This window comes from Melanostigma gelatinosum, assembly GCF_949748355.1.
Source record: "Melanostigma gelatinosum genome assembly, chromosome: 12".
Classification (NCBI taxonomy): domain Eukaryota; kingdom Metazoa; phylum Chordata; class Actinopteri; order Perciformes; family Zoarcidae; genus Melanostigma; species Melanostigma gelatinosum.
Window position 1 is genome coordinate 12,596,036 of NC_136645.1, and position 72,089 is coordinate 12,668,124.

Genomic DNA, 72,089 nt, shown 5'->3' on the forward strand with positions numbered 1-72,089 from the left:
GACTGAGCTCCGTTATGATCTGAGGCAGCGGTTTGAACTGTCCACTGGTCAGCCAGCAGCCCAGAAGGCCTCCGACAGCACCGCCTACAGGGGAAAAGGGTTTCAAACATGTGGAATTATGATTGCACACACAAACACACACAGCATGACAAGGATAGAGTGATTAACCCCCGCTGGATCATCGTCCTCGGTGTGTGCACCCATCTGGGTTGTGTGCCCATCGCCAACGCCGGAGACTTCGGAGGCTACTACTGTCCGTGCCATGGCTCCCACTACGATGCTTCAGGAAGGATAAGAAAGGGACCTGCTCCTCTAAAGCTGGAGGTTCCCTTCTATGAGTTCACTGAGGAGGACGTAGTCATAGTGGGATAAATACTGGAGCTCTGTCTCAGTTCCTCCCTGTAATATGTATTTTTAGATGGCTCCGTGTGAGAGTGACATAAAACGTGTGTATTTGCTGTTAAAGACAATGATTAGGAGCGGGCCCCTCCTCACTGTGGCGGCTGGCTGAGAGGAGGAGTAGGAAGGCTGGCTCTGCGAACATTTTCAGCGACGTGAATCTGTGGCAGCTACAGAGACTATTCAGGTCAGCGGGGGATCAAGATGCGGAGCAGAGGGCCCAGCTGGTCTGGGGTCACGGAGATGAGGCTGAACTGGCTCAGGCTTTGAAAGGACTGAGGACCCGGAGTCACCGGAGAGGACTAAGGGCCAACGGGAGAGAGGTGTTGGGCTCACACTGGCTACGAGCCTTCAATCACCTCAGGTAGCAAAACTGCTGGTGTGATTCTGATTTCATATACATTCAGATCATTCATCATCGTGACTTTTTTAAATATTATGTGGCATCCATATTGTTTTCAATAACATTTATGTTCAGGATCGGAGAGAGCTCGCCAAGCAGCCAGGGGAAGGATCCCGGGGAGGAGAGTGTGTCTGAGGCCGGAGGAGCACACAGCAGTCCAGAGACACGCCGACACACCTCCATAGGGACAACAGGAAGAGGTACAGCGGCCACAGGGGTACTAACTGAGAGCCAGGGCCCTGCAGGGACTTCGGAGAGACCAGTCAGAACCAGCTCAGGACTGAGGAGAGGAGGAGAGAACAACTCAGAGAGATACCTCCACAGAATACTCCACTGACTTGACCAAAAGCTCTGAGATGCAAAACTGACTTCAAGTTTGTGCGAGAGCGGACCGGCACCTCAGTCTGCACAGCCTGCTCACCTGGGAAAAGCAACAGTTACAATTGAAATTGTATTGCAGGTCGAATAGTTTCTGATGATGCCGTAATGGCACTGATCCGATGGCGATATGCTGACACTGCACTGTTACTTGTTGCAGACACATCTCCACCTGAATAATGGAGGCAGCACAAAACTCTCAATGACTCCTGTTATCTCACACCTCTATGTTGTGGTTACCTTCCCATGAACTGCCTTATGTGTTTGCATAACGTCATCCCACCACTCGCTCTAATCATGCACACTGATAAGTATGGACAGTGACGTGACTTTCAAAGGTGGGGTGTGAAGGATTTGGGGACATCTAGCGGTGAGGTTGCAGATTGCGACCAATGGAAACGTCTCCCGTGTGCTAAGAGAATAGGAAAACTACGGTGGCCAATGTGAAAATGTGAATGGCCCTAACAGCGCCAGTGTTTGCTTTGTCCCTTCTGGGCTCCTGTACAAACATGGCGTACACTGTGAAGACGACCCAACCCCCGATTTAGATTAAAAAACAGCTCATTTTAAGGTAGCAAAAACACAGAGATTCTTTTCAATTTTCGGTTGATTATTACACACTTTTAAGAAAACATTCTTATTCGTATTATAATCCATTTCTGCCAATAGATTCCTATAAATGCTACACACTGTTGCTTTAAGTATTGTAGTTCAGTGGTGTAAATCAGAAAGTGAATAAGATTAATGAGGCAAAAAGTCACTTTAGAAATGGCCTCATCTTCCTCTGACCTATTATGCTGAAAGAACTGATGTTCTGATATGTATGCCTGCACTATGGATGAAGTTATGAACCATTCTACCAGCTACTGTATGTCCCTGTATCCGTGTGGGATGTTACACAACCGTATAATCGGGTACAATGGGAGCAATGTGAGGTGACATGAGATGTAGAAATACATGTCCATTTACTGCACATTCAGAGATGTTAACTTAAGGCTTCAACATGTAAAGGTAATCTCTGACACTCACTGGTTTATAGACATTGAAAGTGAAGTGTCTGGCGGTTAAAAGAGACCAAAAATAACAAATAGACCCTTGCTGTCGACTTGAAAAAGTAATGTTCATGGTGTGAAAACCTACTTTTCCTATGAAAAGGCTGTATGTTATCAGACTTCTGGAAGATTTTTGTTGAAACTGTTTGTGTCATTTTTAAATATGTGGTAATAAAGAAGTGAGTCTTTGGATTGTTTGTCTTGTTTTGTTTTTTTAATGAAGTTACAACACTGACTTTTTAAATCTGTAAAATATTTTCACAAAGTAATGAAAATGCCTCAGCATATGTTGACTGAAATGGCTAAATGCAGTTAAAAAAAATAAACATCTCGTTCTGTAGTCTTAAGTAATGCATTCATCAGCCTGTTGTTTTTGGTTGCGCATTGTCACTGTTGTCCTGCATCGTTACAAACCAGTTACGCACATTCACAGCCAGGACCTGCAGCTTGCACCACAGTCTGCCACTTTTAACCACTCAGCAGCTCCACTGGACCAGTTGGCTGTTAAGTGCCTTGCTCTAGGGCACCTCATTAGCTGTTTATGATGAATAGAAGAGCTTTATACATTTATTTTTCCCCATCCGTTTCCAGCTGCTTCTCACTCAAAGATGCCCTAAGAAATGACACTTTGCAAAAAACGAAAACGGAGAGAGGACTGCTGAGTGACAGCTGGTCGTGTTGCGTTAGAAACAAATGCTGGCCTCCAGTGGTCACATCTAGTAATTACGCTAGCGTGTATAGCTGGTCTTGTGGTTACTAGATGGCACAAAAGGTTTTGTTTTGGGAAAGCAAACCGCTACACTAAGTGAGGGAAGATTCATACTCGAGATGCACAGCACAGACTTTTCCCACGGAAAGGAATACAAATTCAAAGAGTTATTGTGAGCTTAAATGCTGATTCATTTTAACAGACACATCTTGTTGATCCTTGCTTGTTTAACTTCTGACAGTTTTACCAAATCACCTGAATACGTGATGATGTCTAGAAATATTTTAAAGCTCTTATCCCCACTGCTAATGTCCAAACCATCAGGCAGCATTATAACTGAACAATATATTAGACTGTAGGACCTGTTGTCTGTCCACTTAAGGTTCAGAAGCTGTTTTGGTTTATTTCAACAAGTCTGATCTGTACATGCAATATAAATGTTACTTTATCCATTCTTCTTACTGCCCAGTCAGGTGAGCACGAAGAGAAATGAGGAAGCACTACCCAGTAGATCATTATCTTTGAGATTGACGTGTGAAGTTGCATATTTGGGCTCGGATTACCTCGCATCCACCAGATGTTCAGTTTCCTCCATCTCCTCCTGGCTGATGCAAAGTGATTCACAGGCAATCTGGGAGACAAAGTCCTTTCTGTGTATTCTGGATCTACTCAGCAGTGCCAGACTGGTGCAATGGCAAACTGAGGCATCTGTAGGGCAGCTTTATAAGGTCCTGAAACCTCAGCAGACTCCCTCAGTGCAGAGAAAGCAGCAGATTGGCTCAGGTAATCCTCAAAGCGCTGAGCTTCCCCTTATTGTGTAAAGTAAGCTAATTTTACCTCATATAGTTTATCTTAACTTTTCAACCATAAATCGTATGACTGTAGATGTGGAATGATGATCCAGCAGTAGTTGTAGCTGCAATAGTGGTTTTCATTGTGCCTCAGCTCATTCTTCACTGTTCAGTGGTGGAAACTCTGAGGTGCTTCTCTTGAGAATATCCATATTATGCTCCTTGACTCTACCTCACTGCATTTCAGTGGGAAGTATTCGTTGCTCGTCTACATATATTTGGCAGCTATCGTCACTAAATTAAGACTTGACATTAACCAAAACAAATAAGCTCACAATGCAGTGTTAAAGATGACGCAGTGTGTACTCAGGGTCCCTCGTTAGACTTGGATGTGACCCAACAAAAGCCCTCTTGTCTTACATTACCATCAAATCAATCATCAATATAATCATCAAAACTAGTGGTGTCACGGATCACGGATCGATCCGTGATCCGTTCGGATCACCCCTCACGGTTCGGATCACCCCTCACGGTTCGGATCACCCCTCACGGTTCGGATCACTCGTGAACCGCGGATCAATCCAGTATTTCTATTTTTTTTTTTACAGTGTAATCATCATAGTGTGTAAAGTTCGACTGTTGCTGTTCCTTTTCAAGTAACAAGTCCCCGAATATCAATGCAGAGTGTCAGTGAACAGATATAAAGCAGTAGTGTGTTCACGTGAACGGAGCAGGTTAGAAGCATTTAACAGTGAAGTCATGGCGAGCGGAGGAACGTCAGAAGCCGCGACGTCATTTAAGTCGCAAGTTTGGAAACATTTTGTCTTCCCTGTAAGATATAATGACGGATGAGGGTGGTGGACGAAACCGTTACGGTATGTAGGCGTTATTTAAAGAGAGACACACGACAACGGCAAAACATCGGGCATGTCAGCGACGGGGACACTCCGGTGTAGAAAACAAAGGATTTCTAAATCTGGTTAAAATGCTGTAGACACGCCCCCTCTGTGAGCATCACACAGACACACACCTGGTTCAGGCGCTGTAGACACGCCCCCTCTGTGAGCATCACACAGACACACACCTGGTTCAGGCGCTGTAGACACGCCCCCTCTGAGCGTCACACAGACACACACCTGGTTCAGGTGCTGACAGAAGTGTCAGAGTGAAGCTAGACAGGCCCAATAATATTCCAGTCACCACAGAAAGGTCGACCCTCTCCCCAGACAATGGAGATATTCTCATCTTTTTGAAAGTAATGTCACAGTAATGGTAAACATTGTTGTGTATTTGAATGACATAACCTGACAGGAAGTAAACACAGACCCAAGTTGTTGCTGAGCAGTTCAGTTCAGTGTAAACAGTGGAAGCCAGCTCACTGGCTGTTTCTTTCTTTCAGTATTGATGAAAGGACGAGGATATCAACATACCTCATGTTGCACTTGCAACTTAACAGAATTCTTGAATGTATTATTTTTATTTGTTGATTTAATTTTGTTTCAAATTGGACATCTTCAATATTTTTGTTTTCATGTAAGACTATAGCCCAAAGTTCTTTGCTTTAAGTGTTCTTGAAGTTCTTTAATTAATAAATGGAAAGCAAAGTTATATTTGGCTCCTCCCCTTTTCTTTGTTGATCCAAACCGTGACTCCTGAACCGTGAGGTTTGTGATCCGTGACACCTGTTGTGGAATATTTCCTTCAAAAGTTCAGGAGTGAAATTGGTTTTATCCAAAGTGTTTAACATAAAAACAGAGTCTTGATGAATGATCAAAGTTTCAAAAAGTCAATTTAATGTTTGCAAACAGAGAACACAACCACGTATTGCAGTGAACTGTGAATATGCTCCAGAGACGCAGAATCAAAACAAGGTATTTATACCGGCCGGCACAGAGGAGCAGATAACACACAGGAGACTAAGGCAGAAATGTTTAGTCTAACAAGAAGCAGTTGATTGCAGAAAGAACACGTCGGTTGTTTGTCCCGACTAAGATAGAAAAGTGACCTTTGTACGAGAACAAATAGGTCAATGTGTTCAGACATCCAGACAAATGAACTTTCTAACAGCAACATATCTCACAGAAAATATGATGAGGACATGTAAAAACATTTTTATCATTACACACTATCAAAACTATTTCAAACTGTACAGTTGGCACTCATTCAGTGAATAACGTTTTGAATTGAAATCAGTGTAGTTGAACCGCGGTTAATCATGTGTAACTTCAGAGGTGACTCGTGCTGAAAGCTTTTATCACAAACGGAAACTTTACTGCAACCAGAACAGCTAAAGGGGATTGTTTCCTGTGTGGGTATTCATGTGTACCTTCAGATCTCTGTTGCACACAAATCTATCACAGCAAACTGATCAGCTGAAAGGTTTCTTTCCTGTGTGGGTTCTCATGTGTTTCTGTAAAGTTGAACGCCTGTTAAAAGATTTCTTACAGACTGAGCAGCTGAAAGGTTTTTCTCCTGTGTGGGTTCTCATGTGTATCTGTAAATTTGAACGCCTGTTAAAAGATTTCTTACAGACTGAGCAGCTGAAAGGCTTTTCTCCTGTGTGGGTTCTCATGTGTCTCTGTAAAGTTGAACGATCGTTAAAAGATTTCTTACAGACTGAGCAGCTGAAAGGCTTTTCTCCTGTGTGGGTTCTCATGTGTATCTGTAAATTTGAACGCCTGTTAAAAGATTTCTTACAGACTGAGCAGCTGAAAGGTTTTTCTCCTGTGTGGGTTCTCATGTGGCTCTGTAAATATGAACGATGGCTAAAAGATTTCTTACAGACTGAGCAGCTGAAAGGTTTTTCTCCTGTGTGGGTTCTCATGTGGTTCTGTAAATGTGAACGATGGCTAAAAGATTTCTTACAGACTGAGCAGCTGAAAGGTTTTTCTCCTGTGTGGGTTCTCATGTGTGTCTGTAAAGTTGAACTCTGGTTAAAAGATTTCTTACAGACTGAGCAGCTGAAAGGTTTTTCTCCTGTGTGGGTTCTCATGTGGCTCTGTAAATGTGAACGATGTTTAAAAGATTTCTTACAGACTGAGCAGCTGAAAGGCTTTTCTCCTGTGTGGGTTCTCATGTGGTTCTGTAAATGTGAACGATGGCTAAAAGATTTCTTACAGACTGAGCAGCTGAAAGGTTTTTCTCCTGTGTGGGTTCTCATGTGGCCCTGTAAAGTTGAACTCTGGTTAAAAGATTTCTTACAGACTGAGCAGCTGAAAGGTTTTTCTCCTGTGTGGGTTCTCATGTGCATCTTCAGATTTCTACTCTTGCCAAATGTTTTCTCACACTCAGAGCATCTAAAATGTTTTTCACCAGCGCTACATCTTGAATCACTGACATGGACTTCATCAGGTTTCACATAGTTTAAACCTGACTGAGGTTCTCTGGTCTTCTTCCCATCACCACCCTCATCAGTGTCAGAAGACTCTCCAGTCTTCTCATCAGTATCTGGTTCTGGATGTCTATCTGGATCCAAGTTCCTGTCTGGTTCTGGTCCTCCACAGTCTTCTCCATCAGCTTCTGTTCCCATCTGTTTAGTTTGTCTTTGATGAAGCTGTGAGGACTGAGCTTCCTCTTCTTCATCTTCACTCTTCACAGGAGTCAATGAGAACTTGACATCAGCCTCCTCCAGACCTTGAAGCTGCTCTCCTTCCTGACTGGTGCAGAGTTCCTCCTGTTCTTCTTTAATGTGTGAGGGCTCTGGGTCCTCCTGGTCCAGACTGGAGCTCCACTCCTGCTGCTCAGAGGGAACCTCTTCTTTAACCAACAACAGCTGCTGGACGTCTGCAGGAAAACAGTAAACACACACAGAGGGGTTACAAAGACATTTTAGAATTGAGCAAAGAGTCTCCTGGACATACACTTCCAGAGTATCACTAGAACCAGATAATACAATAATGTAATCAACTTATGTGACCATGAACACATGAACCATTTTAAGCTGCCAAATCCATGTGGTGTTATCAAAGAGAGCAAACTTGTACTTTAAGTTGAAATATTTCCTGTCATCTAGAAGCTGAGAGAACAAATCAGCATACCTGCAAACTCATAAGCGGTGAAAGAGGGGGGGGGGGACGGTAGACGATCTACAAGTATTAACAATTTATTAAGTCAAGCATCAAAGAATAAAAAACAGATCTATGGTTTCACAAAACACAAGAATTGATTAAGTAGCCCTAGCAACAGACACAAAGTCAGGGCTCCGTATACGCACCTCTCCTCTCAGTGTTTTGTGAGCCCTGTAGCTTTATACTTTATTTGAATTTGTCCAGCACAGGGACGCATTATCTTCACCCACACACAAGCCAGGGTTGGGCCACATTGTGTGTGGGAGTCCTGGAGTCTCAGGGATGGGGAAGGTGCTGTTCCTGCAGGTTGCTACACAATATCCCACCGACTAACCGATTCACAACACAACTAGTTATAAGTTTTAAGCTACCACCTGCGTGTCAGAGCTCCCTCTTTGTACGGGGAGCGCGTGAGTGCCTCACCCGGAGATTCAAACCTTTGCTCTATGACACACGCAACACTATTGCAAATGAGCACACACACACACAATACTGTTATGTTCAAAATGTCTCAAACAAAAGGTGAAGGAAAAAGCCCCCCTCCTTGTTCCAGAGGAGAAGAAGCATACAGAGGAGAAGAGGCAGCTCCCCCCCGCCCTGCTCTCTTTCTTCCATCATTAAGCAGGGCCGAATCAGCTGGTTGAAGTTTAAATCAAAAGGAATTTAATATACTAACAAAAGAAATATCAGTTACAAACTGAATTACACTATCAGCAGTAATATTTCATGAAATAGAGGCCCCATCCACACGACACGACAGACTGGTGTGTCCACGTCATGGTCCAGATGAGGTCTGGTTATCTCCGGGGATTCACAGTTTCTTTGTCCCTCCAAAGTCTCTGAAATGTCTCATATTACACATTCCTTAGCCCATAGATCAGCTCAGTGATTGGCTGAACCCGTCGGACTTCAGTCGGCCACTTCCTTCACCAATTCACCCCCCTTCTTGAAGGCTGTGCTCAGAAACTCTTCAGCAACATCCCCCTCTCTCTGACTTCATGGCGGTGTCATAAATTCTCTGGTTTCTCTCACAGTGCTCAACAAATTCAGTAACTCTCCCTTTAGTTTAAACCTTCTAAAAGTAAACATATTGTAACACATTATATCCATCGCTAGGAGCGCTTTAAAACTTAAATTCCTCACAATATGTATACATTTAATGCCTGTAAATACAGCAAGCATATTTCTACAGTAGCGAGAACCATCGCCTATACAAAATGAAGTGATTCGTTTTCATTTAACCCTGTTACTGTATGGCTTAATATTAACTTCCACTGTTACTGTAAAGCCGTTAGAATTGTGGCCTATCTTCTATTTACAATTAATATGCATTCAATCCGGTTCGATGATTGAAATCATGAAGGTTCAGGCTCCTTAACGCTCTCTCTCATTACTTCAGGGCCTTTGGGAGCAACTGCACGTGGGACAGTTGGGACCGGAAGTACACTGGCTGTGGTCATTACAGTGAACAGTGTGATGCGAGGGCACGTGAGCCCTTGTTGCTGTACTTCGTCTCATTGGAGCAGAGGCTGCAGTTAGCATACCCTGCCTTATCAATGCATTTAAAACACTGACAGCGGGAAGCTGTACTGCTCTCTCTTCACGTCTGTTTAGACCTCCACCTTTATCCAGGCCCAGCTCCACTCACATCTCAGCCCTGCGTCAAGCTGCGCTACACACACAACATCCTCTTCCTGAAGCTCTCTGACCTCATCATCTCATCAGTATCTGGGCCTCATGTTTCAAGTTATTATCACCACGAAATCGCCTCATTCTACTTTGAGTTAAACAAAAAAAACTGCAACCAGAACCGCCGTTGTTCCGGTTTAACGTTAACGAGTGACCGCGTGGACTGAACCGGAACACGGAGGGTGATTCATGTTTCATCACGTTACGCTTTTTCCTCCTAAATCTTGATAATGATGAGCGTTAGCCGTTGACAAAGTTCCGCATGCAGTGGACGTTAACTTAACCCAACAAGTCTGAACGGTAACGGAACTTAAACGTTAACGGAGGGAAATTAAGACGGTGTAGACATCTTAACGCTGATTGGCCAGGACTCGACACGTGTCGCATCAAATATGTTTTATTGCGAAGATCACGACATCACATGTTCTCCTTGTCTCACTCAAATCTGAGAAACGCTGGCTGGCCAGTTGACCACCCCCCCTCCAAATAAAAACTCTACGGATCTAACGTTACACTCACGTGGATGATATATTTTGAGTCAAAACTGCTTATTTCGCCGAAAAGCGACACGTTTGCAGGTATTCAATCAGGAGAAGAAGAAAACGACGAATTGCAACAGAGTCTCACTCCAAACTACATTACAAGTTATCAGCCGGAGCATGAACAGTGTTAAATAAAGTGAACCTACGTGCTCTTTGTATCCGGATTTCCGGGTTGAGAACAGCGTCCAGAAGTTCCCGTTGTCGCTTATTCGCCTCTTTTGAACGAGAGAGTTTCTCCTCGTACTCTGCTATCGTTCTTTCAAACAGACCAAATATCTCTTCATCAGCCGCAGTTAGTCGCTGGTTGATTAAAGATCTCAACATTTCTACTTTAGACATTTTCACTAAACCACAGAAAGTTGTCCTCCAGACGAACTCCGTTAAAAACACCGTTTACTCTCATTAAACTCTGACTAGCGCTGTGTTGGTCATTTCCGTCCCGTCCGTCTGTTTCCAGGTAGCATGCTAAGCTAACTGCAATAGCTTTATAGGCTACCAGGAGATTAGTCCTCGTCCTCTTCTTCTTCCTCTCCTCCTTCTTCTTCGTCTTCTTCTCATTCTTCTTCTTTCACTTTAATGGCGGACTACAAACCAATGTTTAAGGCGCCACCTACTGGACCGGAGTGTGTAACATCATGACTTCATGACAGTTATCATTTAAACACAATAATAATGTTATTTATAAATATAATGAAACAATTAGAAATAAACTTCATATTGCAGTCATATTCTGGCCTTTTATCCCGTTCCATTCAAAATATTAAATAAAGCCCTTTTAAGCTGAACTTGTTTGTCCCCTGTCTCTAACAGTCCTTTGATGCTCCACTCCCTTCCTGTATCTACCACTCTGTTCTTCAGTCTTTCTCTTTCCACCCTGAACTTCCTCCACTCTATCAGCTCATGTTCTACAGTTTCTTTACAGTTGCATATCTCACATTTATCCCACTCTGTCATTTTCATGATGTGTATAATGTGTCATTGAGTCCTGTATGTCCGAACCTGAATCTGAAAGTAACATCTTCTTTTCTACTATTACTTCCATCACTTCTCACTCTGACTGATGTCTGAATTGTGTTGTAATTTCTACCCTTATTGTCATTATTCCAAATTTCCTGCCAAGATGTCCCATCCAAAGCTTTTACCAGAGAATGTCGAGTACTCCCAACCATTGTACAGGACAGTCGATGCTGTGTTTCCGTTAAGTCCACCCTGAATTCTAATCCAGTGTGATAGTGCTGACTCAGTTCTCCTCACATGTAATGGCAGTTGCCTGGATTTCACCAGCAATGCATTAATGGGTGTGGTTTTGACTCTGGAGATGAGTCAGAGGAGAACCATCCAGAAGAAAAGGTGAACAGATAAAAGTCCATTCAGACAGGTTCTACGAGGAACATCCGGTTCCGCTGCAACTTGGTGGGTAACAAAAGCCCCTTAAACTAATAAAATAGTATATCATTACTCGTATCTTCAGTGACCTTCCATCTGGTACATATGTAACAGTTGTGGGTCGTGGAACGAGACGACTCAAGTGATTGTTTTCCAACATTTATTTATTGAAGACAAAATATCACCAATGAATTGCCTTCAGACCGTTTTCTGCCCCTCTGCTCCCTCAGCAAGTAAATAGAAAAGAAATGTGTAAATATTCTCTCATCACACATTCACTGACGTGTGTCGGCTTCTTGAGTCGTGTCTTACAGTCTCCGGCTACTTTAATGTTTGGTGTGGGTGATTTTAAGTGATGGAAGGAAACTTCCTTACTGCTTAGAATTATATTTATATATATTTTGATTGATTTGCCCAAAAGTCAGTTTCACATCGCTGGGGTCTCGGCTGAAAGAATAAGAATACATCAAAGTAAAACATTGACGTGAATACACGTGTTATTATAGTCAGATCTATCGCGTTATAGATGAAGCAGTGATATTATAAATCGGTTAATTTACAGAATGACAGTTAGTGATTTCTTGCCAGCTGTCCTTCCTGCATTTGTCAGTTTAAACTGCGTTACTTTCAGCATGAATTATGTTCATGTTCTATGTTGGTCTCAGAGTGCACCAGACTGATGCATTTAACTTTAAAATGTACAACATTTTCTTCCAGGTGAGCGTGTCCCCGGCCCCCTCTAGAAAACCAACACGAACTAGAAAATAAAAACTCAATTAGTGGATCAAGCTAAAGACAGTACCAAATCTGAGCGTGGACTCAATGAGCGATGCTCTCAAATTGAAAGAACACGCTCTTGGATAAAGATAGGATGAAAGCTCCATCGTTCCTCCCCTGTGTGATGGTTCATGTGGTGTGTCAAATGTATTTATACATTTTGTATAAAACCGTTATCACAAACAGAACCACTTTGTCTCTTATATGATTAACAGTGCCATTGATGAATAAATAATTCCTTCATCTGATGAGTGTACTTCCAATAATAAATGAATCCAGGTATTCAGCTGTTTTCACAGTAACCTGTAACCAAGACTGTGATGGCGTCTGTGCAAATTTACAATATGTGATTTCATATTTGATAAAGAGTCTCTCCAGCGTCATACAAACAGTTCACATTCTTTTCAAAAGACCTTCTGAGCATGTGGGCCCCTGAGTCAGAGTATCCCAGTTCTTCCACAGACACTAATCCACGTAGTGCGCCTGGAGCTCCTTGGAGATGTACCCGAGAAGGGTCGCCGTCAGCTGCTGCTTCAGGGTGGCGTTGCCCATCACTAGAGCAGTTAGCTGAGCCAAATCTGTCCACTGAATGACTCCCAGCACGGCCAGAAGATACCATCAAGCTTCTGCTGCTGCTGAGGACTGAGCTCCATTATGATCTGAGGCAGCGGTTTGAACTGTCCACTGGTCAGCCAGCAGCCCAGAAGGCCTCCGACAGCACCGCCTACAGGAGAAAAGGGTTTCAAACATGTGGAATTATGATTGCACACACAAACACACACAGCATGACAAGGATAGAGTGATTAACCCCCGCTGGATCATCGTCCTCGGTGTGTGCACCCATCTGGGTTGTGTGCCCATCGCCAACGCCGGAGACTTCGGAGGCTACTACTGTCCGTGCCATGGCTCCCACTACGATGCTTCAGGAAGGATAAGAAAGGGACCTGCTCCTCTAAAGCTGGAGGTTCCCTTCTATGAGTTCACTGAGGAGGACGTAGTCATAGTGGGATAAATACTGGAGCTCTGTCTCAGTTCCTCCCTGTAATATGTATTTTTAGATGGCTCCGTGTGAGAGTGACATAAAACGTGTGTATTTGCTGTTAAAGACAATGATTAGGAGCGGGCCCCTCCTCGCTGTGGCGGCTGGCTGAGAGGAGGAGTAGGAAGGCTGGCTCTGCGAACATTTTCAGCGACGTGAATCTGTGGCAGCTACAGAGACTATTCAGGTCAGCGGGGGATCAAGATGCGGAGCAGAGGGCCCAGCTGGTCTGGGGTCACGGAGATGAGGCTGAACTGGCTCAGGCTTTGAAAGGACTGAGGACCCGGAGTCACCGGAGAGGACTAAGGGCCAACGGGAGAGAGGTGTTGGGCTCACACTGGCTACGAGCCTTCAATCACCTCAGGTAGCAAAACTGCTGGTGTGATTCTGATTTCATATACATTCAGATCATTCATCATCGTGACTTTTTTAAATATTATGTGGCATCCATATTGTTTTCAACAACATTTATGTTCAGGATCGGAGAGAGCTCGCCAAGCAGCCAGGGGAAGGATCCCGGGGAGGAGAGTGTGTCTGAGGCCGGAGGAGCACACAGCAGTCCAGAGACACGCCGACACACCTCCATAGGGACAACAGGAAGAGGTACAGCGGCCACAGGGGTACTAACTGAGAGCCAGGGCCCTGCAGGGACTTCGGAGAGACCAGTCAGAACCAGCTCAGGACTGAGGAGAGGAGGAGAGAACAACTCAGAGAGATACCTCCACAGAATACTCCACTGACTTGACTAAAAGCTCTGAGATGCAAAACTGACTTCAAGTTCGTGCGAGAGCGGACCGGCACCTCAGTCTGCAGAGCCTGCTCACCTGGGAAAAGCAACAGTTGTGGAGGACAGTGACGTGACTTTCAAAGGTGGGGTGTGAAGGATTTGGGGACATCTAGCGGTGAGGTTGCAGATTGCGACCAATGGAAACGTCTCCCGTGTGCTAAGAGAATAGGAAAACTACGGTGGCCAATGTGAAAATGTGAATGGCCCCATCAGCGCCAGTGTTTGCTTTGTCCCTTCTGGGCTCCTGTACAAACATGGCGTACACTGTGAAGACGACCCAACCCCCGATTTAGATTACAAAACAGCTCATTTTAAGGTAGCAAAAACACAGAGATTCTTTTCAATTTTCGGTTGATTATTACACACTTTTAAGAAAACATTCTTATTCGTATTATAATCCATTTCTGCCAATAGATTCCTATAAATGCTACACACTGTTGCTTTAAGTATTGTAGTTCAGTGGTGTAAATCAGAAAGTGAATAAGATTAATAAGGCAAAAAGTCACTTTAGAAATGGCCTCATCTTCCTCTGACCTATTACGCTGAAAGAACTGATGTTCTGATATGTATGCCTGCACTATGGATGAAGTTATCAACCATTCTACCAGCTACTGTATGTCCCTGTATATGTGTGGTATGTTACGCAACCGTATAATCGGGTACAATGGGAGCAATGTGAGGTGACATGAGATGTATAAATACATGTCCATTTACTGCACATTCAGAGATGTTAACTTAAGGCTTCAACATGTAAAGGTAATCTCTGACACTCACTGGTTTATAGACATTGAAAGTGAAGTGTCTGGCGGTTAAAAGAGACCAAAAATAACAAATAGACCCTCGCTGTCGACTTGAAAAAGTAATGTTCTCGTGTTAAAATGTTCATGGTGTGAAAACCTACTTTTCCTATGAAAAGGCTGTATGTTATCAGACTTCTGGAAGATTTTTGTTCATACTGTTTGTGTCATTTTTAAATATGTGGTAATAAAGAAGTGAGTCTTTGGATTGTTTGTCTTGTTTTGTTTTTTTAATGAAGTTACAACACTGACTTTTTAAATCTGTAAAATATTTTCACAAAGTAATGAAAATGCCTCAGCATATGTTGACTGAAATGGCTAAATGCAGTTAAAAAAAATAAACATCTCGTTCTGTAGTCTTAAGTAATGCATTCATCAGCCTGTTGTTTTTGGTTGCTCATTGTCACTGTTGTCCTGCATCGTTACAAACCAGTTACGCACATTCACAGCCAGGACCTGCAGCTTGCACCACAGTCTGCCACTTTTAACCACTCAGCAGCTCCACTGGACCAGTTGGCTGTTAAGTGCCTTGCTCTAGGGCACCTCATTAGCTGTTTATGATGAATAGAAGAGCTTTATACATTTATTTTTCCCCATCCGTTTCCAGCTGCTTCTCACTCAAAGATGCCCTAAGAAATGACACTTTGCAAAAAACGAAAAAGGAGAGAGGACTGCTGAGTGACAGCTGGTCGTGTTGCGTTAGAAACAAATGCTGCCCTCCAGTGGTCACATCTAGTAATTACGCTATCATGTAGTTCAAATCAGTGTAGTTCAACCGCGGTTAATCATGTGTAACTTCAGAGGTGACTCGTGCTGAAAGCTTTTATCCCAAACGGAAACTTTACTGCAACCAGAACAGCTAAAGGAGATTGTTTCCTGTGTGGGTATTCATGTGTACCTTTAGATCTCTGTTGCGCACAAATCTCTTACAGCAAACTGAGCAGCTGAAAGGTTTTTCTCCTGTGTGGGTTCTCATGTGGGTCTTTAAATTTGAATGATGTTTAAAAGATTTCTTACAGACTGAGCAGCTGAAAGGCTTTTCTCCTGTGTGGGTTCTCAGGTGTCTCTGTAAATCTGAACTCTGGTTAAAAGATTTCTTACAGACTGAGCAGCTGAAAGGTTTTTCTCCTGTGTGGGTTCTCATGTGGTTCTGTAAATTTGAACGCCGGTTAAAAGATTTCTTACAGACTGAGCAGCTGAAAGGTTTTTCTCCTGTGTGGGTTCTCAGGTGTCTCTGTAAATCTGAACTCTGGTTAAAAGATTTCTTACAGACTGAGCAGCTGAAAGGCTTTTCTCCTGTGTGGGTTCTCATGTGGTTCTGTAAATTTGAACGCCGGTTAAAAGATTTCTTACAGACTGAGCAGCTGAAAGGCTTTTCTCCTGTGTGGGTTCTCATGTGTATCTGTAAATTTGAACACCTGTTAAAAGATTTCTTACAGACTGAGCAGCTGAAAGGTTTTTCTCCTGTGTGGGTTCTCAGGTGTCTCTGTAAATCTGAACTCTGGTTAAAAGATTTCTTACAGACTGAGCAGCTGAAAGGCTTTTGTCCTGTGTGGGTTCTCATGTGGTTCTGTAAATTTGAACGCCGGTTAAAAGATTTCTTACAGACTGAGCAGCTGAAAGGTTTTTCTCCTGTGTGGGTTCTCATGTGTCTGTTCAGAGTTCCACTCTGGCCAAATGTTTTCTCACACTCGGAGCATCTAAAATGTTTTTCACCAGCGCTACATCTTGAATCACTGACACGGACTTCATCAGGTTTCACATAGTTTAAACCCGACTGAGGTTCTCTGGTCTTCTTCCCATCACCACCCTCATCAGTGTCAGAAGACTCTCCAGTCTTCTCATCAGTATCTGGTTCTGGATGTCTATCTGGATCCAAGTTCCTGTCTGGTTCTGGTCCTCCACAGTCTTCTCCATCAGCTTCTGTTCCCATCTGTTTAGTTTGTCTTTGGTGAAGCTGTGAGGACTGAGCTTCCTCTTCTTCATCTTCACTCTTCACAGGCGTGAATGAGAACTTGACATCAGCCTCCTCCAGACCTTGAAGCTGCTCTCCTTCCTGATTGGTGCAGAGTTCCTCCTGTTCTTCTTTAATGTGTGAGGGCTGTGGGTCCTCCTGGTCCAGACTGGAGCTCCACTCCTGCTGCTCAGAGGGAACCTCTTCTTTAACCAACAACAGCTGCTGGACGTCTGCAGGAAAACAGTAAACACACACAGAGGGGTTACAAAGACATTTTAGAATTGAGCAAATAGTCTCCTGGACATACACTTCCAGAGTATCACTAGAACCAGATAATACAATAATGTAATCAACTTATGTGACCATGAACACATGAACCATTTTAAGCTGCCAAATCCATGTGGTGTTATCAAAGAGAACAAACTTGTACTTTAAGTTGAAATATCTCCTGTCATCTAGAAGCTGAGAGAACAAATCAGCATACCTGCAAACTCATAAGCGGTGAATGAGGGGGGGGGGGGGGGGGGGGGAGACGGTAGACGATCTACAAGTATTAACAATTCATTAAGTCAAGCATCAAAGCATAAAAAACAGATCTATGGTTTCACAAAACACAAGAATTGATTAAGTAGCCCTAGCAACAGACACAAAGTCAGGGCTCCGTATATGCACCTCTCCTCTCAGTGTTTTGTGAGCCCTGTATCTTTATACTTTATTTGAACTTGTGCAGCACAGGGACGCATTATCTTCACCCACACACAAGCCAGGGTTGGGCCACATTGTGTGTGGGAGTCCTGGAGTCTCAGGGATGGGGAAGGTGCTGTTCCTGCAGGTTGCTACACAATATCCCACCGACTAACCGATTCACAACACAACTAGTTATAAGTTTTAAGCTACCACCTGCGTGTCAGAGCTCCCTCTTTGTACGGGGAGCGCGTGAGTGCCTCACCCGGAGATTCAAACCTTTGCTCTATGACACACGCAACACTATTGCAAATGAGCACACACACACACACACAATACTGTTATGTTCAAAATGTCTCAAACAAAAGGTGAAGGAAAAAGCCCCCCTCCTTGTTCCAGAGGAGAAGAAGCATGCAGAGGAGAAGAGGCAGCTCCCCCCCGCCCTGCTCTCTTTCTTCCATCATTAAGCAGGGCCGAATCAGCAGGTTGAAGTTTAAATCAAAAGGAATTTAATATACTAACAAAAGAAAATGCAGTTACAAACTGAATTACACTATCAGTAGTAATATTTCATGAAATAGAGGCCCCATCCACACCACACGACAGACTGGTGTGTCCACCTCATGGTCCAGATGAGGTCTGATTATCTCCGGGGATTCACAGTTTCTTTGTCCCTCCAAAGTCTCTGAAATGTCTCATATTACACATTCCTTAGCCCATAGATCAGCTCAGTGATTGGCTGAACCCGTCGGACTTCAGTCAGCCACTTCCTTCACCAATTCACCCCCCTTCTTGAAGGCTGTGCTCAGAAACTCTTCAGCAACATCCCCCTCTCTCTGACTTTATGGCGGTGTCATAAATTCTCTGGTTTCTCTCACAGTGCTCAACAAATTCAGTAACTCTCCCTTTAGTTTAAACCTTCTAAAAGTAAACATATTGTAACACATTATATCCATCGCTAGGAGCGCTTTAAAACTTAAATTCCTCACAATATGTATACATTTAATGCCTGTAAATACAGCAAGCATATTTCTACAGTAGCGAGAACCATCGCCTATACAAAATTAAGTGATTCGTTTTCATTTAACCCTGTTACTGTATGGCTTAATATTAACTTCCACTGTTACTGTAAAGCCGTTAGAATTGTTGCCTATCTTCTATTTACAATTAATATGCATTCAATCCGGTTCGATGATTGAAATCATGAAGGTTCAGGCTCCTTAACGCTCTCTCTCATTACTTCAGGGCCTTTGGGAGCAACTGCACGTGGGACAGTTGGGACCGGAAGTACACTGGCTGTGGTCATTACAGTGAACAGTGTGATGAGAGGGCACGTGAGCCCTTGTTGCTGTACTTCGTCTCATTGGAGCAGAGGCTGCAGTTAGCATACCCTGCCTTATCAATGCATTTAAAACACTGACAGCGGGAAGCTGTACTGCTCTCTCTTCACGTCTGTTTAGACCTCCACCTTTATCCAGGCCCAGCTCCACTCACATCTCAGCCCTGCGTCAAGCTGCGCTACACACACAACATCCTCTTCCTGAAGCTCTCTGACCTCATCATCTCATCAGTATCTGGGCCTCATGTTTCAAGTTATTATCACCACGAAATCGCCTCATTCTACTTTGAGTTAAACAAAAAAACTGCAACCAGAACCGCCGTTGTTCCGGTTTAACGTTAACGAGTGACCGCGTGGACTGAACCGGAAGACGGAGGGTGATTCATGTTTCATCACGTTACGCTTTTTCCTCCTAAATCTTGATAATGATGAGCGTTAGCTGTTGACAAAGTTCCGCATGCAGTGGACGTTAACTTAACCCAACAAGTCTGAACGGTAACGGAACTTAAACTTTAACGGAGGGAAATGAAGACGGTGTAGACATCTTAACGCTGATTGGCCAGGACTCGACACGTGTCGCATCAAATATGTTTTATTGCGAAGATCACGACATCACATGTTCTCCTTGTCTCACTCAAATCTGAGAAACGCTGGCTGGCCAGTTGACCACCCCCCCTCCAAATAAAAACTCTACGGATCTAACGTTACACTCACGTGGATGATATATTTTGAGTCAAAACTGCTTATTTCGCCGAAAAGCGACACGTTTGCAGGTATTCAATCAGGAGAAGAAGAAAACGACGAATTGCAACAGAGTCGCACTCCAAACTACATTACAAGTTATCAGCCGGAGCATGAACAGTGTTAAATAAAGTGAACCTACGTGCTCTTTGTATCCGGATTTCCGGGTTGAGAACAGCGTCCAGAAGTTCCCGTTGTCGCTTATTCGCCTCTTTTGAACGAGAGAGTTCCTCCTCGTACTCTGCTATCGTTCTTTCAAACAGACCAAATATGTCTTCATCAGCCGCAGTTAGTCGCTGGTTGATTAAAGATCTCAACATTTCTACTTTAGACATTTTCACTAAACCACAGAAAGTTTTCCTCCAGACGAACTCCGTTAAAAACACCGTTTACTCTCATTAAACTCTGACTAGCGCTGTGTTGGTCATTTCCGTCCCCGTCCGTCTGTTTCCAGGTAGCATGCTAAGCTAACTTCAATAGCTTTATAGGCTACCAGGAGATTAGTCCTCGTCCTCTTCTTCTTCCTCTCCTCCTTCTTCTTCGTCTTCTTCTCATTCTTCTTCTTTCACTTTAATGGCGGACTACAAACCAATGTTTAAGGCGCCACCTACTGGACCGGAGTGTGTAACATCATGCCTTTATGACAGTTATCATTTAAACACAATAATAATGTTATTTATAAATATAATGAAACAATTAGAAATAAACTTCATATTGCAGTCATATTCTGGCGTTTTAACCCGTTCCATTCAAAATATTAAATAAAGCCCTTTTAAGCTGAACTTGTTTGTCCCCTGTCTCTAACAGTCCTTTGATGCTCCACTCCCTTCCTGTATCTACCACTCTGTTCTTCAGTCTTTCTCTTTCCACCCTGAACTTCCTCCACTCTATCAGCACATGTTCTACAGTTTCTTTACAGTTGCATATCTCACATTTATCCCACTCTGTCTTTTTCATGATGTGTATAATGTGTCATTGAGTCCTGTATGTCCTAACCTGAATCTGAAAGTAACATCTTCTTTTCTACTTTTACTTCCATCACTTCTCACTCTGACTGATGTCTGAATTGTGTTGTAATTTCTACCCTTATTGTCATTATTCCAAATTTCCTGCCAAGATGTCCCATCCAAAGCTTTTACCAGAGAATGTCGAGTACTCCCAACCATTGTACAGGACAGTCGATGCTGTGTTTCCGTTAAGTGCACCCTGAATTCTAATCCAGTGTGATAGTGCTGACTCAGTTCTCCTCACATGTAATGGCAGTTGCCTGGATTTCACCAAGCAATGCATTAATGGGTGTGGTTTTGACTCGGGAGATGAGTCAGAGGAGAACCATCCAGAAGAAAAGGTGAACAGATAAAAGTCCATTCAGACAGGTTCTACGAGGAACATCCGGTTCCGCTGCAACTTGGTGGGTAACAAAATCCCCTTAAACTAATAAAATAGTATATCATTACTCGTATCTTCAGTGACCTTCCATCTGGTACATATGTAACAGTTGTGGGTCGTGGAACGAGACGACTCAAGTGATTGTTTTCCAACATTTATTTATTGAAGACAAAATATCACCAATGAATTGCCTTCAGACCGTTTTCTGCCCCTCTGCTCCCTCAGCAAGTAAATAGAAAAGAAATGTGTAAATATTCTCTCATCACACATTCACTGACGTGTGTCGGCTTCTTGAGTCGTGTCTTACAGTCTCCGGCTACTTTAATGTTTGGTGTGGGTGATTTTAAGTGATGGAAGGAAACTTCCTTACTGCTTAGAATTATATTTATATATTTTTTTATTGATTTGCCCAAAAGTCAGTTTCACATCGCTGGGGTCTCGGCTGAAAGAATAAGAATACATCAAAGTAAAACATTAACGTGAATACACGTGTTATTATAGTCAGATCTATCGCGTTATAGATGAAGCAGTGATATTATAAATCGGTTCATTTTCAGAATGACAGTTAGTGATTTCTTGCCAGCTGTCCTTCCTGCATTTGTCAGTTTAAACTGCGTTACTTTCAGCATGAATTATGTTCATGTTCTATGTTGGTCTCAGAGTGCACCAGACTGATGCATTTAACTTTAAAATGTACAACATTTTCTTCCAGGTGAGCGTGTCCCCGGCCCCCTCTAGAAAACCAACACGAACTAGAAAATAAAAACTCAATTAGTGGATCAAGCTAAAGACAGTACCAAATCTGAGCGTGGACTCAATGAGCCATGCTCTCAAATTGAAAGAACACGCTCTTGGATAAAGATAGGATGAAAGCTCCATCGTTCCTCCCCTGTGTGATGGTTCATGTGGTGTGTCAAATGTATTTTATACATTTTGTATAAAACCGTTATCACAAACAGAACCACTTTGTCTCTTATATGATTAACAGTGCCATTGATGAATAAATAATTCCTTCATCTGATGAGTGTACTTCCAATAATAAATGAATCCAGGTATTCAGCTGTTTTCACAGTAACCTGTAACCAAGACTGTGATGGCGTCTGTGCAAATTTACAATATGTGATTTCATATTTGATAAAGAGTCTCTCCAGCGTCATACAAACAGTTCACATTCTTTTCAAAAGACCTTCTGAGCATGTGGGCCCCTGAGTCAGAGTATCCCAGTTCTTCAACAGACACTAATCCACGTAGTGCACCTGCGCCTGGAGCTCCTTGGAGATGTACCCGAGAAGGGTCGCCGTCAGCTGCTGCTTCAGGGTGGCGTTGCCCATCACTAGAGCAGTTAGCTGAGCCAAATCTGTCCACTGAATGACTCCCAGCACGGCCAGAAGATACCATAAAGATTCTGCTGCTGCTGAGGACACACAAACACACAAACACACACAGCATGACAAGGATAGAGTGATTAACCCCCGCTGGATCATCGTCCTCGGTGTGTGCACCCATCTGGGTTGTGTGCCCATCGCCAACGCCGGAGACTTCGGAGGCTACTACTGTCCGTGCCATGGCTCCCACTACGATGCTTCAGGAAGGATAAGAAAGGGACCTGCTCCTCTAAAGCTGGAGGTTCCCTTCTATGAGTTCACTGAGGAGGACGTAGTCATAGTGGGATAAATACTGGAGCTCTGTCTCAGTTCCTCCCTGTAATATGTATTTTTAGATGGCTCCGTGTGAGAGTGACATAAAACGTGTGTATTTGCTGTTAAAGACAATGATTAGGAGCGGGCCCCTCCTCGCTGTGGCGGCTGGCTGAGAGGAGGAGTAGGAAGGCTGGCTCTGCGAACATTTTCAGCGACGTGAATCTGTGGCAGCTACAGAGACTATTCAGGTCAGCGGGGGATCAAGATGCGGAGCAGAGGGCCCAGCTGGTCTGGGGTCACGGAGATGAGGCTGAACTGGCTCAGGCTTTGAAAGGACTGAGGACCCGGAGTCACCGGAGAGGACTAAGGGCCAACGGGAGAGAGGTGTTGGGCTCACACTGGCTACGAGCCTTCAATCACCTCAGGTAGCAAAACTGCTGGTGTGATTCTGATTTCATATACATTCAGATCATTCATCATCGTGACTTTTTTAAATATTATGTGGCATCCATATTGTTTTCAACAACATTTATGTTCAGGATCGGAGAGAGCTCGCCAAGCAGCCAGGGGAAGGATCCCGGGGAGGAGAGTGTGTCTGAGGCCGGAGGAGCACACAGCAGTCCAGAGACACGCCGACACACCTCCATAGGGACAACAGGAAGAGGTACAGCGGCCACAGGGGTACTAACTGAGAGCCAGGGCCCTGCAGGGACTTCGGAGAGACCAGTCAGAACCAGCTCAGGACTGAGGAGAGGAGGAGAGAACAACTCAGAGAGATACCTCCACAGAATACTCCACTGACTTGACCAAAAGCTCTGAGATGCAAAACTGACTTCAAGTTCGTGCGAGAGCGGACCGGCACCTCAGTCTGCAGAGCCTGCTCACCTGGGAAAAGCAACAGTTACAATTGAAATTGTATTGCAGGTCGAATAGTTTCTGATGATGCCGTAATGGCACTGATCCGATGGCGATATGCTGACACTGCACTGTTACTTGTTGCAGACACATCTCCACCTGAATAATGGAGGCAGCACAAAACTTTCAATGACTCCTGTTATCTCACACCTCTATGTTGTGGTTACCTTCCCATGAACTGCCTTATGTGTTTGCATAACGTCATCCCACCACTCGCTCTAATCATGCACACTGATAAGTATGGACAGTGACGTGACTTTCAAAGGTGGGGTGTGAAGAATTTGGGGACATCTAGCGGTGAGGTTGCAGATTGCGACCAATGGAAACGTCTCCCGTGTGCTAAGAGAATAGGAAAACTACGGTGGCCAATGTGAAAATGTGAATGGCCCTATCAGCGCCAGTGTTTGCTTTGTCCCTTCTGGGCTCCTGTACAAACATGGCGTACACTGTGAAGACGACCCAACCCCCGATTTAGATTAAAAAACAGCTCATTTTAAGGTAGCAAAAACACAGAGATTCTTTTCAATTTTCGGTTGATTATTACACACTTTTAAGAAAACATTCTTATTCGTATTATAATCCATTTCTGCCAATAGATTCCTATAAATGCTACACAATGTTGCTTTAAGTATTGTAGTTCAGTGGTGTAAATCAGAAAGTGAATAAGATTAATAAGGCAAAAAGTCACTTTAGAAATGGCCTCATCTTCCTCTGACCTATTATGCTGAAAGAACTGATGTTCTGATATGTATGCCTGCACTATGGATGAAGTTATCAACCATTCTACCAGCTACTGTATGTCCCTGTATCTGTGTGGTATGTTACGCAACCGTATAATCGGGTACAATGGGAGCAATGTGAGGTGACATGAGATGTAGAAATACATGTCCATTTACTGCACATTCAGAGATGTTAACTTAAGGCTTCAACATGTAAAGGTAATCTCTGATACTCACTGGTTTATATACATTGAAAGTGAAGTGTCTGGCGGTTAAAAGAGACCAAAAATAACAAATAGACCCTCGCTGTCGACTTGAAAAAGTAATGTTCTCGTGTTAAAATGTTCATGGTGTGAAAACCTACTTTTCCTATGAAAAGGCTGTATGTTATCAGACTTCTGGAAGATTTTTGTTCATACTGTTTGTGTCATTTTTAAATATGTGGTAATAAAGAAGTGAGTCTTTGGATTGTTTGTCTTGTTTTTTTAATGAAGTTACAACACTGACTTTTTAAATCTGTAAAATATTTTCACAAAGTAATGAAAATGCCTCAGCATATGTTGACTGAAATGGCTAAATGCAGTTAAAAAAAATAAACATCTCGTTCTGTAGTCTTAAGTAATGCATTCATCAGCCTGTTGTTTTTGGTTGCGCATTGTCACTGTTGTCCTGCATCGTTACAAACCAGTTACGCACATTCACAGCCAGGACCTGCAGCTTGCACCACAGTCTGCCACTTTTAACCACTCAGCAGCTCCACTGGACCAGTTGGCTGTTAAGTGCCTTGCTCTAGGGCACCTCATTAGCTGTTTATGATGAATAGAAGAGCTTTATACATTTATTTTTCCCCATCCGTTTCCAGCTGCTTCTCACTCAAAGATGCCCTAAGAAATGACACTTTGCAAAAAACGAAAAAGGAGAGAGGACTGCTGAGTGACAGCTGGTCGTGTTGCGTTATGCTGCGTTCACACCGGTCGCGTTGATTTTTTGACGCGCGTCGAGATTACATACAAAGTCTATGCACAGACGCGATGAGACTGGCGCGCCTCGATTTTGCGATCCCGCGGCGCGTTGGACGCGTTATTGCAGTGCGGTGGACGCGTTGGACGCCGCAAAATCGCCAACGCGCGAGTTGAAATTTTTCAACTTCAGCGACATAATCGCGTGACGCTGTGGCGCGATAGCCTATCAGCGTTGAGTTGCTCCCCCTGTCGTCACTGGCTTCCTGCCGTTGTTGAATCATGAAATAAATCCTGTCGCCGTCTGTGTTCACCCAGAGCGCTACGATACCTCATATCAACAGAGACCGGACCAAACTATGTGTATGCAAACCATACGATACAAACAATAAATAGACGCTGCCGTATTTACGTCTACGTGACGTTATTGAGTGCTGGTGGAGCTGCTACGATGTTAGCATAGCCTAGCACCGATCCATCAGAGCTCCATTGAGAAGACCAGTAACCTACAAATCGGTATCATTACGTAGTTATTTCGGAGTCCCTTTTTGTCGGAGAAGACAAGTACAAATCGGTATCATTACGTAGTTATTTCGGAGTCCCTTTTTGTCGGAGAAGACAAGTACAAATCGGCATCATTATGTAGTTATTTCGGAGTCCCTTTTTGTCGGTTAATTGCCGTTGAATCACAGCCAAATCAGTTTATTTTGTGTTCCTACAGCTGTAGTAAACAGCGACCGGTGGCTTGCTAGACACAGTGAATACAGCTCGATACAATCCACGGAGCTCCTCTGAACAATATTATGAACCAGACATGACGGCGTTTGGCATTCCGATGTTTGAGGGACTTCCACAACACGTACAAAGCAGCAATTGTCCTTATTCCTGTCATGGTTGACGGCGGAAAACAATGGCGGCCAGATCGAGGCTTCCAGGACGATAAACCACGCCCCCTCTCCGGCGCTACGAGATTTTGCGGCGACCGGTGTGAACACGACCGGCGGCGCGTTGGACGCTTTTGTGCAGTGCGTCAAAAAATCAACGCGACCGGTGTGAACGCAGCATCAGAAACAAATGCTGCCCTCCAGTGGTCACATCTAGTAATTACGCTATCGTGTAGTTCAAGTCAGTGTAGTTCAACCGCGGTTAATCATGTGTAACTTCAGAGGTGACTCGTGCTGAAAGCTTTTATCCCAAACGGAAACTTTACTGCAACCAGAACAGCTAAAGGGGATTGTTTCCTGTGTGGGTATTCATGTGTACCTTTAGATCTCTGTTGCGCACAAATCTCTTACAGCAAACTGAGCAGCTGAAAGGTTTCTTTCCTGTGTTGTGTCTCTGTAAATCTGAACGCTGGTTAAAAGATTTCTTACAGACTGAGCAGCTGAAAGGTTTTTCTCCTGTGTGGGTTCTCATGTGGCTCTGTAAATGTGAACGCTGGTTAAAAGATTTCTTACAGACTGAGCAGCTGAAAGGTTTTTCTCCTGTGTGGGTTCTCATGTGTTTCTGTAAATTTGAACACCTGTTAAAAGATTTCTTACAGACTGAGCAGCTGAAAGGCTTTTCTCCTGTGTGGGTTCTCATGTGTTTCTGTAAAGTTGAACTCTCGCGATAAGATTTCTTACAGACTGAGCAGCTGAAAGGTTTTTCTCCTGTGTGGGTTCTCATGTGTGTCTGTAAATTTGAACGCTGGTTAAAAGATTTCTTACAGACTGAGCAGCTGAAAGGTTTTTCTCCTGTGTGGGTTCTCATGTGGTTCTGTAAATTTGAACACCTGTTAAAAGATTTCTTACAGACTGAGCAGCTGAAAGGTTTTTCTCCTGTGTGGGTTCTCATGTGTGTCTGTAAAGTTGAACTCTGGTTAAAAGATTTCTTACAGACTGAGCAGCTGAATGGTTTTTCTCCTGTGTGGGTTCTCATGTGTGTCTGTAAATTTGAACGCTGGTTAAAAGATTTCTTACAGACTGAGCAGCTGAAAGATTTTTCTCCTCTGTGGGTTCTCATGTGTTTCTGTAAATGTGAACGCTGGTTAAAATATTTCTTACAGACTGAGCAGCTGAAAGGCTTTTGTCCTGTGTGGGTTCTCATGTGTCTGTTCAGAGTTCCACTCTTGCCAAATGTTTTCTCACACTCGGAGCATCTAAAATGTTTTTCACCAGCGCTACATCTTGAATCACTGACACGGACGTCATCAGGTTTCACATAGTTTAAACCTGACTGAGGTTCTCTGGTCTTCTTCCCATCACCACCCTCATCAGTGTCAGAAGACTCTCCAGTCTTCTCATCAGTATCTGGTTCTGGATGTCTATCTGGATCCAAGTTCCTGTCTGGTTCTGGTCCTCCACAGTCTTCTCCATCAGCTTCTGTTCCCATCTGTTTAGTTTGTCTTTGATGAAGCTGTGAGGACTGAGCTTCCTCTTCTTCATCTTCACTCTTCACAGGAGTCAATGAGAACTTGACATCAGCCTCCTCCAGACCTTGAAGCTGCTCTCCTTCCTGACTGGTGCAGAGTTCCTCCTGTTCTTCTTTAATGTGTGAGGGCTCTGGGTCCTCCTGGTCCAGACTGGAGCTCCACTCCTGCTGCTCAGAGGGAACCTCTTCTTTAACCAACAACAGCTGCTGGACGTCTGCAGGAAAACAGTAAACACACACAGAGGGGTTACAAAGACATTTTAGAATTGAGCAAATAGTCTCCTGGACATACACTTCCAGAGTATCACTAGAACCAGATAATACAATAATGTAATCAACTTATGTGACCATGAACACATGAACCATTTTAAGCTGCCAAATCCATGTGGTGTTATCAAAGAGAACAAACTTGTACTTTAAGTTGAAATATCTCCTGTCATCTAGAAGCTGAGAGAACAAATCAGCATACCTGCAAACTCATAAGCGGTGAAAGAGGTGGGGGGGGGGGGGGGGGGGGACGGTAGACGATCTACAAGTATTAACAATTTATTAAGTCAAGCATCAAAGCATAAAAAACAGATCTATGGTTTCACAAAACACAAGAATTGATTAAGTAGCCCTAGCAACAGACACAAAGTCAGGGCTCCGTATACGCACCTCTCCTCTCAGTGTTTTGTGAGCCCTGTATCTTTATACTTTATTTGAACTTGTCCAGCACAGGGACGCATTATCTTCACCCACACACAAGCCAGGGTTGGGCCACATTGTGTGTGGGAGTCCTGGAGTCTCAGGGATGGGGAAGGTGCTGTTCCTGCAGGTTGCTACACAATATCCCACCGACTAACCGATTCACAACACAACTAGTTATAAGTTTTAAGCTACCACCTGCGTGTCAGAGCTCCCTCTTTGTACGGGGAGCACCTCAACCGGAGATTCAAACATTTGCTCTATGACACACGCAACACTATTGCAAATGAGCACACACACACACACAATACTGTTATGTTCAAAATGTCTCAAACAAAAGGTAAAGGAAAAAGCCCCCCTCATTGTTCCAGAGGAGAAGAAGCATGCAGAGGAGAAGAGGCAGCTCCCCCCCCCCTGCTCTCTTTCTTCCATCATTAAGCAGGGCCGAATCAGCAGGTTGAAGTTTAAATCAAAAGGAATTTAATATACTAACAAAATAAAATGCAGTTACAAACTGAATTACACCATCAGCAGTAATATTTCATGAAATAGAGGCCCCATCCACACCACACGACAGACTGGTGTGTCCACCTCATGGTCCAGATGAGGTCTGGTTATCTCCGGGGATTCACAGTTTCTTTGTCCCTCCAAAGTCTCTGAAATGTCTCATATTACACATTCCTTAGCCCATAGATCAGCTCAGCGATTGGCTGAACCCGTTGGACTTCAGTCGGCCACTTCCTTCACCAATTCACCCCCCTTCTTGAAGGCTGTGCTCAGAAACTCTTCAGCAACATACCCCTCTCTCTGACTTCATGGCGGTGTCATAAATTCTCTGGTTTCTCTCACAGTGCTCAACAAATTCAGTAACTCTCCCTTTAATTTAAACCTTCTACAAGTAATCATATTGTAACACATTATATCCATCACTAGGAGCGCTTTAAAACTTAAATTCCTCACAATATGTATACATTTAATGCCTGTAAATACAGCACGCATATTTCTACAGTAGCGAGAACATCGCCTATACAAAATGAAGTGATTCGTTTTCATTTAACCCCGTTACTGTATGGCTTAATATTAACTTCCACTGTTACTGTAAAGCCGTTAGAATTGTGGCCTATCTTCTATTTACAATTAATATGCATTCAATCCGGTTCGATGATTGAAATCATGAAGGTTCAGGCTCCTTAACGCTCTCTCTCATTACTTCAGGGCCTTTGGGAGCAACTGCACGTGGGACAGTTGGGACCGGAAGTACACTGGCTGTGGTCATTACAGTGAACAGTGTGATGAGAGGGCACGTGAGCCCTTGTTGCTGTACTTCGTCTCATTGGAGCAGAGGCTGCAGTTAGCATACCCTGCCTTATCAATGCATTTAAAACACTGACAGCGGGAAGCTGTACTGCTCTCTCTTCACGTCTGTTTAGACCTCCACCTTTATCCAGGCCCAGCTCCACTCACATCTCAGCCCTGCGTCAAGCTGCGCTACACACACAACATCCTCTTCATCTCATCAGTATCTGGGCCTCATGTTTCAAGTTATTATCACCACGAAATCGCCTCATTCTACTTTGAGTTAAACAAAAAAAACCAGAACCGCCGTTGTTCCGGTTTAACGTTAACGAGTGACCGCGTGGACTGAACCGGAACACGGAGGGTGATTCATGTTTCATCACGTTACGCTTTTTCCTCCTAAATCTTGATAATGATGAGCGTTAGCCGTTGACAAAGTTCCGCATGCAGTGGACGTTAACTTAACCCAACAAGTCTGAACGGTAACGGAACTTAAACGTTAACGGAGGGAAATGAAGACGGTGTAGACATCTTAACGCTGATTGGCCAGGACTCGACACGTGTCGCATCAAATATGTTTTATTGCGAAGATCACGACATCACATGTTCTCCTTGTCTCACTCAAATCTGAGAAACGCTGGCTGGCCAGTTGACCACCCCCCCCCCAAACAAATAAAAACTACGGATCTAACGTTACACTCATGTGGATGATATATTTTGAGTCAAAACTGCTTATTTCGCCGAAAAGCGACACGTTTGCAGGTATTCAATCAGGAGAAGAAGAAAACGACGAATTGCAACAGAGTCTCACTCCAAACTACATTACAAGTTATCAGCCGGAGCATGAACAGTGTTAAATAAAGTGAACCTACGTGCTCTTTGTATCCGGATTTCCGGGTTGAGAACAGCGTCCAGAAGTTCCCGTTGTCGCTTATTCGCCTCTTTTGAACGAGAGAGTTCCTCCTCGTACTCTGCTATCGTTCTTTCAAACAGACCAAATATCTCTTCATCAGCCGCAGTTAGTCGCTGGTTGATTAAAGATCTCAACATTTCTACTTTAGACATTTTCACTAAACCACAGAAAGTTTTCCTCCAGACGAACTCCGTTAAAAACACCGTTTACTCTCATTAAACTCTGACTAGCGCTGTGTTGGTCACTTCCGTCCCCGTCCGTCTGTTTCCAGGTAGCATGCTAAGCTAACTTCAATAGCTTTATAGGCTACCACGAGATTAGTCCTCGTCCTCTTCTTCTTCCTCTCCTCCTTCTTCGTCTTCTTCTCATTCTTCTTCTTTCACTTTAATGGCGGACTACAAACCAATGTTTAAGGCGCCACCTACTGGACCGGAGTGTGTAACATCATGACTTCATGACAGTTATCATTTAAACACAATAATAATGTCATTTATAAATATAATGAAACAATTAGAAATAAACTTCATATTGCAGTCATATTCTGGCCTTTTAACCCGTTCCATTCAAAATATTAAATAAAGCCCTTTTAAGCTGAACTTGTTTGTCCCCTGTCTCTAACAGTCCTTTGATGCTCCACTCCCTTCCTGTATCTACCACTCTGTTCTTCAGTCTTTCTCTTTCCACCCTGAACTTCCTCCACTCTATCAGCACATGTTCTACAGTTTCTTTACAGTTGCATATCTCACATTTATCCCACTCTGTCTTTTTCATGATGTGTATAATGTGTCATTGAGTCCTGTATGTCCTAACCTGAATCTGAAAGTAACATCTTCTTTTCTACTTTTACTTCCATCACTTCTCACTCTGACTGATGTCTGAATTGTGTTGTAATTTCTACCCTTATTGTCATTATTCCAAATTTCCTGCCAAGATGTCCCATCCAAAGCTTTTACCAGAGAATGTCGAGTACTCCCAACCATTGTACAGGACAGTCGATGCTGTGTTTCCGTTAAGTGCACCCTGAATTCTAATCCAGTGTGATAGTGCTGACTCAGTTCTCCTCACATGTAATGGCAGTTGCCTGGATTTCACCAAGCAATGCATTAATGGGTGTGGTTTTGACTCGGGAGATGAGTCAGAGGAGAACCATCCAGAAGAAAAGGTGAACAGATAAAAGTCCATTCAGACAGGTTCTACGAGGAACATCCGGTTCCGCTGCAACTTGGTGGGTAACAAAATCCCCTTAAACTAATAAAATAGTATATCATTACTCGTATCTTCAGTGACCTTCCATCTGGTACATATGTAACAGTTGTGGGTCGTGGAACGAGACGACTCAAGTGATTGTTTTCCAACATTTATTTATTGAAGACAAAATATCACCAATGAATTGCCTTCAGACCGTTTTCTGCCCCTCTGCTCCCTCAGCAACGTGTGATTTAATTCATTTTCTTCAAATACACACTGACCAATCAGAGCTCGGTACGTGCACCGTTGATGAATATTACATAATCACAGTTTAAACTGACAAATGCAAAAAAAGACAGCTGGCAATAAATCTCAGACTGTGTGAATTAGTAAATTAACAGATTTATGACATCGCTGCTTCATTTAGAGCACGATAGATCTGACTATAAGTACATGTGTGTATTATGGTAAATTAATGTGTTGCAGATGTGTTTTCATGGCGTGTATGACAATATTTTAGCCTTATTCTTTCAGCTGTAGCCTTAGTGGTGCCAAACAGACTTGGGAGTAAATAGAAAATAAATGTGTAAATATTCTCTCATCACACATTCACTGACGTGTGTCGGCTTCTTGAGTCGTGTCTTACAGTCTCCGCCTACTTTAATGTTTGGTGTGGGTGATTTTAAGTGATGGAAGGAAACTTCCTTACTGCTTAGAATTATATTTATATATATTTTGATTGATTTGCCCAAAAGTCAGTTTCACATCGCTGGGGTCTCGGCTGAAAGAATAAGAATACATCAAAGTAAAACATTAACGTGAATACACGTGTTATTATAGTCAGATCTATCGCGTTATAGATGAAGCAGTGATATTATAAATCGGTTCATTTTCAGAATGACAGATAGTGATTTCTTGCCAGCTGTCCTTCCTGCATTTGTCAGTTTAAACTGCGTTACTTTCAGCATGAATTATGTTCATGTTCTATGTTGGTCTCAGAGTGCACCAGACTGCTGCATTTAACTTTAAAATGTACAACATTTTCTTCCAGGTGAGCGTGTCCCCGGCCCCCTCTAGAAAACCAACACGAACTAGAAAATAAAAACTCAATTAGTGGATCAAGCTAAAGACAGTACCAAATCTGAGCGTGGACTCAATGAGCGATGCTCTCAAATTGAAAGAACACGCTCTTGGATAAAGATAGGATGAAAGCTCCATCGTTCCTCCCCTGTGTGATGGTTCATGTGGTGTGTCAAATGTATTTATACATTTTGTATAAAACCGTAATCACAAACAGAACCACTTTGTCTCTTATATGATTAACAGTGCCATTGATGAATAAATAATTCCTTCATCTGATGAGTGTACTTCCAATAATAAATGAATCCAGGTATTCAGCTGTTTTCACAGTAACCTGTAACCAAGACTGTGATGGCGTCTGTGCAAATTTACAACATGTGATTTCATATTTGATAAAGAGTCTCTCCAGCGTCATACAAACAGTTCACATTCTTTTCAAAAGACCTTCTGAGCATGTGGGCCCCTGAGTCAGAGTATCCCAGTTCTTCCACAGACACAAATCCACGTAGTGCACCTGCGCCTGGAGATCCTTGGAGATGTACCCGAGAAGGGTCGCCGTCAGCTGCTGCTTCAGGGTGGCGTTGCCCATCACTAGAGCAGTTAGCTGAGCCAAATCTGTCCACTGAATGACTCCCAGCACGGCCAGAAGATACCATCAAGCTTCTGCTGCTGCTGAGGACTGAGCTCCATTATGATCTGAGGCAGCGGTTTGAACTGTCCACTGGTCAGCCAGCAGCCCAGAAGGCCTCCGACAGCACTGCCTACAGGGGAAAAGGGTTTCAAACATGTGGAATTATGATTGCACACACAAGCACACACAGCATGACAAGGATAGAGTGATTAACCCCCGCTGGATCATCGTCCTCGGTGTGTGCACCCATCTGGGTTGTGTGCCCATCGCCAACGCCGGAGACTTCGGAGGCTACTACTGTCCGTGCCATGGCTCCCACTACGATGCTTCAGGAAGGATAAGAAAGGGACCTGCTCCTCTAAAGCTGGAGGTTCCCTTCTATGAGTTCACTGAGGAGGACGTAGTCATAGTGGGATAAATACTGGAGCTCTGTCTCAGTTCCTCCCTGTAATATGTATTTTTAGATGGCTCCGTGTGAGAGTGACATAAAACGTGTGTATTTGCTGTTAAAGACAATGATTAGGAGCGGGCCCCTCCTCGCTGTGGCGGCTGGCTGAGAGGAGGAGTAGGAAGGCTGGCTCTGCGAACATTTTCAGCGACGTGAATCTGTGGCAGCTACAGAGACTATTCAGGTCAGCGGGGGATCAAGATGCGGAGCAGAGGGCCCAGCTGGTCTGGGGTCACGGAGATGAGGCTGAACTGGCTCAGGCTTTGAATGGACTGAGGACCCGGAGTCACCGGAGAGGACTAAGGGCCAACGGGAGAGAGGTGTTGGGCTCACACTGGCTACGAGCCTTCAATCACCTCAGGTAGCAAAACTGCTGGTGTGATTCTGATTTCATATACATTCAGATCATTCATCATCGTGACTTTTTTAAATATTATGTGGCATCCATATTGTTTTCAACAACATTTATGTTCAGGATCGGAGAGAGCTCGCCAAGCAGCCAGGGGAAGGATCCCGGGGAGGAGAGTGTGTCTGAGGCCGGAGGAGCACACAGCAGTCCAGAGACACGCCGACACACCTCCATAGGGACAACAGGAAGAGGTACAGCGGCCACAGGGGTACTAACTGAGAGCCAGGGCCCTGCAGGGACTTCGGAGAGACCAGTCAGAACCAGCTCAGGACTGAGGAGAGGAGGAGAGAACAACTCAGAGAGATACCTCCACAGAATACTCCACTGACTTGACCAAAAGCTCTGAGATGCAAAACTGACTTCAAGTTCGTGCGAGAGCGGACCGGCACCTCAGTCTGCACAGCCTGCTCACCTGGGAAAAGCAATTTGTGGAGGACAGTGACGTGACTTTCAAAGGTGGGGTGTGAAGGATTTGGGGACATCTAGCGGTGAGGTTGCAGATTGCGACCAATGGAAACGTCTCCCGTGTGCTAAGAGAATAGGAAAACTACGGTGGCCAATGTGAAAATGTGAATGGCCCTATCAGCGCCAGTGTTTGCTTTGTCCCTTCTGGGCTCCTGTACAAACATGGCGTACACTGTGAAGATGACCCAACCCCCGATTTAGATTAAAAAACAGCTCATTTTAAGGTAGCAAAAACACAGAGATTCTTTTCAATTTTCGGTTGATTATTACACACTTTTAAGAAAACATTCTTATTCGTATTATAATCCATTTCTGCCAATAGATTCCTATAAATGCTACACACTGTTGCTTTAAGTATTGTAGTTCAGTGGTGTAAATCAGAAAGTGAATAAGATTAATAAGGCAAAAAGTCACTTTAGAAATGGCCTCATCTTCCTCTGACCTATTATGCTGAAAGAACTGATGTTCTGATATGTATGCCTGCACTATGGATGAAGTTATCAACCATTCTACCAGCTACTGTATGTCCCTGTATCTGTGTGGTATGTTACGCAACCGTATAATCGGGTACAATGGGAGCAATGTGAGGTGACATGAGATGTAGAAATACATGTCCATTTACTGCACATTCAGAGATGTTAACTTAAGGCTTCAACATGTAAAGGTAATCTCTGACACTCACTGGTTTATAGATATTGAAAGTGAAGTGTCTGGCGGTTAAAAGAGACCAAAAATAACAAATAGACCCTCGCTGTCGACTTGAAAAAGTAATGTTCTCGTGTTAAAATGTTCATGGTGTGAAAACCTACTTTTCCTATGAAAAGGCTGTATGTTATCAGACTTCTGGAAGATTTTTGTTCATACTGTTTGTGTCATTTTTAAATATGTGGTAATAAAGAAGTGAGTCTCTGGATTGTTTGTCTTGTTTTGTTTTTTTAATGAAGTTACAACACTGACTTTTTAAATCTGTAAAATATTTTCACAAAGTAATGAAAATGCCTCAGCATATGTTGACTGAAATGGCTAAATGCAGTTAAAAAAAATAAACATCTCGTTCTGTAGTCTTAAGTAATGCATTCATCAGCCTGTTGTTTTTGGTTGCGCATTGTCACTGTTGTCCTGCATCGTTACAAACCAGTTACGCACATTCACAGCCAGGACCTGCAGCTTGCACCACAGTCTGCCACTTTTAACCACTCAGCAGCTCCACTGGACCAGTTGGCTGTTAAGTGCCTTGCTCTAGGGCACCTCATTAGCTGTTTATGATGAATAGAAGAGCTTTATACATTTATTTTTCCCCATCCGTTTCCAGCTGCTTCTCACTCAAAGATGCCCTAAGAAATGACACTTTGCAAAAAACGAAAAAGGAGAGAGGACTGCTGAGTGACAGCTGGTCGTGTTGCGTTATGCTGCGTTCACACCGGTCGCGTTGATTTTTTGACGCGCGTCGAGATTACATACAAAGTCTATGCACAGACGCGATGAGACTGGCGCGCCTCGATTTTGCGATCCCGCGGCGCGTTGGACGCGTTATTGCAGTGCGGTGGACGCGTTGGACGCCGCAAAATCGCCAACGCGCGAGTTGAAATTTTTCAACTTCAGCGACATAATCGCGTGACGCTGTGGCGCGATAGCCTATCAGCGTTGAGTTGCTCCCCCTGTCGTCACTGGCTTCCTGCCGTTGTTGAATCATGAAATAAATCCTGTCGCCGTCTGTGTTCACCCAGAGCGCTACGATACCTCATATCAACAGAGACCGGACCAAACTATGTGTATGCAAACCATACGATACAAACAATAAATAGACGCTGCCGTATTTACGTCTACGTGACGTTATTGAGTGCTGGTGGAGCTGCTACGATGTTAGCATAGCCTAGCACCGATCCATCAGAGCTCCATTGAGAAGACCAGTAACCTACAAATCGGTATCATTACGTAGTTATTTCGGAGTCCCTTTTTGTCGGAGAAGACAAGTACAAATCGGTATCATTACGTAGTTATTTCGGAGTCCCTTTTTGTCGGAGAAGACAAGTACAAATCGGCATCATTATGTAGTTATTTCGGAGTCCCTTTTTGTCGGTTAATTGCCGTTGAATCACAGCCAAATCAGTTTATTTTGTGTTCCTACAGCTGTAGTAAACAGCGACCGGTGGCTTGCTAGACACAGTGAATACAGCTCGATACAATCCACGGAGCTCCTCTGAACAATATTATGAACCAGACATGACGGCGTTTGGCATTCCGATGTTTGAGGGACTTCCACAACACGTACAAAGCAGCAATTGTCCTTATTCCTGTCATGGTTGACGGCGGAAAACAATGGCGGCCAGATCGAGGCTTCCAGGACGATAAACCACGCCCCCTCTCCGGCGCTACGAGATTTTGCGGCGACCGGTGTGAACACGACCGGCGGCGCGTTGGACGCTTTTTTGCAGTGCGTCAAAAAATCAACGCGACCGGTGTGAACGCAGCATCAGAAACAAATGCTGCCCTCCAGTGGTCACATCTAGTAATTACGCTATCGTGTAGTTCAAGTCAGTGTAGTTCAACCGCGGTTAATCATGTGTAACTTCAGAGGTGACTCGTGCTGAAAGCTTTTATCCCAAACGGAAACTTTACTGCAACCAGAACAGCTAAAGGGGATTGTTTCCTGTGTGGGTATTCATGTGTACCTTTAGATCTCTGTTGCGCACAAATCTCTTACAGCAAACTGAGCAGCTGAAAGGTTTCTTTCCTGTGTTGTGTCTCTGTAAATCTGAACGCTGGTTAAAAGATTTCTTACAGACTGAGCAGCTGAAAGGTTTTTCTCCTGTGTGGGTTCTCATGTGGCTCTGTAAATGTGAACGCTGGTTAAAAGATTTCTTACAGACTGAGCAGCTGAAAGGTTTTTCTCCTGTGTGGGTTCTCATGTGTTTCTGTAAATTTGAACACCTGTTAAAAGATTTCTTACAGACTGAGCAGCTGAAAGGCTTTTCTCCTGTGTGGGTTCTCATGTGTTTCTGTAAAGTTGAACTCTCGCGATAAGATTTCTTACAGACTGAGCAGCTGAAAGGTTTTTCTCCTGTGTGGGTTCTCATGTGTGTCTGTAAATTTGAACGCTGGTTAAAAGATTTCTTACAGACTGAGCAGCTGAAAGGTTTTTCTCCTGTGTGGGTTCTCATGTGGTTCTGTAAATTTGAACACCTGTTAAAAGATTTCTTACAGACTGAGCAGCTGAAAGGTTTTTCTCCTGTGTGGGTTCTCATGTGTGTCTGTAAAGTTGAACTCTGGTTAAAAGATTTCTTACAGACTGAGCAGCTGAATGGTTTTTCTCCTGTGTGGGTTCTCATGTGTGTCTGTAAATTTGAACGCTGGTTAAAAGATTTCTTACAGACTGAGCAGCTGAAAGATTTTTCTCCTCTGTGGGTTCTCATGTGTTTCTGTAAATGTGAACGCTGGTTAAAATATTTCTTACAGACTGAGCAGCTGAAAGGCTTTTGTCCTGTGTGGGTTCTCATGTGTCTGTTCAGAGTTCCACTCTTGCCAAATGTTTTCTCACACTCGGAGCATCTAAAATGTTTTTCACCAGCGCTACATCTTGAATCACTGACACGGACGTCATCAGGTTTCACATAGTTTAAACCTGACTGAGGTTCTCTGGTCTTCTTCCCATCACCACCCTCATCAGTGTCAGAAGACTCTCCAGTCTTCTCATCAGTATCTGGTTCTGGATGTCTATCTGGATCCAAGTTCCTGTCTGGTTCTGGTCCTCCACAGTCTTCTCCATCAGCTTCTGTTCCCATCTGTTTAGTTTGTCTTTGATGAAGCTGTGAGGACTGAGCTTCCTCTTCTTCATCTTCACTCTTCACAGGAGTCAATGAGAACTTGACATCAGCCTCCTCCAGACCTTGAAGCTGCTCTCCTTCCTGACTGGTGCAGAGTTCCTCCTGTTCTTCTTTAATGTGTGAGGGCTCTGGGTCCTCCTGGTCCAGACTGGAGCTCCACTCCTGCTGCTCAGAGGGAACCTCTTCTTTAACCAACAACAGCTGCTGGACGTCTGCAGGAAAACAGTAAACACACACAGAGGGGTTACAAAGACATTTTAGAATTGAGCAAATAGTCTCCTGGACATACACTTCCAGAGTATCACTAGAACCAGATAATACAATAATGTAATCAACTTATGTGACCATGAACACATGAACCATTTTAAGCTGCCAAATCCATGTGGTGTTATCAAAGAGAACAAACTTGTACTTTAAGTTGAAATATCTCCTGTCATCTAGAAGCTGAGAGAACAAATCAGCATACCTGCAAACTCATAAGCGGTGAAAGAGGTGGGGGGGGGGGGGGGGGGGACGGTAGACGATCTACAAGTATTAACAATTTATTAAGTCAAGCATCAAAGCATAAAAAACAGATCTATGGTTTCACAAAACACAAGAATTGATTAAGTAGCCCTAGCAACAGACACAAAGTCAGGGCTCCGTATACGCACCTCTCCTCTCAGTGTTTTGTGAGCCCTGTATCTTTATACTTTATTTGAACTTGTCCAGCACAGGGACGCATTATCTTCACCCACACACAAGCCAGGGTTGGGCCACATTGTGTGTGGGAGTCCTGGAGTCTCAGGGATGGGGAAGGTGCTGTTCCTGCAGGTTGCTACACAATATCCCACCGACTAACCGATTCACAACACAACTAGTTATAAGTTTTAAGCTACCACCTGCGTGTCAGAGCTCCCTCTTTGTACGGGGAGCACCTCAACCGGAGATTCAAACATTTGCTCTATGACACACGCAACACTATTGCAAATGAGCACACACACACACACAATACTGTTATGTTCAAAATGTCTCAAACAAAAGGTAAAGGAAAAAGCCCCCCTCATTGTTCCAGAGGAGAAGAAGCATGCAGAGGAGAAGAGGCAGCTCCCCCCCCCCTGCTCTCTTTCTTCCATCATTAAGCAGGGCCGAATCAGCAGGTTGAAGTTTAAATCAAAAGGAATTTAATATACTAACAAAATAAAATGCAGTTACAAACTGAATTACACCATCAGCAGTAATATTTCATGAAATAGAGGCCCCATCCACACCACACGACAGACTGGTGTGTCCACCTCATGGTCCAGATGAGGTCTGGTTATCTCCGGGGATTCACAGTTTCTTTGTCCCTCCAAAGTCTCTGAAATGTCTCATATTACACATTCCTTAGCCCATAGATCAGCTCAGCGATTGGCTGAACCCGTTGGACTTCAGTCGGCCACTTCCTTCACCAATTCACCCCCCTTCTTGAAGGCTGTGCTCAGAAACTCTTCAGCAACATACCCCTCTCTCTGACTTCATGGCGGTGTCATAAATTCTCTGGTTTCTCTCACAGTGCTCAACAAATTCAGTAACTCTCCCTTTAATTTAAACCTTCTACAAGTAATCATATTGTAACACATTATATCCATCACTAGGAGCGCTTTAAAACTTAAATTCCTCACAATATGTATACATTTAATGCCTGTAAATACAGCACGCATATTTCTACAGTAGCGAGAACATCGCCTATACAAAATGAAGTGATTCGTTTTCATTTAACCCCGTTACTGTATGGCTTAATATTAACTTCCACTGTTACTGTAAAGCCGTTAGAATTGTGGCCTATCTTCTATTTACAATTAATATGCATTCAATCCGGTTCGATGATTGAAATCATGAAGGTTCAGGCTCCTTAACGCTCTCTCTCATTACTTCAGGGCCTTTGGGAGCAACTGCACGTGGGACAGTTGGGACCGGAAGTACACTGGCTGTGGTCATTACAGTGAACAGTGTGATGAGAGGGCACGTGAGCCCTTGTTGCTGTACTTCGTCTCATTGGAGCAGAGGCTGCAGTTAGCATACCCTGCCTTATCAATGCATTTAAAACACTGACAGCGGGAAGCTGTACTGCTCTCTCTTCACGTCTGTTTAGACCTCCACCTTTATCCAGGCCCAGCTCCACTCACATCTCAGCCCTGCGTCAAGCTGCGCTACACACACAACATCCTCTTCATCTCATCAGTATCTGGGCCTCATGTTTCAAGTTATTATCACCACGAAATCGCCTCATTCTACTTTGAGTTAAACAAAAAAAACCAGAACCGCCGTTGTTCCGGTTTAACGTTAACGAGTGACCGCGTGGACTGAACCGGAACACGGAGGGTGATTCATGTTTCATCACGTTACGCTTTTTCCTCCTAAATCTTGATAATGATGAGCGTTAGCCGTTGACAAAGTTCCGCATGCAGTGGACGTTAACTTAACCCAACAAGTCTGAACGGTAACGGAACTTAAACGTTAACGGAGGGAAATGAAGACGGTGTAGACATCTTAACGCTGATTGGCCAGGACTCGACACGTGTCGCATCAAATATGTTTTATTGCGAAGATCACGACATCACATGTTCTCCTTGTCTCACTCAAATCTGAGAAACGCTGGCTGGCCAGTTGACCCCCCCCCCCCAAACAAATAAAAACTACGGATCTAACGTTACACTCATGTGGATGATATATTTTGAGTCAAAACTGCTTATTTCGCCGAAAAGCGACACGTTTGCAGGTATTCAATCAGGAGAAGAAGAAAACGACGAATTGCAACAGAGTCTCACTCCAAACTACATTACAAGTTATCAGCCGGAGCATGAACAGTGTTAAATAAAGTGAACCTACGTGCTCTTTGTATCCGGATTTCCGGGTTGAGAACAGCGTCCAGAAGTTCCCGTTGTCGCTTATTCGCCTCTTTTGAACGAGAGAGTTCCTCCTCGTACTCTGCTATCGTTCTTTCAAACAGACCAAATATCTCTTCATCAGCCGCAGTTAGTCGCTGGTTGATTAAAGATCTCAACATTTCTACTTTAGACATTTTCACTAAACCACAGAAAGTTTTCCTCCAGACGAACTCCGTTAAAAACACCGTTTACTCTCATTAAACTCTGACTAGCGCTGTGTTGGTCACTTCCGTCCCCGTCCGTCTGTTTCCAGGTAGCATGCTAAGCTAACTTCAATAGCTTTATAGGCTACCACGAGATTAGTCCTCGTCCTCTTCTTCTTCCTCTCCTCCTTCTTCGTCTTCTTCTCATTCTTCTTCTTTCACTTTAATGGCGGACTACAAACCAATGTTTAAGGCGCCACCTACTGGACCGGAGTGTGTAACATCATGACTTCATGACAGTTATCATTTAAACACAATAATAATGTCATTTATAAATATAATGAAACAATTAGAAATAAACTTCATATTGCAGTCATATTCTGGCCTTTTAACCCGTTCCATTCAAAATATTAAATAAAGCCCTTTTAAGCTGAACTTGTTTGTCCCCTGTCTCTAACAGTCCTTTGATGCTCCACTCCCTTCCTGTATCTACCACTCTGTTCTTCAGTCTTTCTCTTTCCACCCTGAACTTCCTCCACTCTATCAGCACATGTTCTACAGTTTCTTTACAGTTGCATATCTCACATTTATCCCACTCTGTCTTTTTCATGATGTGTATAATGTGTCATTAAGTCCTGTATGTCCTAACCTGAATCTGAAAGTAACATCTTCTTTTCTACTTTTACTTCCATCACTTCTCACTCTGACTGATGTCTGAATTGTGTTGTAATTTCTACCCTTATTGTCATTATTCCAAATTTCCTGCCAAGATGTCCCATCCAAAGCTTTTACCAGAGAATGTCGAGTACTCCCAACCATTGTACAGGACAGTCGATGCTGTGTTTCCGTTAAGTGCACCCTGAATTCTAATCCAGTGTGATAGTGCTGACTCAGTTCTCCTCACATGTAATGGCAGTTGCCTGGATTTCACCAAGCAATGCATTAATGGGTGTGGTTTTGACTCGGGAGATGAGTCAGAGGAGAACCATCCAGAAGAAAAGGTGAACAGATAAAAGTCCATTCAGACAGGTTCTACGAGGAACATCCGGTTCCGCTGCAACTTGGTGGGTAACAAAATCCCCTTAAACTAATAAAATAGTATATCATTACTCGTATCTTCAGTGACCTTCCATCTGGTACATATGTAACAGTTGTGGGTCGTGGAACGAGACGACTCAAGTGATTGTTTTCCAACATTTATTTATTGAAGACAAAATATCACCAATGAATTGCCTTCAGACCGTTTTCTGCCCCTCTGCTCCCTCAGCAACGTGTGATTTAATTCATTTTCTTCAAATACACACTGACCAATCAGAGCTCGGTACGTGCACCGTTGATGAATATTACATAATCACAGTTTAAACTGACAAATGCAAAAAAAAGACAGCTGGCAATAAATCTCAGACTGTGTGAATTAGTAAATTAACAGATTTATGACATCGCTGCTTCATTTAGAGCACGATAGATCTGACTATAAGTACATGTGTGTATTATGGTAAATTAATGTGTTGCAGATGTGTTTTCATGGCGTGTATGACAATATTTTAGCCTTATTCTTTCAGCTGTAGCCTTAGTGGTGCCAAACAGACTTGGGAGTAAATAGAAAATAAATGTGTAAATATTCTCTCATCACACATTCACTGACGTGTGTCGGCTTCTTGAGTCGTGTCTTACAGTCTCCGGCTACTTTAATGTTTGGTGTGGGTGATTTTAAGTGATGGAAGGAAACTTCCTTACTGCTTAGAATTATATTTATATATATTTTGATTGATTTGCCCAAAAGTCAGTTTCACATCGCTGGGGTCTCGGCTGAAAGAATAAGAATACATCAAAGTAAAACATTAACGTGAATACACGTGTTATTATAGTCAGATCTATCGCGTTATAGATGAAGCAGTGATATTATAAATCGGTTCATTTTCAGAATGACAGATAGTGATTTCTTGCCAGCTGTCCTTCCTGCATTTGTCAGTTTAAACTGCGTTACTTTCAGCATGAATTATGTTCATGTTCTATGTTGGTCTCAGAGTGCACCAGACTGCTGCATTTAACTTTAAAATGTACAACATTTTCTTCCAGGTGAGCGTGTCCCCGGCCCCCTCTAGAAAACCAACACGAACTAGAAAATAAAAACTCAATTAGTGGATCAAGCTAAAGACAGTACCAAATCTGAGCGTGGACTCAATGAGCGATGCTCTCAAATTGAAAGAACACGCTCTTGGATAAAGATAGGATGAAAGCTCCATCGTTCCTCCATTGTGTGATGGTTCATGTGGTGTGTCAAATGTATTTATACATTTTGTATAAAACCGTAATCACAAACAGAACCACTTTGTCTCTTATATGATTAACAGTGCCATTGATGAATAAATAATTCCTTCATCTGATGAGTGTACTTCCAATAATAAATGAATCCAGGTATTCAGCTGTTTTCACAGTAACCTGTAACCAAGACTGTGATGGCGTCTGTGCAAATTTACAACATGTGATTTCATATTTGATAAAGAGTCTCTCCAGCGTCATACAAACAGTTCACATTCTTTTCAAAAGACCTTCTGAGCATGTGGGCCCCTGAGTCAGAGTATCCCAGTTCTTCCACAGACACAAATCCACGTAGTGCACCTGCGCCTGGAGATCCTTGGAGATGTACCCGAGAAGGGTCGCCGTCAGCTGCTGCTTCAGGGTGGCGTTGCCCATCACTAGAGCAGTTAGCTGAGCCAAATCTGTCCACTGAATGACTCCCAGCACGGCCAGAAGATACCATCAAGCTTCTGCTGCTGCTGAGGACTGAGCTCCATTATGATCTGAGGCAGCGGTTTGAACTGTCCACTGGTCAGCCAGCAGCCCAGAAGGCCTCCGACAGCACTGCCTACAGGGGAAAAGGGTTTCAAACATGTGGAATTATGATTGCACACACAAGCACACACAGCATGACAAGGATAGAGTGATTAACCCCCGCTGGATCATCGTCCTCGGTGTGTGCACCCATCTGGGTTGTGTGCCCATCGCCAACGCCGGAGACTTCGGAGGCTACTACTGTCCGTGCCATGGCTCCCACTACGATGCTTCAGGAAGGATAAGAAAGGGACCTGCTCCTCTAAAGCTGGAGGTTCCCTTCTATGAGTTCACTGAGGAGGACGTAGTCATAGTGGGATAAATACTGGAGCTCTGTCTCAGTTCCTCCCTGTAATATGTATTTTTAGATGGCTCCGTGTGAGAGTGACATAAAACGTGTGTATTTGCTGTTAAAGACAATGATTAGGAGCGGGCCCCTCCTCGCTGTGGCGGCTGGCTGAGAGGAGGAGTAGGAAGGCTGGCTCTGCGAACATTTTCAGCGACGTGAATCTGTGGCAGCTACAGAGACTATTCAGGTCAGCGGGGGATCAAGATGCGGAGCAGAGGGCCCAGCTGGTCTGGGGTCACGGAGATGAGGCTGAACTGGCTCAGGCTTTGAATGGACTGAGGACCCGGAGTCACCGGAGAGGACTAAGGGCCAACGGGAGAGAGGTGTTGGGCTCACACTGGCTACGAGCCTTCAATCACCTCAGGTAGCAAAACTGCTGGTGTGATTCTGATTTCATATACATTCAGATCATTCATCATCGTGACTTTTTTAAATATTATGTGGCATCCATATTGTTTTCAACAACATTTATGTTCAGGATCGGAGAGAGCTCGCCAAGCAGCCAGGGGAAGGATCCCGGGGAGGAGAGTGTGTCTGAGGCCGGAGGAGCACACAGCAGTCCAGAGACACGCCGACACACCTCCATAGGGACAACAGGAAGAGGTACAGCGGCCACAGGGGTACTAACTGAGAGCCAGGGCCCTGCAGGGACTTCGGAGAGACCAGTCAGAACCAGCTCAGGACTGAGGAGAGGAGGAGAGAACAACTCAGAGAGATACCTCCACAGAATACTCCACTGACTTGACCAAAAGCTCTGAGATGCAAAACTGACTTCAAGTTCGTGCGAGAGCGGACCGGCACCTCAGTCTGCACAGCCTGCTCACCTGGGAAAAGCAATTTGTGGAGGACAGTGACGTGACTTTCAAAGGTGGGGTGTGAAGGATTTGGGGACATCTAGCGGTGAGGTTGCAGATTGCGACCAATGGAAACGTCTCCCGTGTGCTAAGAGAATAGGAAAACTACGGTGGCCAATGTGAAAATGTGAATGGCCCCATCAGCGCCAGTGTTTGCTTTGTCCCTTCTGGGCTCCTGTACAAACATGGCGTACACTGTGAAGATGACCCAACCCCCGATTTAGATTAAAAAACAGCTCATTTTAAGGTAGCAAAAACACAGAGATTCTTTTCAATTTTCGGTTGATTATTACACACTTTTAAGAAAACATTCTTATTCGTATTATAATCCATTTCTGCCAATAGATTCCTATAAATGCTACACACTGTTGCTTTAAGTATTGTAGTTCAGTGGTGTAAATCAGAAAGTGAATAAGATTAATAAGGCAAAAAGTCACTTTAGAAATGGCCTCATCTTCCTCTGACCTATTATGCTGAAAGAACTGATGTTCTGATATGTATGCCTGCACTATGGATGAAGTTATCAACCATTCTACCAGCTACTGTATGTCCCTGTATCTGTGTGGTATGTTACGCAACCGTATAATCGGGTACAATGGGAGCAATGTGAGGTGACATGAGATGTATAAATACATGTCCATTTACTGCACATTCAGAGATGTTAACTTAAGGCTTCAACATGTAAAGGTAATCTCTGACACTCACTGGTTTATAGATATTGAAAGTGAAGTGTCTGGCGGTTAAAAGAGACCAAAAATAACAAATAGACCCTCGCTGTCGACTTGAAAAAGTAATGTTCTCGTGTTAAAATGTTCATGGTGTGAAAACCTACTTTTCCTATGAAAAGGCTGTATGTTATCAGACTTCTGGAAGATTTTTGTTCATACTGTTTGTGTCATTTTTAAATATGTGGTAATAAAGAAGTGAGTCTCTGGATTGTTTGTCTTGTTTTGTTTTTTTAATGAAGTTACAACACTGACTTTTTAAATCTGTAAAATATTTTCACAAAGTAATGAAAATGCCTCAGCATATGTTGACTGAAATGGCTAAATGCAGTTAAAAAAAATAAACATCTCGTTCTGTAGTCTTAAGTAATGCATTCATCAGCCTGTTGTTTTTGGTTGCGCATTGTCACTGTTGTCCTGCATCGTTACAAACCAGTTACGCACATTCACAGCCAGGACCTGCAGCTTGCACCACAGTCTGCCACTTTTAACCACTCAGCAGCTCCACTGGACCAGTTGGCTGTTAAGTGCCTTGCTCTAGGGCACCTCATTAGCTGTTTATGATGAATAGAAGAGCTTTATACATTTATTTTTCCCCATCCGTTTCCAGCTGCTTCTCACTCAAAGATGCCCTAAGAAATGACACTTTGCAAAAAACGAAAAAGGAGAGAGGACTGCTGAGTGACAGCTGGTCGTGTTGCGTTAGAAACAAATGCTGCCCTCCAGTGGTCACATCTAGTAATTACGCTAGCGTGTATAGCTGGTCTTGTGGTCACTAGATGGCACAAAAGGTTTTGTTTTGGGAAAGCAAACCGCTACACTAAGTGAGGGAAGATTCATACTCGAGATGCACAGCACAGACTTTTCCCACGGAAAGGAATACAAATTCAAAGAGTTATTGTGAGCTTAAATGCTGATTCATTTTAACAGACACATCTTGTTGATCCTTGCTTGTTTAACTTCTGACAGTTTTACCAAATCACCTGAATACGTGATGATGTCTAGAAATATTTTAAAGCTCTTATCCCCACTGCTAATGTCCAAACCATCAGGCAGCATTATAACTGAACAATATATTAGACTGTAGGACCTGTTGTCTGTCCACTTAAGGTTCAGAAGCTGTTTTGGTTTATTTCAACAAGTCTGATCTGTACATGCAATATAAATGTTACTTTATCCATTCTTCTTACTGCCCAGTCAGGTGAGCACGAAGAGAAATGAGGAAGCACTACCCAGTAGATCATTATCTTTGAGATTGACGTGTGAAGTTGCATATTTGGGCTCGGATTACCTCGCATCCACCAGATGTTCAGTTTCCTCCATCTCCTCCTGGGTGATGCAAAGTGATTCACTGGCAATCTGGGAGACAAAGTCCTTTCTGTGTATTCTGGATCTACTCAGCAGTGCCAGACTGGTGCAATGGCAAACTGAGGCATCTGTAGGGCAGCTTTATAAGGTCCTGAAACCTCAGCAGACTCCCTCAGTGCAGAGAAAGCAGCAGATTGGCTCAGGTAATCCTCAAAGCGCTGAGCTTCCCCTTATTGTGTAAAGTAAGCTAATTTTACCTCATATAGTTTATCTTAACTTTTCAACCATAAATCTTATGACTGTAGATGTGGAATGATGATCCAGCAGTAGTTGTAGCTGCAATAGTGGTTTTCATTGTGCCTCAGCTCATTCTTCACTGTTCAGTGGTGGAAACTCTGAGGTGCTTCTCTTGAGAATATCCATATTATGCTCCTTGACTCTACCTCACTGCATTTCAGTGGGAAGTATTCGTTGCTCGTCTACATATATTTGGCAGCTATCGTCACTAAATTAAGACTTGACATTAACCAAAACAAATAAGCTCACAATGCAGTGTTAAAGATGACGCAGTGTGTACTCAGGGTCCCTCGTTAGACTTGGATGTGACCCAACAAAAGCCCTCTTGTCTTACATTACCATCAAATCAATCATCAATATAATCATCAAAACTAGTGGTGTCACGGATCACGGATCGATCCGTGATCCGTTCGGATCACCCCTCACGGTTCGGATCACCCCTCACGGTTCGGATCACTCCAGTATTTCTATTTTTTTTTTTACAGTGTAATCATCATAGTGTGTAAAGTTCGACTGTTGCTGTTCCTTTTCAAGTAACAAGTCCCCGAATATCAATGCAGAGTGTCAGTGAACAGATATAAAGCAGTAGTGTGTTCACGTGAACGGAGCAGGTTAGAAGCATTTAACAGTGAAGTCATGGCGAGCGGAGGAACGTCAGAAGCCGCGGCGTCATTTAAGTCGCAAGTTTGGAAACATTTTGTCTTCCCTGTAAGATATAATGACGGATGAGGGTGGTGGACGAAACCGTTACGGTATGTAGGCGTTATTTAAAGAGAGAGACACGCGACAACGGAAAAACATCGGGCATGTCAGCGACGGGGACACTCCGGTGTAGAAAACAAAGGATTTCTAAATCTGGTTACAATGCTGTAGACACGCCCCCTCTGTGAGCATCACACAGACACACACCTGGTTCAGGCGCTGTAGACACGCCCCCTCTGTGAGCATCACACAGACACACACCTGGTTCAGGCGCTGTAGACACGCCCCCTCTGAGCGTCACACAGACACACACCTGGTTCAGGTGCTGACAGAAGTGTCAGAGTGAAGCTAGACAGGCCCAATAATATTCCAGTCACCACAGAAAGGTCGACCCTCTCCCCAGACAATGGAGATATTCTCATCTTTTTGAAAGTAATGTCACAGTAATGGTAAACATTGTTGTGTATTTGAATGACATAACCTGACAGGAAGTAAACACAGACCCAAGTTGTTGCTGAGCAGTTCAGTTCAGTGTAAACAGTGGAAGCTAGCTCACTGGCTGTTTCTTTCTTTCAGTATTGATGAAAGGACGAGGATATCAACATACCTCATGTTGCACTTGCAACTTAACAGAATTCTTGAATGTATTATTTTTATTTGTTGATTTAATTTTGTTTCAAATTGGACATCTTCAATATTTTTGTTTTCATGTAAGACTATAGCCCAAAGTTCTTTGCTTTAAGTGTTCTTGAAGTTCTTTAATTAATAAATGGAAAGCAAAGTTATATTTGGCTCCTCCCCTTTTCTTTGTTGATCCAAACCGTGACTCCTGAACCGTGATCCGAACCGTGAGGTTTGTGATCCGTGACACCTGTTGTGGAATATTTCCTTCAAAAGTTCAGGAGTGAAATTGGTTTTATCCAAAGTGTTTAACATAAAAACAGAGTCTTGATGAATGATCAAAGTTTCAAAAAGTCAATTTAATGTTTGCAAACAGAGAACACAACCACGTATTGCAGTGAACTGTGAATATGCTCCAGAGACGCAGAATCAAAACAAGGTATTTATACCGGCCGGCACAGAGGAGCAGATAACACACAGGAGACTAAGGCAGAAATGTTTAGTCTAACAAGAAGCAGTTGATTGCAGAAAGAACACGTCGGTTGTTTGTCCCGACTAAGATAGAAAAGTGACCTTTGTACGAGAACAAATAGGTCAATGTGTTCAGACATCCAGACAAATGAACTTTCTAACAGCAACATATCTCACAGAAAATATGATGAGGACATGTAAAAACATTTTTATCATTACACACTATCAAAACTATTTCAAACTGTACAGTTGGCACTCATTCAGTGAATAACTTTTTGAATTGAAATCAGTGTAGTTGAACCGCGGTTAATCATGTGTAACTTCAGAGGTGACTCGTGCTGAAAGCTTTTATCACAAACGGAAACTTTACTGCAACCAGAACAGCTAAAGGGGATTGTTTCCTGTGTGGGTATTCATGTGTACCTTCAGATCTCTGTTGCACACAAATCTATCACAGCAAACTGAGCAGCTGAAAGGTTTCTTTCCTGTGTTGTGTCTCTGTAAATCTGAACGCTGGTTAAAAGATTTCTTACAGACTGAGCAGCTGAAAGGTTTTTCTCCTGTGTGGGTTCTCATGTGGCTCTTTAAATTTGAACTCTGGCTGTAAGATTTCTTACAGACTGAGCAGCTGAAAGGCTTTTCTCCTGTGTGGGTTCTCATGTGTATCTGTAAACTTGAACGCCTGTTAAAAGATTTCTTACAGACTGAGCAGCTGAAAGGCTTTTCTCCTGTGTGGGTTCTCATGTGTATCTGTAAACTTGAACGCCTGTTAAAAGATTTCTTACAGACTGAGCAGCTGAAAGGCTTTTCTCCTGTGTGGGTTCTCATGTGTTTCTGTAAATCTGAACGCTGGTTAAAAGATTTCTTACAGACTGAGCAGCTGAAAGGCTTTTCTCCTGTGTGGGTTCTCATGTGTATCTGTAAATTTGAACGCCTGTTAAAAGATTTCTTACAGACTGAGCAGCTGAAAGGTTTTTCTCCTGTGTGGGTTCTCATGTGGCCCTGTAAAGTTGAACTGTGGTTAAAAGATTTCTTACAGACTGAGCAGCTGAAAGGTTTTTCTCCTGTGTGGGTTCTCATGTGTATCTTCAGAGTTCCACTCTGGCCAAATGTTTTCTCACACTCAGAGCATCTAAAATGTTTTTCACCAGCGCTACATCTTGAATCACTGACATGGACTTCATCAGGTTTCACATAGTTTAAACCTGACTGAGGTTCTCTGGTCTTCTTCCCATCACCACCCTCATCAGTGTCAGAAGACTCTCCAGTCTTCTCATCAGTATCTGGTTCTGGATGTCTATCTGGATCCAAGTTCCTGTCTGGTTCTGGTCCTCCACAGTCTTCTCCATCAGCTTCTGTTCCCATCTGTTTAGTTTGTCTTTGATGAAGCTGTGAGGACTGAGCTTCCTCTTCTTCATCTTCACTCTTCACAGGAGTCAATGAGAACTTGACATCAGCCTCCTCCAGACCGTGAAGCTGCTCTCCTTCCTGATTGGTGCAGAGTTGCTCCTGTTCTTCTTTAATGTGTGAGGGCTCTGGGTCCTCCTGGTCCAGACTGGAGCTCCACTCCTGCTGCTCAGAGGGAACCTCTTCTTTAACCAACAACAGCTGCTGGATGTCTGCAGGAAAACAGTAAACACACACAGAGGGGTTACAAAGACATTTTAGAATTGAGCAAATAGTCTCCTGGACATACACTTCCAGAGTATCACTAGAACCAGATAATACAATAATGTAATCAACTTATGTGACCATGAACACATGAACCATTTTAAGCTGCCAAATCCATGTGGTGTTATCAAAGAGAACAAACTTGTACTTTAAGTTGAAATATTTCCTGTCATCTAGAAGCTGAGAGAACAAATCAGCATACCTGCAAACTCATAAGAGGTGAAAGAGGTGGGGGGGGGGAGACGGTAGACGATCTACAAGTATTAACAATTTATTAAGTCAAGCATCAAAGCATAAAAAACAGATCTATGGTTTCACAAAATACAAGAATTGATTAAGTAGCCCTAGCAACAGACACAAAGTCAGGGCTCCGTATACGCACCTCTCCTGTCAGTGTTTTGTGAGCCCTGTATCTTTATACTTTATTTGAACTTGTCCAGCACAGGGACGCATTATCTTCACCCACACACAAGCCAGGGTTGGGCCACATTGTGTGTGGGAGTCCTGGAGTCTCAGGGATGGGGAAGGTGCTGTTCCTGCAGGTTGCTACACAATATCCCACCGACTAACCGATTCACAACACAACTAGTTATAAGTTTTAAGCTACCACCTGCGTGTCAGAGCTACCTCTTTGTACGGGGAGCGCGTGAGTGCCTCACCTGGAGATTCACACCTTTGCTCTATGACACACGCAACACTATTGCAAATGAGCACACACACACATAATACTGTTACGTTCAAAATGTCTCAAACAAAAGGTGAAGGAAAAAGCCCCCCTCCTTGTTCCAGAGGAGAAGAAGCATGCAGAGGAGAAGAGGCAGCTCCCCCCCCCCTGCTCTCTTTCTTCCATCATTAAGCAGGGCCGAATCAGCAGGTTGAAGTTTAAATCAAAAGGAATTTAATATACTAACAAAAGAAAATGCAGTTACAAACTGAATTACAATATCAGCAGTAATATTTCATGAAATAGAGGCCCCATCCACACCACACGACAGACTGGTGTGTCCGCCTCGTGGTCCAGATGAGGTCTGATTATCTCCGGGGATTCACAGTTTCTTTGTCCCTCCAAAGTCTCTGAAATGTCTCATATTACACATTCCTTAGCCCATCGATCAGCTCAGTGATTGGCTGAACCCGTCGGACTTCAGTCGGCCACTTCCTTCACCAATTCACCCCCCTTCTTGAAGGCTGTGCTCAGAAACTCTTCAGCAACATCCCCCTCTCTCTGACTTCATGGCGGTGTCATAAATTCTCTGGTTTCTCTCACAGTGCTCAACAAATTCAGTAACTCTCCCTTTAGTTTAAACCTTCTAAAAGTAAACATATTGTAACACATTATATCCATCGCTAGGAGCGCTTTAAAACTTAAATTCCTCACAATATGTATACATTTAATGCCTGTAAATACAGCACGCATATTTCTACAGTAGCGAGAACCATCGCCTATACAAAATGAAGTGATTCGTTTTCATTTTACCCTGTTACTGTATGGCTTAATATTAACTTCCACTGTTACTGTAAAGCCGTTAGAATTGTGGCCTATCTTCTATTTACAATTAATATGCATTCAATCCGGTTCGATGATTGAAATCATGAAGGTTCAGGCTCCTTAACGCTCTCTCTCATTACTTCAGGGCCTTTGGGAGCAACTGCACGTGGGACAGTTGGGACCGGAAGTACACTGGCTGTGGTCATTACAGTGAACAGTGTGATGAGAGGGCACGTGAGCCCTTGTTGCTGTACTTCGTCTCATTGGAGCAGAGGCTGCAGTTAGCATACCCTGCCTTATCAATGCATCTAAAACACTGACAGCGGGAAGCTGTACTGCTCTCTCTTCACGTCTGTTTAGACCTCCACCTTTATCCAGGCCCAGCTCCACTCACATCTCAGCCCTGCGTCAAGCTGCGCTACACACACAACATCCTCTTCCTGAAGCTCTCTGACCTCATCATCTCATCAGTATCTGGGCCTCATGTTTCAAGTTATTATCACCACGAAATCGCCTCATTCTACTTTGAGTTAAACAAAAAAAACTGCAACCAGAACCGCCGTTGTTCCGGTTTAACGTTAACGAGTGACCGCGTGGACTGAACCGGAAGACGGAGGGTGATTCATGTTTCATCACGTTACGCTTTTTCCTCCTAAATCTTGATAATGATGAGCGTTAGCTGTTGACAAAGTTCCGCATGCAGTGGACGTTAACTTAACCCAACAAGTCTGAACGGTAACGGAACTTAAACTTTAACGGAGGGAAATGAAGACGGTGTAGACATCTTAACGCTGATTGGCCAGGACTCGACACGTGTCGCATCAAATATGTTTTATTGCGAAGATCACGACATCACATGTTCTCCTTGTCTCACTCAAATCTGAGAAACGCTGGCTGGCCAGTTGACCACCCCCCCTCCAAATAAAAACTCTACGGATCTAACGTTACACTCACGTGGATGATATATTTTGATTCAAAACTGCTTATTTCGCCGAAAAGCGACACGTTTGCAGGTATTCAATCAGGAGAAGAAGAAAACGACGAATTGCAACAGAGTCTCACTCCAAACTACATTACAAGTTATCAGCCGGAGCATGAACAGTGTTAAATAAAGTGAACCTACGTGCTCTTTGTATCCGGATTTCCGGGTTGAGAACAGCGTCCAGAAGTTCCCGTTGTCGCTTATTCGCCTCTTTTGAACGAGAGAGTTTCTCCTCGTACTCTGCTATCGTTCTTTCAAACAGACCAAATATCTCTTCATCAGCCGCAGTTAGTCGCTGGTTGATTAAAGATCTCAACATTTCTACTTTAGACATTTTCACTAAACCACAGGAAGTTTTCCTCCAGACGAACTCCGTTAAAAACACCGTTTACTCTCATTAAACTCTGACTAGCGCTGTGTTGGTCATTTCCGTCCCCGTCCGTCTGTTTCCAGGTAGCATGCTAAGCTAACTTCAATAGCTTTATAGGCTACCAGGAGATTAGTCCCCGTCCTCTTCTTCTTCCTCTCCTCCTTCTTCTTCGTCTTCTTCTCATTCTTCTTCTTTCACTTTAATGGCGGACTACAAACCAATGTTTAAGGCGCCACCTACTGGACCGGAGTGTGTAACATCATGCCTTTATGACAGTTATCATTTAAACACAATAATAATGTTATTTATAAATATAATGAAACAATTAGAAATAAACTTCATATTGCAGTCATATTCTGGCCTTTTAACCCGTTCCATTCAACATATGAAATAAAGCCCTTTTAAGCTGAACTTGTTTGTCCCCTGTCTCTAACAGTCCTTTGATGCTCCACTCCCTTCCTGTATCTACCACTCTGTTCTTCAGTCTTTCTCTTTCCACCCTGAACTTCCTCCACTCTATCAGCTCATGTTCTACAGTTTCTTTACAGTTGCATATCTCACATTTATCCCACTCTGTCTTTTTCATGATGTGTATAATGTGTCATTAAGTCCTGTATGTCCTAACCTGAATCTGAAAGTAACATCTTCTTTTCTACTTTTACTTCCATCACTTCTCACTCTGACTGATGTCTGAATTTTGTTGTAATTTCTACCCTTATTGTCATTATTCCAAATTTCCTGCCAAGATGTCCCATCCAAAGCTTTTACCAGAGAATGTCGAGTACTCCCAACCATTGTACAGGACAGTCGATGCTGTGTTTCCGTTAAGTCCACCCTGAATTCTAATCCAGTGTGATAGTGCTGACTCAGTTCTCCTCACATGTAATGGCAGTTGCTTGGATTTCACCAGCAATGCATTAATGGGTGTGGTTTTGACTCTGGAGATGAGTCAGAGGAGAACCATCCAGAAGAAAAGGTGAACAGATAAAAGTCCATTCAGACAGGTTCTACGAGGAACATCCGGTTCCGCTGCAACTTGGTGGGTAACAAAATACCCTTAAACTAATAAAATAGTATATCATTACTCGTATCTTCAGTGACCTTCCATCTGGTACATATGTAACAGTTGTGGGTCATGGAACGAGACGACTCAAGTGATTGTTTTCCAACATTTATTTATTGAAGACAAAATATCACCAATGAATTGCCTTCAGACCGTTTTCTGCCCCTCTGCTCCCTCAGCAACGTGTGATTTAATTCATTTTCTTCAAATACACACTGACCAATCAGAGCTCGGTACGTGCACCGTTGATGAATATTACATCATCACAGTTTAAACTGACAAATGCAAAAAAAGACAGCTGGCAATAAATCTCAGACTGTGTGAATTAGTAAATGAACAGATTTATGACATCACTGCTTCATTTAGAGCACGATAGATCTGACTATAAGTACATGTGTGTATTATGGTAAATTAATGTGTTGCAGATGTGTTTTCATGGCGTGTATGACAATATTTTAGCCTTATTCTTTCAGCTGTAGCCTTAGTGGTGCGAAACAGACTTGGGAGTAAATAGAAAAGAAATGTGTAAATATTCTCTCATCACACATTCACTGACGTGTGTCGGCTTCTTGAGTCGTGTCTTACAGTCTCCGGCTACTTTAATGTTTGGTGTGGGTGATTTTAAGTGATGGAAGGAAACTTCCTTACTGCTTAGAATTATATTTATATATATTTTGATTGATTTGCCCAAAAGTCAGTTTCACATCGCTGGGGTCTCGGCTGAAAGAATAAGAATACATCAAAGTAAAACATGAACGTGAATACACGTGTTATTATAGTCAGATCTATCGCGTTATAGATGAAGCAGTGATATTATAAATCGGTTAATTTACAGAATGACAGTTAGTGATTTCTTGCCAGCTGTCCTTCCTGCATTTGTCAGTTTAAACTGCGTTACTTTCAGCATGAATTATGTTCATGTTCTATGTTGGTCTCAGAGTGCACCAGACTGCTGCATTTAACTTTAAAATGTACAACATTTTCTTCCAGGTGAGCGTGTCCCCGGCCCCCTCTAGAAAACCAACACGAACTAGAAAATAAAATCTCAAGTAGTGGATCAAGCTAAAGACAGTACCAAATCTGAGCGTGGACTCAATGAGCGATGCTCTCAAATTGAAAGAACACGCTCTTGGATAAAGATAGGATGAAAGCTCCATCGTTCCTCCATTGTGTGATGTTTCATGTGGTGTGTCAAATGTATTTATACATTTTGTATAAAACCGTAATCACAAACAGAACCACTATGTCTCTTATATGATTAACAGTGCCATTGATGAATAAATAATTCCTTCATCTGATGAGTGTACTTCCAATAATAAATGAATCCAGGTATTCAGCTGTTTTCACAGTAACCTGTAACCAAGACTGTGATGGCGTCTGTGCAAATTTACAACATGTGATTTCATATTTGATAAAGAGTCTCTCCAGCGTCATACAAACAGTTCACATTCTTTTCAAAAGACCTTCTGAGCATGTGGGCCCCTGAGTCAGAGTATCCCAGTTCTTCAACAGACACTAATCCACGTAGTGCACCTGCGCCTGGAGCTCCTTGGAGATGTACCCGAGAAGGGTCGCCGTCAGCTGCTGGTTCAGGGTGGCGTTGCCCATCACTAGAGCAGTTAGCTGAGCCAAATCTGTCCACTGAATGACTCCCAGCACGGCCAGAAGATACCATCAAGCTTCTGCTGCTGCTGAGGACTGAGCTCCATTATGATCTGAGGCAGCGGTTTGAACTGTCCACTGGTCAGCCAGCAGCCCAGAAGGCCTCCGACAGCACCGCCTACAGGGGAAAAGGGTTTCAAACATGTGGAATTATGATTGCACACACAAACACACACAGCATGACAAGGATAGAGTGATGAACCCCCGCTGGATCATCGTCCTCGGTGTGTGCACCCATCTGGGTTGTGTGCCCATCGCCAACGCCGGAGACTTCGGAGGCTACTACTGTCCGTGCCATGGCTCCCACTACGATGCTTCAGGAAGGATAAGAAAGGGACCTGCTCCTCTAAAGCTGGAGGTTCCCTTCTATGAGTTCACTGAGGAGGACGTAGTCATAGTGGGATAAATACTGGAGCTCTGTCTCAGTTCCTCCCTGTAATATGTATTTTTTAGATGGCTCCGTGTGAGAGTGACATAAAACGTGTGTATTTGCTGTTAAAGACAATGATTAGGAGCGGGCCCCTCCTCGCTGTGGCGGCTGGCTGAGAGGAGGAGTAGGAAGGCTGGCTCTGCGAACATTTTCAGCGACGTGAATCTGTGGCAGCTACAGAGACTATTCAGGTCAGCGGGGGATCAAGATGCGGAGCAGAGGGCCCAGCTGGTCTGGGGTCACGGAGATGAGGCTGAACTGGCTCAGGCTTTGAAAGGACTGAGGACCCGGAGTCACCGGAGAGGACTAAGGGCCAACGGGAGAGAGGTGTTGGGCTCACACTGGCTACGAGCCTTCAATCACCTCAGGTAGCAAAACTGCTGGTGTGATTCTGATTTCATATACATTCAGATCATTCATCATCGTGACTTTTTTAAATATTATGTGGCATCCATATTGTTTTCAACAACATTTATGTTCAGGATCGGAGAGAGCTCGCCAAGCAGCCAGGGGAAGGATCCCGGGGAGGAGAGTGTGTCTGAGGCCGGAGGAGCACACAGCAGTCCGGAGACACGCCGACACACCTCCATAGGGACAACAGGAAGAGGTACAGCGGCCACAGGGGTACTAACTGAGAGCCAGGGCCCTGCAGGGACTTCGGAGAGACCAGTCAGAACCAGCTCAGGACTGAGGAGAGGAGGAGAGAACAACTCAGAGAGATACCTCCACAGAATACTCCACTGACTTGACCAAAAGCTCTGAGATGCAAAACTGGCTTCAAGTTCGTGCGAGAGCGGACCGGCACCTCAGTCTGCAGAGCCTGCTCACCTGGGAAAAGCAACAGTTACAATTGAAATTGTATTGCAGGTCGAATAGTTTCTGATGATGCCGTAATGGCACTGATCCGATGGCGATATGCTGACACTGCACTGTTACTTGTTGCAGACACATCTCTACCTGAATAATGGAGGCAGCACAAAACTCTCAATGACTCCTGTTATCTCACACCTCTATGTTGTGGTTACCTTCCCATGAACTGCCTTATGTGTTTGCATAACGTCATCCCACCACTCGCTCTAATCATGCACACTGATAAGTATGGACAGTGACGTGACTTTCAAAGGTGGGGTGTGAAGGATTTGGGGACATCTAGCGGTGAGGTTGCAGATTGCGACCAATGGAAACGTCTCCCGTGTGCTAAGAGAATAGGAAAACTACGGTGGCCAATGTGAAAATGTGAATGGCCCTATCAGCGCCAGTGTTTGCTTTGTCCCTTCTGGGCTCCTGTACAAACATGGCGTACACTGTGAAGACGACCCAACCCCCGATTTAGAATAAAAAACAGCTCATTTTAAGGTAGCAAAAACACAGAGATTCTTTTCAATTTTCGGTTGATTATTACACTTTTAAGAAAACATTCTTATTCGTATTATAATCCATTTCTGCCAATAGATTCCTATAAATGCTACACACTGTTGCTTTAAGTATTGTAGTTCAGTGGTGTAAATCAGAAAGTGAATAAGATTAATGAGGCAAAAAGTCACTTTAGAAATGGCCTCATCTTCCTCTGACCTATTATGCTGAAAGAACTGATGTTCTGATATGTATGCCTGCACTATGGATGAAGTTATCAACCATTCTACCAGCTACTGTATGTCCCTGCATCTGTGTGGTATGTTACGCAACCGTATAATCGGGTACAATGGGAGCAATGTGAGGTGACATGAGATGTAGAAATACATGTCCATTTACTGCACATTCAGAGATGTTAACTTAAGGCTTCAACATGTAAAGGTAATCTCTGACACTCACTGGTTTATAGACATTGAAAGTGAAGTGTCTGGCGGTTAAAAGAGACCAAAAATAACAAATAGACCCTCGCTGTCGACTTGAAAAAGTAATGTTCTCGTGTTAAAATGTGCATGGTGCGAAAACCTACTTTTCCTATGAAACGGCTGTATGTTATCAGACTTCTGGAAGATTTTTGTTCATACTGTTTGTGTCATTTTTAAATATGTGGTAATAAAGAAGTGAGTCTTTGGATTGTTTGTCTTGTTTTGTTTTTTTAATGAAGTTACAACACTGACTTTTTAAATCTGTAAAATATTTTCACAAAGTAATGAAAATGCCTCAGCATATGTTGACTGAAATGGCTAAATGCAGTTAAAAAAAATAAACATCTCGTTCTGTAGTCTTAAGTAATGCATTCATCAGCCTGTTGTTTTTGGTTGCTCATTGTCACTGTTGTCCTGCATCGTTACAAACCAGTTACGCACATTCACAGCCAGGACCTGCAGCTTGCACCACAGTCTGCCACTTTTAACCACTCAGCAGCTCCACTGGACCAGTTGGCTGGTAAGTGCCTTGCTCTAGGGCACCTCATTAGCTGTTTATGATGAATAGAAGAGCATTATACATTTATTTTTCCCCATCCGTTTCCAGCTGCTTCTCACTCAAAGATGCCCTAAGAAATGACACTTTGCAAAAAACGAAAAAGGAGAGAGGACTGCTGAGTGACAGCTGGTCGTGTTGCGTTAGAAACAAATGCTGCCCTCCAGTGGTCACATCTAGTAATTACGCTATCATGTAGTTCAAATCAGTGTAGTTCAACCGCGGTTAATCATGTGTAACTTCAGAGGTGACTCGTGCTGAAAGCTTTTATCCCAAACGGAAACTTTACTGCAACCAGAACAGCTAAAGGGGGTTGTTTCCTGTGTGGGTATTCATGTGTACCTTTAGATCTCTGTTGCGCACAAATCTCTTACAGCAAACTGAGCAGCTGAAAGGTTTCTTTCCTGTGTTGTGTCTCTGTAAATCTGAACGCTGGTTAAAAGATTTCTTACAGACTGAGCAGCTGAAAGGTTTTTCTCCTGCGTGGGTTCTCATGTGTCTCCGTAAATTTGAATGATGGTTAAAAGATTTCTTACAGACTGAGCAGCTGAAAGGTTTTTCTCCTGTGTGGGTTCTCATGTGGCTCTTTAAATGTGAACGATTGTTAAAAGATTTCTTACAGACTGAGCAGCTGAAAGGTTTTTCTCCTGTGTGGGTTCTCATGTGGCTCTTTAAATGTGAACGATTGTTAAAAGATTTCTTACAGACTGAGCAGCTGAAAGGTTTTTCTCCTGTGTGGGTTCTCATGTGTATCTGTAAAGTTGAACTCTGGTTAAAAGATTTCTTACAGACTGAGCAGCTGAAAGGCTTTTCTCCTGTGTGGGTTCTCATGTGTTTCTGTAAAGTTGAACTCTGGCGATAAGATTTCTTACAGACTGAGCAGCTGAAAGGTTTTTCTCCTGTGTGGGTTCTCATGTGTATCGGTAAATGTGAACGCCGGTTAAAAGATTTCTTACAGACTGAGCAGCTGAAAGGTTTTTCTCCTGTGTGGGTTCTCATGTGTATCTTCAGAGTTCCAATCTTGCCAAATGTTTTCTCACACTCAGAGCATCTAAAATGTTTTTCACCAGCGCTACATCTTGAATCACTGACACGCACTTCATCAGGTTTCACATAGTTTAAACCTGACTGAGGTTCTCTGGTCTTCTTCCCATCACCACCCTCATCAGTGTCAGAAGAGTCTCCAGTCTTCTCATCAGTATCTGGTTCTGGATGTCTATCTGGATCCAAGTTCCTGTCTGGTTCTGGTCCTCCACAGTCTTCTCCATCAGCTTCTGTTCCCATCTGTTTAGTTTGTCTTTGATGAAGCTGTGAGGACTGAGCTTCCTCTTCTTCATCTTCACTCTTCACAGGCGTGAATGAGAACTTGACATCAGCCTCCTCCAGACCTTGAAGCTGCTCTCCTTCCTGACTGGTGCAGAGTTCCTCCTGTTCTTCTTTAATGTGTGAGGGCTCTGGGTCCTCCTGGTCCAGACTGGAGCTCCACTCCTGCTGCTCAGAGGGAACCTCTTCTTTAACCAACAACAGCTGCTGGACGTCTGCAGGAAAACAGTAAACACACACAGAGGGGTTACAAAGACATTTTAGAATTGAGCAAAGAGTCTCCTGGACATACACTTCCAGAGTATCACTAGAACCAGATAATACAATAATGTAATCAACTTATGTGACCATGAACACATGAACCATTTTAAGCTGCCAAATCCATGTGGTGTTATCAAAGAGAACAAACTTGTACTTTAAGTTGAAATATTTCCTGTCATCTAGAAGCTGAGAGAACAAATCAGCATACCTGCAAACTCATAAGCGGTGAATGAGGGGGGGGGGGGAGACGGTAGACGATCTACAAGTATTAACAATTTATTAAGTCAAGCATCAAAGCATAAAAAACAGATCTATGGTTTCACAAAATACAAGAATTGATTAAGTAGCCCTAGCAACAGACACAAAGTCAGGGCTCCGTATACGCACCTCTCCTCTCAGTGTTTTGTGAGCCCTGTATCTTTATACTTTATTTGAACTTGTCCAGCACAGGGACGCATTATCTTCACCCACACACAAGCCAGGGTTGGGCCACATTGTGTGTGGGAGTCCTGGAGTCTCAGGGATGGGGAAGGTGCTGTTCCTGCAGGTTGCTACACAATATCCCACCGACTAACCGATTCACAACACAACTAGTTATAAGTTTTAAGCTACCACCTGCGTGTCAGAGCTCCCTCTTTGTACGGGGAGCGCGTGAGTGCCTCACCCGGAGTTTCAAACCTTTGCTCTATGACACACGCAACACTATTGCAAATGAGCGCACACACACACACACACACACACAATACTGTTATGTTCAAAATGTCTCAAACAAAAGGTGAAGGAAAAAGCCCCCCTCCTTGTTCCAGAGGAGAAGAAGCATGCAGAGGAGAAGAGGCAGCTCCCCCCCCCCCTGCTCTCTTTCTTCCATCATTAAGCAGGGCCGAATCAGCAGGTTGAAGTTTAAATCAAAAGGAATTTAATATACTAACAAAAGAAAATGCAGTTACAAACTGAATTACACTATCAGTAGTAATATTTCATGAAATAGAGGCCCCATCCACACCACACGACAGACTGGTGTGTCCGCCTCATGGTCCAGATGAGGTCTGATTATCTCCGGGGATTCACAGTTTCTTTGTCCCTCCAAAGTCTCTGAAATGTCTCATATTACACATTCCTTAGCCCATAGATCAGCTCAGTGATTGGCTGAACCCGTCGGACTTCAGTCGGCCACTTCCTTCACCAATTCACCCCCCTTCTTGAAGGCTGTGCTCAGAAACTCTTCAGCAACATCCCCCTCTCTCTGACTTCATGGCGGTGTCATAAATTCTCTGGTTTCTCTCACAGTGCTCAACAAATTCAGTAACTCTCCCTTTAATTTAAACCTTCTACAAGTAAACATATTGTAACACATTATATCCATCGCTAGGAGCGCTTTAAAACTTAAATTCCTCACAATATGTATACATTTAATGCCTGTAAATACAGCAAGCATATTTCTACAGTAGCGAGAACCATCGCCTATACAAAATTAAGTGATTCGTTTTCATTTAACCCTGTTACTGTATGGCTTAATATTAACTTCCACTGTTACTGTAAAGCCGTTAGAATTGTTGCCTATCTTCTATTTACAATTAATATGCATTCAATCCGGTTCGATGATTGAAATCATGAAGGTTCAGGCTCCTTAACGCTCTCTCTCATTACTTCAGGGCCTTTGGGAGCAACTGCACGTGGGACAGTTGGGACCGGAAGTACACTGGCTGTGGTCATTACAGTGAACAGGGTGATGAGAGGGCACGTGAGCCCTTGTTGCTGTACTTCGTCTCATTGGAGCAGAGGCTGCAGTTAGCATACCCTGCCTTATCAATGCATCTAAAACACTGACAGCGGGAAGCTGTACTGCTCTCTCTTCACGTCTGTTTAGACCTCCACCTTTATCCAGGCCCAGCTCCACTCACATCTCAGCCCTGCGTCAAGCTGCGCTACACACACAACATCCTCTTCCTGAAGCTCTCTGACCTCATCATCTCATCAGTATCTGGGCCTCATGTTTCAAGTTATTATCACCACGAAATCGTCTCATTCTACTTTGAGTTAAACAAAAAAAACTGCAACCAGAACCGCCGTTGTTCCGGTTTAACGTTAACGAGTGACCGCGTGGACTGAACCGGAAGACGGAGGGTGATTCATGTTTCATCACGTTACGCTTTTTCCTCCTAAATCTTGATAATGATGAGCGTTAGCTGTTGACAAAGTTCCGCATGCAGTGGACGTTAACTTAACCCAACAAGTCTGAACGGTAACGGAACTTAAACTTTAACGGAGGGAAATGAAGACGGTGTAGACATCTTAACGCTGATTGGCCAGGACTCGACACGTGTCGCATCAAATATGTTTTATTGCGAAGATCACGACATCACATGTTCTCATTGTCTCACTCAAATCTGAGAAACGCTGGCTGGCCAGTTGACCACCCCCCCTCCAAATAAAAACTCTACGGATCTAACGTTACACTCACGTGGATGATATATTTTGAGTCAAAACTGCTTATTTCGCCGAAAAGCGACACGTTTGCAGGTATTCAATCAGGAGAAGAAGAAAACGACGAATTGCAACAGAGTCTCACTCCAAACTACATTACAAGTTATCAGCCGGAGCATGAACAGTGTTAAATAAAGTGAACCTACGTGCTCTTTGTATCCGGATTTCCGGGTTGAGAACAGCGTCCAGAAGTTCCCGTTGTCGCTTATTCGCCTCTTTTGAACGAGAGAGTTCCTCCTCGTACTCTGCTATCGTTCTTTCAAACAGACCAAATATCTCTTCATCAGCCGCAGTTAGTCGCTGGTTGAATAAAGATCTCAGCATTTCTACTTTAGACATTTTCACTAAACCACAGAAAGTTGTCCTCCAGACGAACTCCGTTAAAAACACCGTTTACTCTCATTAAACTCTGACTAGCGCTGTGTTGGTCATTTCCGTCCCCGTCCGTCTGTTTCCAGATAGCATGCTAAGCTAACTTCAATAGCTTTATAGGCTACCACGAGATTAGTGCTCGTCCTCTTCTTCTTCCTCTCCTCCTTCTTCTTCGTCTTCTTCTCATTCTTCTTCTGTCACTTTAATGGCGGACTACAAACCAATGTTTAAGGCGCCACCTACTGGACCGGAGTGTGTAACATCATGCCTTTATGACAGTTATCATTTAAACACAATAATAATGTTATTTATAAATATAATGAAACAATTAGAAATAAACTTCATATTGCAGTCATATTCTGGCCTTTTAACCCGTTCCATTCAAAATATTAAATAAAGCCCTTTTAAGCTGAACTTGTTTGTCCCCTGTCTCTAACAGTCCTTTTGATGCTCCCGTCCCTTCCTGTATCTACCACTCTGTTCTTCAGTCTTTCTCTTTCCACCCTGAACTTCCTCCACTCTATCAGCTCATGTTCTACAGTTTCTTTACAGTTGCATATCTCACATTTATCCCACTCTGTCTTTTTCATGATGTGTATAATGTGTCATTGAGTCCTGTATGTCCGAACCTGAATCTGAAAGTAACATCTTCTTTTCTACTTTTACTTCCATCACTTCTCACTCTGACTGATGTCTGAATTGTGTTGTAATTTCTACCCTTATTGTCATTATTCCAAATTTCCTGCCAAGATGTCCCATCCAAAGCTTTTACCAGAGAATGTCGAGTACTCCCAACCATTGTACAGGACAGTCGATGCTGTGTTTCCGTTAAGTCCACCCTGAATTCTAATCCAGTGTGATAGTGCTGACTCAGTTCTCCTCACATGTAATGGCAGTTGCCTGGATTTCACCAGCAATGCATTAATGGGTGTGGTTTTGACTCGGGAGATGAGTCAGAGGAGAACCATCCAGAAGAAAAGGTGAACAGATAAAAGTCCATTCAGACAGGTTCTACGAGGAACATCCGGTTCCGCTGCAACTTGGTGGTAACAAAAGCCCCTTAAACTAATAAAATAGTATATCATTACTCGTATCTTCAGTGACCTTCCATCTGGTACATATGTAACAGTTGTGGGTCGTGCAACGAGACGGCTCAAGTGATTGTTTTCCAACATTTATTTATTGAAGACAAAATATCACCAATGAATTGCCTTCAGACCGTTTTCTGCCCCTCTGCTCCCTCAGCAACGTGTGATTTAATTCATTTTCTTCAAATACACACTGACCAATCAGAGCTCGGTACGTGCACCGTTGATGAATATTACATCATCACAGTTTAAACTGACAAATGCAAAAAAAGACAGCTGGCAATAAATCTCAGACTGTGTGAATTAGTAAATTAACAGATTTATGACATCACTGCTTCATTTAGAGCACGATAGATCTGACTATAAGTACATGTGTGTATTATGGTAAATTAATGTGTTGCAGATGTGTTTTCATGGCGTGTATGACAATATTTTAGCCTTATTCTTTCAGCTGTAGCCTTAGTGGTGCGAAACAGACTTGGGAGTAAATAGAAAAGAAATGTGTAAATATTCTCTCATCACACATTCACTGACGTGTGTCGGCTTCTTGAGTCGTGTCTTACAGTCTCCGGCTACTTTAATGTTTGGTGTGGGTGATTTTAAGTTATGGAAGGAAACTTCCTTACTGCTTAGAATTATATTTATATATATTTTGATTGATTTGCCCAAAAGTCAGTTTCACATCGCTGGGGTCTCGGCTGAAAGAATAAGAATACATCAAAGTAAAACATTGACGTGAATACACGTGTTATTATCGTCAGATCTATCGCGTTATAGATGAAGCAGTGATATTATAAATCGGTTAATTTACAGAATGACAGTTAGTGATTTCTTGCCAGCTGTCCTTCCTGCATTTGTCAGTTTAAACTGCGTTACTTTCAGCATGAATTATGTTCATGTTCTATGTTGGTCTCAGAGTGCACCAGACTGATGCATTTAACTTTAAAATGTACAACATTTTCTTCCAGGTGAGCGTGTCCCCGGCCCCCTCTAGAAAACCAACACGAACTAGAAAATAAAAACTCAATTAGTGGATCAAGCTAAAGACAGGACCAAATCTGAGCGTGGACTCAATGAGCGATGCTCTCAAATTGAAAGAACACGCTCTTGGATAAAGATAGGATGAAAGCTCCATCGTTCCTCCCCTGTGTGATGGTTCATGTGGTGTGTCAAATGTATTTATACATTTGGTATAAAACCGTAATCACAAACAGAACCACTTTGTCTCTTATATGATTAACAGTGCCATTGATGAATAAATAATTCCTTCATCTGATGAGTGTACTTCCAATAATAAATGAATCCAGGTATTCAGCTGTTTTCACTGTAACCTGTAACCAAGACTGTGATGGCGTCTGTGCAAATTTACAACATGTGATTTCATATTTGACAAAGAGTCTCTCCAGCGTCATACAAACAGTTCACATTCTTTTCAAAAGACCTTCTAAGCATGTGGGCCCCTGAGTCAGAGTATCCCAGTTCTTCCACAGACACAAATCCACGTAGTGCACCTGCGCCTGGAGATCCTTGGAGATGTACCCGAGAAGGGTCGCCGTCAGCTGCTGCTTCAGGGTGGCGTTGCCCATCACTAGAGCAGTTAGCTGAGCCAAATCTGTCCACTGAATGACTCCCAGCACGGCCAGAAGATACCATAAAGCTTCTGCTGCTGCTGAGGATTGAGCTCCATTATGATCTGAGGCAGCGGTTTGAACTGTCCACTGGTCAGCCAGCAGCCCAGAAGGCCTCCGACAGCACCGCCTACAGGGGAAAAGGGTTTCAAACATGTGGAATTATGATTGCACACACAAACACACACAGCATGACAAGGATAGAGTGATTAACCCCCGCTGGATCATCGTCCTCGGTGTGTGCACCCATCTGGGTTGTGTGCCCATCGCCAACGCCGGAGACTTCGGAGGCTACTACTGTCCGTGCCATGGCTCCCACTACGATGCTTCAGGAAGGATAAGAAAGGGACCTGCTCCTCTAAAGCTGGAGGTTCCCTTCTATGAGTTCACTGAGGAGGACGTAGTCATAGTGGGATAAATACTGGAGCTCTGTCTCAGTTCCTCCCTGTAATATGTATTTTTAGATGGCTCCGTGTGAGAGTGACATAAAACGTGTGTATTTGCTGTTAAAGACAATGATTAGGAGCGGGCCCCTCCTCGCTGTGGCGGCTGGCTGAGAGGAGGAGTAGGAAGGCTGGCTCTGCGAACATTTTCAGCGACGTGAATCTGTGTCAGCTACAGAGACTATTCAGGTCAGCGGGGGATCAAGATGCGGAGCAGAGGGCCCAGCTGGTCTGGGGTCACGGAGATGAGGCTGAACTGGCTCAGGCTTTGAAAGGACTGAGGACCCGGAGTCACCGGAGAGGACTAAGGGCCAACGGGAGAGAGGTGTTGGGCTCACACTGGCTACGAGCCTTCAATCACCTCAGGTAGCAAAACTGCTGGTGTGATTCTGATTTCATATACATTCAGATCATTCATCATCGTGACTTTTTTAAATATTATGTGGCATCCATATTGTTTTCAACAACATTTATGTTCAGGATCGGAGAGAGCTCGCCAAGCAGCCAGGGGAAGGATCCCGGGGAGGAGAGTGTGTCTGAGGCCGGAGGAGCACACAGCAGTCCAGAGACACGCCGACACACCTCCATAGGGACAACAGGAAGAGGTACAGCGGCCACAGGGGTACTAACTGAGAGCCAGGGCCCTGCAGGGACTTCGGAGAGACCAGTCAGAACCAGCTCAGGACTGAGGAGAGGAGGAGAGAACAACTCAGAGAGATACCTCCACAGAATACTCCACTGACTTGACCAAAAGCTCTGAGATGCAAAACTGACTTCAAGTTCGTGCGAGAGCGGACCGGCACCTCAGTCTGCAGAGCCTGCTCACCTGGGAAAAGCAACAGTTACAATTGAAATTGTATTGCAGGTCGAATAGTTTCTGATGATGCCGTAATGGCACTGATCCGATGGCGGTATGCTGACACTGCACTGTTACTTGTTGCAGACACATCTCCACCTGAATAATGGAGGCAGCACAAAACTCTCAATGACTCCTGTTATCTCACACCTCTATGTTGTGGTTACCTTCCCATGAACTGCCTTATGTGTTTGCATAACGTCATCCCACCACTCGCTCTAATCATGCACACTGATAAGTATGGACAGTGACGTGACTTTCAAAGGTGGGGTGTGAAGGATTTGGGGACATCTAGCGGTGAGGTTGCAGATTGCGACCAATGGAAACGTCTCCCGTGTGCTAAGAGAATAGGAAAACTACGGTGGCCAATGTGAAAATGTGAATGGCCCTATCAGCGCCAGTGTTTGCTTTGTCCCTTCTGGGCTCCTGTACAAACATGGCGTACACTGTGAAGACGACCCAACCCCCGATTTAGATTAAAAAACAGCTCATTTTAAGGTAGCAAAAACACAGAGATTCTTTTCAATTTTCGGTTGATTATTACACACTTTTAAGAAAACATTCTTATTCGTATTATAATCCATTTCTGCCAATAGATTCCTATAAATGCTACACACTGTTGCTTTAAGTATTGTAGTTCAGTGGTGTAAATCAGAAAGTGAATAAGATTAATAAGGCAAAAAGTCACTTTAGAAATGGCCTCATCTTCCTCTGACCTATTATGCTGAAATAACTGATGTTCTGATATGTATGCCTGCACTATGGATGAAGTTATCAACCATTCTACCAGCTACTGTATGTCCCTGCATCTGTGTGGTATGTTACGCAACCGTATAATCGGGTACAATGGGAGCAATGTGAGGTGACATGAGATGTAGAAATACATGTCCATTTACTGCACATTCAGAGATGTTAACTTAAGGCTTCAACATGTAAAGGTAATCTCTGACACTCACTGGTTTATAGACATTGAAAGTGAAGTATCTGGCGGTTAAAAGAGACCAAAAATAACAAATAGACCCTCGCTGTCGACTTGAAAAAGTAATGTTCTTGTGTTAAAATGTTCATGGTGTGAAAACCTACTTTTCCTATGAAAAGGCTGTATGTTATCAGACTTCTGGAAGATTTTTGTTCATACTGTTAATGTCATTTTTAAATATGTGGTAATAAAGAAGTGAGTCTTTGGATTGTTTGTCTTGTTTTGTTTTTTTAATGAAGTTACAACACTGACTTTTTAAATCTGTAAAATATTTTCACAAAGTAATGAAAATGCCTCAGCATATGTTGACTGAAATGGCTAAATGCAGTTAAAAAAAATAAACATCTCGTTCTGTAGTCTTAAGTAATGCATTCATCAGCCTGTTGTTTTTGGTTGCGCATTGTCACTGTTGTCCTGCATCGTTACAAACCAGTTACGTACATTCACAGCCAGGACCTGCAGCTTGCACCACAGTCTGCCACTTTTAACCACTCAGCAGCTCCACTGGACCAGTTGGCTGTTAAGTGCCTTGCTCTAGGGCACCTCATTAGCTGTTTATGATGAATAGAAGAGCTTTATACATTTATTTTTCCCCATCCGTTTCCAGCTGCTTCTCACTCAAAGATGTCCTAAGAAATGACACTTTGCAAAAAACGAAAAAGGAGAGAGGACTGCTGAGTGACAGCTGGTCGTGTTGCGTTAGAAACAAATGCTGCCCTCCAGTGGTCACATCTAGTAATTACGCTAGCGTGTATAGCTGGTCTTGTGGTCACTAGATGGCACAAAAGGTTTTGTTTTGGGAAAGCAAACCGCTACACTAAGTGAGGGAAGATTCATACTCGAGATGTACACCACAGACTTTTCCCACGGAAAGGAATACAAATTCAAAGAGTTATTGTGAGCTTAAATGCTGATTCATTTTAACAGACACATCTTGTTGATCCTTGCTTGTTTAACTTCTGACAGTTTTACCAAATCACCTGAATACGTGATGATGTCTAGAAATATTTTAAAGCTCTTATCCCCACTGCTAATGTCCAAACCATCAGGCAGCATTATAACTGAACAATATATTAGACTGTAGGACCTGTTGTCTGTCCACTTAAGGTTCAGAAGCTGTTTTGGTTTATTTCAACAAGTCTGATCTGTACATGCAATATAAATGTTACTTTATCCATTCTTCTTACTGCCCAGTCAGGTGAGCACGAAGAGAAATGAGGAAGCACTACCCAGTAGATCATTATCTTTGAGATTGACGTGTGAAGTTGCATATTTGGGCTCGGATTACCTCGCATCCACCAGATGTTCAGTTTCCTCCATCTCCTCCTGGCTGATGCAAAGTGATTCACAGGCAATCTGGGAGACAAAGTCCTTTCTGTGTATTCTGGATCTACTCAGCAGTGCCAGACTGGTGCAATGGCAAACTGAGGCATCTGTAGGGCAGCTTTATAAGGTCCTGAAACCTCAGCAGACTCCCTCAGTGCAGAGAAAGCAGCAGATTGGCTCAGGTAATCCTCAAAGCGCTGAGCTTCCCCTTATTGTGTAAAGTAAGCTAATTTTACCTCATATAGTTTATCTTAACTTTTCAACCATAAATCTTATGACTGTAGATGTGGAATGATGATCCAGCAGTAGTTGTAGCTGCAATAGTGGTTTTCATTGTGCCTCAGCTCATTCTTCACTGTTCAGTGGTGGAAACTCTGAGGTGCTTCTCTTGAGAATATCCATATTATGCTCCTTGACTCTACCTCACTGCATTTCAGTGGGAAGTATTCGTTGCTCGTCTACATATATTTGGCAGCTATCGTCACTAAATTAAGACTTGACATTAACCAAAACATATACGCTCACAATGCAGTGTTAAAGATGACGCAGTGTGTACTCAGGGTCCCTCGTTAGACTTGGATGTGACCCAACAAAATCCCTCTTGTCTTCTCAGTTGGTTTACTTTAAAAAACAGTTTGAGGCCCAAAGATGATCTAGTATTTCACAATAAAGCACACATTTGAGCAAGTATAAGAACTATTTTTCTCTCTTATCCCATTAATCAGTTCATTGTTCAGTAAACCTCAGTTCATCCCGGTGAGGTAATAGACTAACACCTCGGAGAATCACCGCCTTTAGACACGGTCTTCGTAATATTCACTCTATTGGTTGTAGAATTAAATCAAAACTTTGCATTGAGTCACACTGACTAGAGAAAAAGCAGCATGTAAATCTGCGTTCAATTATAACAGAGTTGCAGAGAGAATCTAATCATGCTGACTCCTGTACTTGTAGCCATTATAGTTCTGTGTACAACAGCAGCGTGATGGCAAACTGAGATTCCTTTGTGGTACACTGGTGCCTTGCAGGCAACAGGCACATCTTAGCACTTTTCTAAATTATGTGCATATCAATGAGTTCCTTTATGCTTCTAATATCACGAGGCCAATTCAGTAGTGAATGAAAACTGAAATTTCTGTGCAATGGTTTTGTAAATGGCATGCATTTCTGTGTCCAGTTCAGTCCTTTGTGGTTAACAATTGCCATTTTGGCCAAAACCAAACAAAGTACGGTATTTGTAGGTTGTGCTCTGCCCTTTTCCTGTCCCCTAAATCAGCCAAATATCTGCCATTTTGAGAGACAGTAACTTTTTATGATGTATGTGTTTTATGTCCTTTTTAACAGAAGCTCATTCTCATATTTCAAATATGCTTATCTCTTTTTTTGGCACTTCTTTCCAGACATCTCAGCACGGGTGAGTCGAGGTAAAGCTGACAAAAGATGAAGAAAGAGAGGAGTGACAGCTGTACGGAGAACACGGGGAGCAGATCTGATATCCAAAAGAAAGACTGGGGGAAGAAGAAACAAGCTTTTTTCCGGGTTTTC

At 43.4% G+C, this 72,089-nt stretch overlaps 5 protein-coding genes across 5 annotated transcripts; all 5 read left to right on the forward strand.

Moving 5' to 3' along the window:
• Window positions 1–1,493: 1,493 nt before the first annotated feature.
• On the forward strand, window positions 1,494–13,972 carry LOC306785708 (uncharacterized protein; the record flags this gene model as incomplete). The annotated part of the gene is made up of 3 exons (XM_079280164.1): window positions 1,494–1,518; window positions 13,311–13,596; window positions 13,711–13,972. 3 exons carry the CDS (start codon window positions 1,494–1,496, stop codon window positions 13,970–13,972), a joined length of 573 nt encoding a protein of 190 aa, XP_079136290.1.
• Window positions 13,973–22,646: 8,674 nt separating this feature from the next.
• On the forward strand, window positions 22,647–23,367 carry LOC306785709 (uncharacterized protein; the record flags this gene model as incomplete). The annotated part of the gene is made up of 3 exons (XM_079280165.1): window positions 22,647–22,662; window positions 22,706–22,991; window positions 23,106–23,367. 3 exons carry the CDS (start codon window positions 22,647–22,649, stop codon window positions 23,365–23,367), a joined length of 564 nt encoding a protein of 187 aa, XP_079136291.1.
• An 875-nt stretch (window positions 23,368–24,242) lies between these two features.
• On the forward strand, window positions 24,243–34,551 carry LOC306785710 (uncharacterized protein; the record flags this gene model as incomplete). The annotated part of the gene is made up of 3 exons (XM_079280166.1): window positions 24,243–24,297; window positions 33,890–34,175; window positions 34,290–34,551. 3 exons carry the CDS (start codon window positions 24,243–24,245, stop codon window positions 34,549–34,551), a joined length of 603 nt encoding a protein of 200 aa, XP_079136292.1.
• Window positions 34,552–35,175: 624 nt separating this feature from the next.
• On the forward strand, window positions 35,176–45,488 carry LOC306785711 (uncharacterized protein; the record flags this gene model as incomplete). The annotated part of the gene is made up of 3 exons (XM_079280167.1): window positions 35,176–35,230; window positions 44,827–45,112; window positions 45,227–45,488. 3 exons carry the CDS (start codon window positions 35,176–35,178, stop codon window positions 45,486–45,488), a joined length of 603 nt encoding a protein of 200 aa, XP_079136293.1.
• A 624-nt stretch (window positions 45,489–46,112) lies between these two features.
• On the forward strand, window positions 46,113–58,137 carry LOC306785712 (uncharacterized protein; the record flags this gene model as incomplete). The annotated part of the gene is made up of 3 exons (XM_079280168.1): window positions 46,113–46,167; window positions 57,476–57,761; window positions 57,876–58,137. 3 exons carry the CDS (start codon window positions 46,113–46,115, stop codon window positions 58,135–58,137), a joined length of 603 nt encoding a protein of 200 aa, XP_079136294.1.
• Window positions 58,138–72,089: the final 13,952 nt, after the last annotated feature.